Source organism: Malania oleifera, chromosome 11, assembly GCF_029873635.1.
Source record: "Malania oleifera isolate guangnan ecotype guangnan chromosome 11, ASM2987363v1, whole genome shotgun sequence".
NCBI lineage: Eukaryota > Viridiplantae > Streptophyta > Magnoliopsida > Santalales > Ximeniaceae > Malania > Malania oleifera.
The window spans coordinates 57580820-57652908 of NC_080427.1; the positions used below are offsets into that span (position 1 = coordinate 57580820).

A 72089-nucleotide genomic window follows, 5' to 3' on the forward strand; every position below is an offset into this window, starting at 1 on the left:
CCTTTAATGGGTCAATACATAGAGGGTCTCCTGCACACCGCCTACACTTCGGGGCTAATCGGCCTTCGACCCACACTTCCTGAATAGTGTGGTTGCACTGTCGGCTATACACCAATCTGGTTCACCCAACCTACTCTCCGTCAAACCTCTAACGGGTCGATACATAGTGGGTATCCTCTCTCCAATCTGGCTAGCTAGCAATGGTACCGTACACTTAACATACGTAAAATTTTCATATTTCTGAAATAAAATCTGGCTTTTACATATTTCTGAATAAAATCTGTCATTTCATAATTTCTGAATAAATTGTCATAATAAAACTGATCACGGCATCTGCGCCGGCTGTCATATCATGGCATCTGCATCAGCTATCATTTACACGACATCTACGCTGGCTGAATTCTCATGGCATCTACATCGGTTGTATTGTCATAATATACTGAAAAATATCTTAATTTCTGTACTAATTATAATTTTTCTTACTCTATTGTCAAATCATGCTTTTCTGTGAAAACATAAAATATTCTAATCATGTTATACTGGTAGTTTGGCACAGGTGGAACAGGCCCATCGTACTTACACACTTATATTTGACTTAGCATGGTCGGCCGGCCATTGCTAGGTCTCGCCTTCAGGCCGCACAACACTGTCATGTGGGAGGTAAGACATGACAATAGCTAACTAACTATTCTATCTTGGGTAATAATTCAAGTATGATACGGTTATATAAGATGATTTTGTAGTACAAAAATTTAGTATGTTAAGTTATGTTATGATAAATCATGTTTTATTCAGATATGATACAGCTGTTTATACCAGTTATGAATTATGTACTGTTTATATGTATATCACGAAAAATACTTATGTTGCCACACACTGTTATTAGTTTATCTCCTTTACTGAGAGGTATTTCACTCTAGCATTACAAACATTTCAGGAAATCCAAGTAGAAGAGCAAATAATGCCCCGCAACAGTAGAAGTGGACTGAGCTACCCTATCTGTAGGGTAAGTGGATGAGTTAGGGTCAGATCAATTTTTGGGTTATGACCCTAGGATGCTTTTTGGTCTTTTGGGATATATGTATATGTATATGTATATGACGGATTTATTAGAACTCTGGTATGGTTTTTGGTGTTTTATGGCATGTATGTAATTTTATGTTTTCCGCTGCTTAGGTATCAGAGTTGTGTGACAGATATATCCCTGGTACCTACGGGTCCAGGTTGATCACGACTATGACAGCTTAGTAAGATAATTATATATGTTATTATGTGCAAAGGGAAAAAAATATATGAAAAAATAGGCAGGTCATTACAGTCCTAGTTGCGATCACCTCTACCCACTTCGAAACATAGTCCATTGCCACAAGTATGTACTCGTACCCTTTAGAAGGAGGGAATGGACCCATAAATTCAATCCCCCACACATAGAAGAGCTCAACCACTAGAATGGGGTTCAAAGGCATCATGTCATGCCAAGAGATATTCCCAATCTGCTGACACCTCAAGATGCTCTGCAAAACTCCTAAGCATCCAGGAAAAGTGTGGGCCAAAAGAATCCTCTTTGAAGCCATTTGGCCGCTGTTTTCTTCACCCTAAAGTGACCACTACACTCTAAGGTATGATAGAACTCAAGTATGTGGGGGTACTCACTCTCAGGAACACATCGCCAAATGATCGAATCCAAGCATATTTTGAAAAGTTCAAGGTCTTCCCATATATGATGGCGCACTTAGGAGAAAAACTTGTATTTCTCCCGCTGTATCCAATCATGAGGAATGGTTCTCGTGGCTAAGTAGTTCGCAATCATAGCAAACCATGGGAGCTAGGAAGACACTATGAAGAGTTGTTCATTAGGGAAGGAGTCTCAAACTAGATAAGGGTCGTTCGATCACTCAATTATAATATGGGAGAAATGATCAGCTGCATGATTTTTCGTCCTTTTCCTATCCCAAATCTTATAATCAAACTCATGTAAGAGTAGAATCCACCAAATCAACCTAGGTTTTGTCTCCTTCTTCATAAGAAGGTACCGCAAAGTGGCATGATCAGAATACACAAAGACATTCTACCCTAGAAGATACGAGTGGAACTTATCAAGCGCAAATACGATTACTAGAAGCTCTTTCTTGGTGGTAGTGTAGTTCAATTGAGGTCCTTGAAGAGTATTACTAGAGTAGTAGATCACGTGGGCCAATTTGTAAGCTCATTGTCCCAACAAAGCCCCTACAACGTAATTTAGCACATCGCACATGATCTTGAAAAGGAGAGACCAATCAGGGGGTTGCATGATCGGAGTGGTAGAAAGAAGAGGCCTAAGAGTTTTAAATGCAATTAGAAAATTTTTATCAAACTCAAAGGGTGCATCTTTGACTAACAAGTTGGTCAAGGGCCGAAAAATTTTGCTAAAATCCTTGATGAATTGCCTGTAGAAACCAGCATGCCATAGGAATGACCGAACTTGTTTAATGGGGGTAGAAGGAGGAAATTTTGAAATTAACTCTACCTTGGCTCTATCGACTTCGATCCCCCTAGCAGAAACAATGTGTCCCAACCCTATGCCCTCTTGAACCATAAAATGGCTCTTCTCCTAGCTTAACACTAAGTTCGTGGCCACACATCTCTCGAAAACTTTAGACAAGTTCTCCAAGCATGCATCAAATGAGGGCCCGAACACAGAAAAGTCATCCATGAACACCTCGAGGAACTTTTCAACCATATCAGGGAAAATTGCTAGCATGAACCGTTGAAAGTTCGCAGGCGCATTGCATAGTCTGAAAGGCATCGTCCTATAGGTAAAAGTCCCAAATAGGCAGGTGAAGGTGGCCTTTTTCTGATCATCCGGGTAAAACGCAACTTGATTATACCCAGAATACCCATCCAAAAAATGGTAGAAATTTTGGCTCGCTAGCCTCTCTAAGATTTTATCAATGAATGGCAATGGGAAGTGGTCTTTGCGGGTGAGGTTATTGAGTTTTCGGTAATTGATGCACACCTGCCACCCACTAATGACACGAGTGGGGATACCTTCACCCTTATCATTTTCAACGATTGTTCTTTTTGATTTCTTGGGAACCACCAACGTGGGGCTCATAAACTCACTATCATAAATAGGAAATATTATTCCAGCATCTAGTAGTTTTACCACTTCCTTCAACACCACCTCCTTTATATTGGGGTTTAACCTCCGCTGCATCTCACGAATAGGTTTCGCATTTCACTCAAGGTGAATCCAATGCATAAAGACAGATGGATGTATACCCTAAAGGTCCTCCATCGACCACCCTATGGCTCTCATAGATTTTTTTAGGACATGAATGAGCCGAGATTCCTGCGAACTAGTCAGACTAGGTGAAATGATAACAAGTGGGTTCTCATAGGGCCTAAGAAGACATACTTGAGGGAATCCGGAAGGGGCTTTAACTCAAGCGATGGTAGGGCCTCGATAGAAGGACGTTCTGGAACGCTAGAAAGAGTATGAAGGGTTTCAAACTGAGCTTTTCAGGGCCTTTTCTCTAGGCTAGAGGCCAAGTCACAGACAGCAAAAGTATGCTCGCACGAGTCCTCTAGACCTAATATGGACATATGGTCAAGCTGAAGCATAGTCTCAAGGGGATCCCTCAAAAGAATCGAGGGGGCAACTTCCTCAACACACTCTTTGATCATATCTACGTCCACGCATTGGGCGTCATAGGATGGGTGTTGGAAAGTGCAAAAAACATTCAGTCTGAGCTTCATGTTGCCGAAGGATATATCCATGAGACCAACCTAACACTCGATACATGCATTAGTCATGGCTAAGAATGGTTAACCTAGGAGGACAGGGATCTAATTTTTGGCCAAGTCGATAAGTTTCATGTCTAAGACAATGAAGTCGACTAAGAAATATAACATATCAACTTTCACTAGGATATCCTCAACAACACCTCGGGGTACTTTCATGGATCAGTCAGCGAAGCTCAAAGTGACCGGGCTAGGCTTAAGCTCTCCTTACTAAATTTTTGGTAGACCGAATAAGGAAGTAGGTTCACACTAGCTCCCAAATCCAAAAGGTCCCTATCAATGGTGTAATTTTCGATCATACATGAGATGGTGGTAGCGCCGGGGTCCTTAAGCTTTGGGGGATCGAATGTGACCTAATAGAATGGAACTCACATGCTTGATCAATCGGACTCTTTTGTTCATTTGCACCTGAGATTTGCATTTTTAGGTGCATAGATCCTTGAAGAAATTTGCATAAGCGGGCACTTGCTTAGTTGCATCTAAAAGAGGAAGAATGATCTTGACTTGCTTAAATGTGTCCATCATGGACTCTACATTAGCTTCCTTCTTAAACTTAGAATTTGAGTGAATAGTTGTAGGAAATGGTACTGCAGGGATATAATGGGGCAATATGAAATCATCAGAGGAGGAGGGCATCACGGAATCACTCGCCAGATTGGACGAAGAAGGGGTACATGGTTCAACAATGGGATCTACCCTCATCTTCTCTTTACCCTTACTTAACTCTAACTTCTCCCTGACCTTGTTGTCTACCTCCTTGCCACTCCTAAGGGTGGTCACGGCTTGTGCTTGCTTATGGTAAGTCGAATGATTGGAATCTGGATCACTCTCTACCCCATATTGACCTTTTGGGTTAACAGGGGGCTAACTCGGCAACTTACCCTCTTGCCACCTATTCACGAATGTAGCTAGTTGGCCCAAGGTGGCCTCTAGCTTTGCTATGGACTGGGAGTGGGAATGGAGCAATTATCGATCGACCTAACGATCTGCCTCGATACCCTTTGGGGCTTTCAACAATGTCTCCTAAAAAGAACAATCATATTGAGGTTGTTGAGGAGGTGGTCGTTAATAAGCTTGGTAACGAGGAGCAAGCATGGGAGGATTATGCTGATTCGAATTTTGAAACAGTCGAGTTGGAGCATTTTGTGATTGATGAGGTCTTGGGGATGGAAATCTCGGAGCTTGTGGCCTCTAAGAGAAGTTAGGGTGTCGACCCCACCCAGGAATGTACTTGTTGGAAATGGATCATTGTCTGGTGTATCGTGCCAATTGTGGGTGGACTTAACTTCCTCCTACACAAACTCAGGCGTGGAAGGCAGATGGGGGCAAGTTTAACAAGTGTGATATGGATCAGAGCATATGGCACACAACTCTACACACGCTACCGGCTAAGATGGTTGTCCTAAGGAAAGGACCTGATCAAATTTCTTGACGATCATGTGCAGAGTGGGTGCGATCTCATGACCGACTGCTAACTCGTAAACTTCTTTAGAATGGGACGAAGAAAGTTGGGCAATTTTACAAGCGGCAACAATGTGTGGTTGAGAATTCTCGACGAGGGTCTCGAAGAGAGTCCAACCCTCATTCTCATGCTTTGTGAGGAAGGTACCTCCACAGGATGCGTTGACTATTGATCGATCACGCTCGACTAAGCCCTCACAGAATGTTTGGACTAGTTGCCACATAGGGACTTGATGATGTGGACATTTATGCAGAAGGTCCTTAAAACGCTCCCAAGTCTCAAAGAATTGCTCATCATCTATCTAAGAAAAACTAGTGATGGCCTTCCTAAGCTAATTGGTCTTCCCAATAGGGAAGTATTTTTTAAGAAATTCATAATGCATGGTGGCTCAGGTGGTCACCGAGTTTGACTCTGAAGAATTTAGCCAATACTTGGCTTTTTCCTTAAGATAGAATGGGAATAGCCTAAGGTGAAGGGCATCATCAACAAAATTGGATATGCGGATGGTTGAGCCAATTTCGAGGAATTCATCTAGATGCTTATAAGGATTTTCAGTGGAATTCCCATAGAATTCGGGAAGCATCGAAATGATCGAGATCTTGATTTCAAATTGTGCCACCTTGACATCAGAGAACCAAATGCAAGACAGCGATGTGTACGCATTGGCAATGAAGAAGTCTCGCAAAAGCTGAAGAGGTTGCTCCTCCACCATGGGTAGACAAGAAGCAAAAGGGTTGTCCGGATTTTGATTTTGATTGTTGATAACTAGAATCAGTTGGCATTCAACAATGACTTTAAAGTTGGAGGACTCAGCTAACTCTGGACTCAAAGTGGACTTCCTAACCAACCTACGGGATCTCTCAATCTCAAGGTCAATAGGCACTAATTCAGGTTCCAAAGATCTCAAACCCTGCATACAACAAATTAGCCCAAAATATCAAGACTTCAAATAACAAAAATAATAAAGAACAAATAAAATAAAAACAAAGATCACATAGTAAACTACACTAATTTCGGCTCATTACCGTAAGTGAGTCTGTAAAGACCCGAAAGATTAAAATAATTAGGAGAAAATAATAAATAAATTAATTAATTAATTAAAATTATTAATTAACTAATTAATTAAACATTATTAAATTGATATATTAAATAAATAAATAAAAAGAAATAGTATGAAAGAAAAAAATAATAATAATTGAAATAAGATATATATATATATATATATATATATATATATATATATATATATATATATATATAGATAAGCTATGTAAAAGTAAAAGTTTGAAGATATCCTAAAGCAAAAGCTTCAGAAGAAGAAAGTTTCTTTTCCAGAGAGGAGCGCCGCCCTGAGAGTTTTTTCTGCGCCCTCCGCTTGTTTTCCGTCTCCGTCTCTTCTCTCCTCTATTTCTCGATGGATTTGCGGCGCATCGGGAAATGAAAGGTGTCATTGGATTCCTAACTCCGCCACCGACATTTCTACTGGAGCAGATTTTTCGTGGGAACAGCTTAGGCCCTACTCCTAGGGAAAGGTAACTTTTTCCCATTTTCTTAATTTCTCTTTAAATATGCGGTTAAATCGACGATCGGGTACCACCACGTGGTCCTAATCATGGTTGTCGTTATTTTGGTGTAGGTAAACTTCCAATTGGGGTTTTCTAGGCCCTACTCCAAAGCGAGAGTGGGATTTGAGAAATTTTGGCTAAATTTAAGGGGATAATTATTTATTGGGTATTTAAGGGTTTAGGAAGTATTAAATAAATATTTTATTTAGGATTAATTTAATGGAATTAGGATTTTTGATTCAGGGTCCGAGTAAGCGCCACAGGTATTTTTCGGAGTCCTTGTTGGCGTAGTTCAAGAAACCAGGTAAGGGAAAAATATATATATTAAGCCAAAATTTTTATGAATTTAATGGAAAATAAATTATGTTATATATATGTGTATATGTTTTGGTTTGGGTTTAAAATGCCAATCCTTTAAATTATGCTTTCTGAGCCTAAGGTTGTTTTATTAGATACTTATATGAAAAATTGAACTAATGAAAGTGGGAAATATTTTTTAGAATAATTATGTAAGAAATTAAAGTTATTTTCTAGTTTATGAATATTAAATATGGGTTGACCTATTTTATAGGAATATGTATGAATTTTACTACTAAATTGTGTGGCATGAGATTCTGTGCATATATATATATATATATATATGTTAAATGTAGGAGATGCAGGTTAAATAAGTAAAATACTATGAATAAAATATGATATGGATTACGTTGCCTGTGTATGTTAAATGCAACCATGTAAATGTAAGACAGCTGAAAGACAGTCATGTTAGCAGATTCTAACGCATTTCTATGTGAACTAACTATAGCAGATTCTAGCGCATTTCTATGTGGACTAACTATAGCAGATTCTAGCGCATTTCTATGTGAACTAACTGATGATGGCGAAAGACCAACTGTAGTATGAAGGAATGAAATGAAAATGTTATGCAATGAAATGACAATGGAATGACAATGCAATGAAATGAAATGTGAAATGTGAAAGATACAAATGGGAAAAAGTCACTTAAAGTAAAATGCAATGCAATGTTAAGCTATGAATATGAATATATGTGTATCATTGAAAACTAATAGAAAGAATGATGTATTATGATATTAGAAGTATACATGTACGTAGAACATGTTATGATTGGGTGAAGCGTACCTTTCGCCTGAGGGCTTGCTGAGTAAGTCGAGTGTACTAGTTGTAACACCCCGACCCCGAGGGGCCTGGGATATTAACTTTTTACTACTGATTTACAGCGGAAGCAAAATAAACTCAATTTTTATTAAACCAGAGCGCTAATTATTCATGTTACAATCACTTATTTCAAAAGAAGAAAATTACACAAACGTAAATATCTGAAATCATACTAATGTTTCTAATTAATCTTTATTTTTCTAATCCCCACCCGCATGCTTGCTAAGCCTGATTTCCGACATGTCCTTCAGAGTTATCTGAAATAAAATATGATTGGGGTGAGACGACGCTCAGTAAGTAAATAAGATTATTATTAGTGTGTGGCCAAAATGAGCTTTTAAAGAATTTCGTAAAACAATATTTAATACTATAACTTCAAAACTGCTTTTAGAATAAACATAAATTTAAAAATTCCTGCATAAAACTTTTTCATCAATTTTAACAGTAAATTTTTACAATCATATACTATAACTGTTAAATTAAACTTTTAACTTTAAAACTGTAAAAATATTTAATGATAAACATACATATACTTTTCCTTGTACGTTTTCCTTAGATCGTCATTTAAGCACCAAAATGATCCTTTTCACGTAAACTTACACTTTTCCTTCAAATCATCAGTAACTTTGTACACGTAATTAAATATGTATAAACATATATTGTAAAAACCCACCCTTAGGCCTGTTTGCCGTAAGTCATGTTTACCCCCATGACTGGGTTGTGCGGTCCGAAGACTGGACTTAGCTGGCTGGCCGACCAAACTAAATCAACGTAAGTAAACTTTAAGTGAGATTTTCCTTATTAAGTCCTGATCCGGAACCAGGTGTGCACTCAGGAGAAATCCACTAACATAAATAACCACTCTGTAAACAGTGTGGGTGCACTCTGATCCGTATAAACTTTAAGCTGCGGTACCGAGCATCTGTAACTTTGAACTTTCGTTGCCATAAGGGGTTTTAAAATCATCTTATTATAATTTATGCTATTTAAAAATAATATCGTGAAAATCTCATCTTTACTCATATTTTCATAAAAATGCAACATAGAAATAAACTCATGCCACACAATTTTTGTGTTAAAAATATATATAATTTTATTTTTGAATAGAAAGAAATGCTGAAAATTTACCCGAGGAGATTGGAACATTTCTTAACCCAAAAATAGATGCAAGTATATTAAAGATAGAACTGGTATAATTAAATATGCGTAAAAATAAACTCATAGAAATTTTGTAGAACTAAGTAACATAATTAAAATTTACGTACAAAATAAACTCGGGTATGAATTTAAAATAAAAGAAACTAACATAATCAAAATTTACTTACTTTCTTCTTTCACCGTGTGCTACGAACACAATAACTATCTTTAAGATATGAGATCGGAAAGAGTGGGTGAGTGAGAACTTACTCAAAATTCTCACTCCACCACAAATTCTTTCACTCACTAATCCTTCTCTTCCTTAGAAAATTGTTGTGAAAAATGAAGGTTGAGAGCTCCCTATTTATAGGAAAATTTTGGGGAAGAAATAGAATTTATAAAAGTGTGGGGAGATGGGTGAAATTATAATTTTTTTAAATTAAAGAATGGGCAAGGGATGGGCAAGGTATGGGTTGAGTATGGGATAAGGATGGAAGCCATGTGGGAGTGCTTGCCACCATTCCCACTAAATAATTTTTTTTTTAATTAATTACTTACCTAATTAATTAATCAATAACTTAATTAATTATTCTATTATTTTATTATTTTTTTCTAATCATTATTATCGTTATTATTATCATTGTTATTAATTTTAAACTACTTTTAGTATTTATTTATTTTTGAACAAGAATTAAATTTTAAAACTCATGTGGGCCCCACATGGTCTTGTGGGCCCCACACAACTTCGAGACCCGAATGGATCCTATGTAACTCGAATAACTCTTATACGATTTTATGCATCCTACATAGTTTTGAGACTTGTGAAAATCTCCATACGGCTTCGGGACTCATGTGGGCCCCACACAGTCTTGTGGGCCCCGCATAGGATACCTATATTATTATTATTTTATCATATATTTTTACAAATTATATCAGTTAAAACATTATTTTATGTACTTATTTACGTATATAAACAGTGTCTTGTGGCTCCGGGACTCATGTGGACCCCACATAGTCTTGTGGGCCCCACATATGATACCTATATTATTATTATCTTATTATGTATTTTCGACAAATTATGTCTATCAAAACACTATTTTATGTATATATACTTATTTACGTGTACAAATAGTGTCTATCCTGTTTATCCTATGAAATTCCATTTTGACCAGGCCGACCTCCAGGGAGCGACTGAGCCGCAATGGTCTCTGAGCACTCGCTAAGACAAGGTCTTTCTTAGGCATCAAACATGGAATCAAGGACCCTACAGAAAAACACTTCTATATTGATATTAACTTAATGACCATTTTTATTTTATTATAATTATGCTTTAATCGTATATATATTTTTGGGTCATCACACTAGTAGCTACAGATGTGGCAGCAGCCACATAACGTACTAGAGCAGAGGAAACCTACTTGTATGGGCGGGTAGATTTTCCTATCCTTAGGGCCTTTGCCAGTAAACTATTGTTGAACTGTGGGAGTACGAGATTAATCTAACACTTGAGAGCTCACTGAGTAAGGTGAGTTCTCTGGTATGTTTTAATTGTGACCTTAGGGTTATCTAAGTATCAAAGCAGAGGGGTGCTACTTGTATGGGCGGGTAATCACCCCTATCCTTAGGTAATCTCATGAGTAAATATCTGCATGTGATTGTTTAGATTCAGAAAATGGTTTTAAAATGCTATGATAATGATTTGCAAATGTATTTAAAATGATATTTATATACCTCATGTTAGCCACACGCTGTTTTAATATGTATGTTTCTTCCCTTACTGAGATGTGTCTCACCCAAATATGAATTCATCTTTTTCAGGACTTCCACGAGATTGAGCTTAGAGGGCTCTAATTGTTATAGCACTTTTGAGAAAAAGGGTATAACCTTTGGTAATATTTTGGGATGTAAATATTTTATGTTTCATGTTTATGTTTTAATTCTTCTAAGAAACGAATGGTTGTGAAATATACTGGTGTTTGTGAATACCGAAAGTGTAGGTTATATTTTGGAGATATGTATATATGGAAATGCAGGTGATGGATGATTTATTATGAATTGTAGTTAGAATTAGTAAACTCTGGTATTATGTTATATGGAGATTATGTTTATGTTTTTCGCTGCGTATGTTATGGATTATGATTTATCAAGATATGATCAGGTATAACACACCGGACCAGGATTTAAGGGTTCATGGTGTTACAGAGTCCCCAGCAACGACGCCAAAATTTGATAGTTTCGCCAAAGCTTTGGTCCTTAACTACCAAAGATAAAATTTATAACCTAACTACTCCCAAATTCGGTAGAACAGTGAGTAAGTAGGGTATTGATCCTCAGGGACTTAATGCAGTGGTGTACCAAAATTAACCTAATTTACTACACTAGAAACAATAAGAAAAGATTGAATGGTGGATTTTCTATTTAACTACAAAAGCAAATGAATGAAGGTTGAAGATCTTATGGGAGAGTGATTCCCCAGTTATGAATCCACCCTAAGCCGTTAATTTGCAATAACTAAGATTCGGTTAATTGTCCATAATGGGGTTTCAATGGTTCATCCTGATACGAATGCATAGGATGAACCCTAAACAAAAACAAGTAATTTGCTCAAGTAGTATAGCATATCCGGGTTCACACCAATTGTCTGGAGCATGATCGGGAGAACTAGGCATACCCTATCTAGCGAACACAGATTCCTTTCAATTAATCCCATTGCATGAACATATGCTTGGTCCACTCCAATCTAAGTACTTTGATTATGAAAATTGATTCAGAAAAGTCTAAATAACATCATGCAACCACAACCCTATTCTGAACAATCAACTAAACCCTATCTTCACGAATCTAATTTAGGGTTTCATCACAACCGGAGAATCGAGGGAGATTAACTACTTATTACGCATGCAATCAAACATCAATACAAGATGATAAACATGATTGTAAACATTGCTCTTATTGAAAATCAGAATTTTCACACAACAGAAACGAAACTACGTTCAAACTTTAAAATTTAGAATTAAACAAAAACAATGCAAGGCTTGACTACCAGAAGGAGCCCCTATTATCTTCTGCAAGTTTGAATTTATGCACCTTAGGGTTTACACATGCTCAAATTCAAATCAGGAACAATCTGTAACAATCTCGCAAAACAGATTTCTAGAGTCAACCGAAGTCGATCAGGTCACACTGCCAAGGTCTCCTAGTCACACCCTGGTCAACACATTCTAGAAAATCTTCAATTATTTATGTGTTCAGTCGATGGCAAAAGATCACACCTCCAACGTCTCATGGTCACACCCTAGTCGAGGGTAACTAGCACTATGGATTCTTCTAACTAGACCTGGTTGCCCCTTGTGACTTCTTGGTCGCACCACATGGTCGATTAGGGAAATTCTGCTGTAGTTGAATCAAGGCCATGGAGACCTAGTTGAGCATTTGGTCGAGTCTTGTTTTTCCAAATTATTGCATTAACTCCTTGCACCGCATAACTCTTCGATTTAAACTCTGATTTCCTGAAACATCAAATATACCACATGTAACTCCGAACAATAATAAGAAGTGGTAATTATGGAGTAAATAAGAACATCGCGTAGGTAAATGAGGGACTAAATAAGCATATTTAGGAACACATCAAAAGGAATTAGCTTATCCTAAGTTAGCAAAGAAAATTGTCCTTGATCTGGTGAATGATTAAAAAGGATTCATGTAGTCGACCCCTACCTAGTGGGACTCAAGGCTTGTTATTGGTGTCATGGGTCTCCTTTTACAATGCTAGATATAAAGTTTTTAAGAAGTTTAGACAAGTTAAAAGGTAGACTACTCTACATTGAGGATCTTCAATTGCCAACATACAGTCACATTCATAGTGAGCTTTGATGCAAGCTTAACCCTAAACCTAAGAGGTGCATTTGGATACGAAAATTGGGTTAAAATATTCAAGTTGTGTGACCCAGAGACAAAAAAACTAGTGATGAGAAAATATGTTATGCTTGATAAGGCATCGATGCAAAAGGAGAAAGATGATGAACAAAGCAACCAAGCCTACAAGGAGGCGCTAGTGCAGGTGGATAGCAGGACTAGTAGCTAAACGTGTCCTCCATTGAACAACAGGAACAATAGTAATCAAATGAGTGTAATATAGCTACAAGTAGACCTAGATGCACTAGCTCAATGTTGCATTGAAATGGTTTGGAGATACAATCTCTTTTGCATTAGTAGTCACTAATGGTAGAGATTCATACTCCTAGAAATTTCAAGTTTAGAGAAAAGCATGTGGTTGGAAGCTATGATGAAAGAAGTGGAGACTTCTCACAAAAAATCATTATTAAGAGCTCTAGTGAAGCTTCCTAGGGGAAGAAAAGCAATGGGGTGAAAATGAGTGTTTAGGAAGAAAAATCATGCTTCCAAAAGGGAAAATAATTATTTAAGACCAAACTAGCAGCAAATGAGTACTCTACCTATAAGTAGGTGTTTTTTTTGTCAATGCCACTATTTGAGTTTTATTACAATGGCAACTCAATATGATCTAAGTGAAGAATAGTTAGGAGTTAAAATAGTTTCTTTTTATTTTTTCATTTTGATTTAAGGGAGTATATTTATGTCAAGCAAGAATTATAAGGTTTCAAGGAAACCTTGAAGGAGAACCATGCGTACAGGTAAAGAATATCAGTGCTTAGTTTGAAACAGTCATTAAGGTCCTCCCCTACGCCACCTCCCTGGGCTTAAACCATTTTTACAACTCGTCCAAAATACCCACGCCTATGGGCAGCCTACTTAATTTGATTTAGACTCGTATTATACTCAACTAAGACTTACAAAAGAGAGGGGTTATCCCTGTTCACCAACGCCAATCGTCGATTTCGCCATGAGTCGCGACATCATTCGGCTGTTCCAAAATCCAAAGAATCCAAACTTCCAAACTCCAGTGTTTGGTGCTGGTGCTAGTGCAGTGTGCAATGTGCAGCGTGCGATCGGCCTCGACGGCCTGAATCCCTGATTCTGATTTCAAAGGCGAAGACAAAGACGAAGATGAAGACAAAGATGAGGATGAGGACAAAGACGAAAATCTTGTTCTCTTGCTCTCAATCTTGCGGTCTCTTCCTCACGAGGCTTTTGGGGATTTTCGTGGTTTGGTTGCACTTGATCTCTCCAACAATTAGTTAAAGGACGAAGACAGTCGTATTTAAGGCACTCTTCTCATCTTTGCTGGGTTCTGAAAGCTGCAAGTCTACAAGACAAGGTGTCAGTGCATGGGGTCAAACAAAAAGCTGGAATCCTAGAAACATAGAACGCAACAACCTAGGTTTATTGAACCTAGATGGGCTGAGAGATCGTGGCCCCAAAATGCAGCTTTGATCCAGAGGATAAAAAAAAACAATGATTTGTGACAAAACTGCGAGTCGTCGCCGTCAAGGACAGATCATGGAAACTACATGTCGTCGCTTCTCAGGGAGTCACCAAACAATGCAAGTTAGTCTCTTTTCCTTTTAAAAAAGTTTAATTTTAATCTCAATATATTGCAATCCAATGTCGTCCCCCGCTGATGGCCGCACCGTCGGCAGGGAATGTCGTCCAGGCTAGTTCCGGGGTGCAGTCGTATGCACAAGTTGTGGGTAAAAAAGTGGGGAATTAGGATTTATTTTCTCAAAAGTAGAGATGGTTAAGGCTGAGGAAGAATTTCATTTTGCAATTATAATGAAATTTTTAAGGAATCGACCATCTATTGATAAAATTCGGTTATCGATTGTGAAAACATGAGGTTTGACGAAAATTCCAATGATCGGTGTTATAAATGATTATCACGTGTTAATTCACATGAAAAATGAACGTGATTTTCTACATGGTTGGGCAAGGGAAGGTACAACTATGGAAGGCAATTTTTTTCGGCTGTTCAAGTGGATAAAAGATTTTGATACCAAAAAAGAATATGCATTGGCACCTCAATGGATTTTCTTACCGGGGTTACCAATGCATCTTTACCGAACGGATTTTCTTCAAATAATAGCGACTCGTTTTGGTCATTATCTTGGAATTGATAATGCAACAATCAACCATACAAAAGCATCGGGGGCACGTATTTGCATGGAAGTTGACCTAACAATGGAGCCAGTAAAGGGATTTTCTCTTGTTTTATCTCCAAAACAATGTATTTGGAAAAAGGTTAAATATGAAAAGATGGGTTTTTTCTACTCTAAATGTTGCAGGCAAGGACATACCTCAATTGTTTGCAGGGTGGGAGAGAAGCGAAGGGAAGATGGAAAATATAAAGAAAAAAATATATGAAAATCAAAGACTAATGACGGTGTAATAGAAACCGATACCGACATGGATAAAGGGGCAAAGAAGGTGGTGCAAGAAGCAGGACCCAGTAATGTGCGTATGACAAAGTAGATTAATGATAGGGGCTCTGAAATAGCGAAAATTCTTGTGGTTCAAGGAAAAAGGGATCATGCAAGGAAAAACTCTGATATACCGCAAAGAAGATTGGAAAATAATGGGAATGAAGGTTCAACAGAAAGAAATGAGGGGGAGTGTGAGGAAGTTGGGTGTGATGATGATCCTCAAGTTTCAAATGATGAACCTATATTTTAAGAGGAAGTGGATCATTTAGGTAGTTTTAAACTGACTAAAGGTAGGGACCAAGGTTTGCATTAGGAGGAATTGGCTCGGGGTTATTCATTCGAGAGGGAGGAAGGTGAAATATCAGTTTTAAAGGGCAAAGAAAAAATGTATGAGTCTGATACAGGGCAAGGATGGATTTCCGTAAAAAATTCTATGAGGAAATCTCAAAGGGTTCTCATCCGACCGCATAAATTAAATTTATGACTGATACAATTCTTTTCTGGAATATTAAAGGGTTAGGCAGGTCTAAAGGTAGGCTAAAGAAGCTAATTAAAAAGTTTAATGCTAGGTTGTTTGCTATTTTAGAACCTTTCGCGGCTGAGGGGCAGATGGTAATGCTGGGTAATTTTCTGAATTATTACCATTTTATATCTAATGAAAATTAGGATGGTAAATTGTGGCTGTTTTGGAAGGATATAAATGCTTTTGAGGTGATTTCAATCACGACTCAGAAGATTTCCGAGTGGCTTTTTAAGGACGGACAAAGAATTTTGGTGAGTTTTGTTTATGCCAAATGTTCTTATGTTTAAAGAAGAGAGTTATGGCGGCAACTGGAGGAGTTCCAATCAGATTTTCCTTGGTTGGTCCTGGGTGATTTTAATGTTATTCAAACAGATACCGAAAGAATTAGTTGAAATCCAAGACCACTGTTACCTATGATGGAGTTTAATGACTGCTTACATCATTGTGGTCTCTTTAATTTATCAAACACAGGCTCACGAATGTCGTCGTGCAATGGCCATGAAGGGGTGGCTCGTAGTTGGGCTAAGCTTGATCGTGTTCTTATTAATAATGTTTTTTCTAACCTATATGGTTCAGCTCAATTCAAATATCTGAGTCGGAAATCCTCAAATCATAGCCCTATGGTGGTGTATACAAATATGTTTTTTCTCTCGATATGGCCCTACCCTATTTCGATTCCTGGATCAGGAATGACTCGAGCTCGGGTCTTTTGAAACTTGTTATTCGCCTTAAGAGAACTAAAGTTGCATTACGTGCATGGAATAAAAATGTTTTTGGGAGAGTGGGAGAAAATTTAAAAGCTCTTGAGGAAAGAATGGAATATCTAGAAAATCAACTGCAAGCAGGTTTTTCTAAGGACGTCAAAGCTAATTACTTGATTACTAAGTTGGAGATTCAGGTGTGGGAGAATAGGGAAGCATCTCGCCTAGGACAAATTGCGAAAAAAAAAAAAGGTTGATTGAGGGGGATCAAAACTCTAAATTCTTTCATTTAGTTATCAATCAGAAGCGGAATAAGATTCGTATAGACCGTATGGTTTTGAACAATGGGAGGATATTGGAGGGTGCGGAAGCAATTCATAATGAAGTAGCTATTTTTTTCCATAATTTTCTTTCAGAGTCTTCAGCGGTTGAACTATGCGATCTCTCCTAGTTAATTCAAAGGCAAATTTTAGATGTTGATAATAATTCCCTCTGCGTCGAACTAATAGAAGAATAAGTTAAAAGAGTGGTGTTCTCTATTCCCAAAGAAAGCAGTCTGGGACCTGATGGATTTGGCTCTAAATTTTATAAATCTTGCTGGGACATTGTAAAGAAAGATTTCTTAGATGCGGCAATGGATTTTTTTCAGGGCACTACTCTTTCCAAGTTTTTTTCCTCTTCATTTATTGTTTTAATTCCAAAGGTGGATAATCCTTCTAACTTTGATAAATTCTGGCCTATTAGTTTATACTTTGTGGCTTAAAAAATTCTTTCCAAGATTATTCTTTTTAGACTAACCGAGGTTGTTGATAAGTTGGTCTCGCATGAACAAAGCGCTTTTATCTGAGCATAGTATTTTTGAAAATATCACACTTGCTCAAGAAATGCTTCAGTCTTTGCACAAAAAAATAGCTAACGGCAATATGATGGTAAAACTCGATATGGCTAAGGCTTATGACAGAATGAATTGGAATTTTCTTTTGGAGGTTCTTAAGGATTTTAGTTTCTTTAAGAGGTTTTGCAAACTCATAAAAAATTGTGTGAAGTCCCCATGGTTTTCTATTTTGATGAACGGAACCTTTAAAGGGTTTTTTCAATCTACAGGAGGCTTGCGGCAAGGGGATCCACTCGCTCTTTATTTATTCATCATAATGGAGGAGGTTTTGATAAGGTTGCTTAGGAAAAACTATGAGACTGGTAGCATTGGTCAATTGAATCATCCGATTGGGGCCCCATTGGTTTCGCATTTGTTATATGCAGATGATATTCTTATTTTTGCAAATGGTGGGAAGAGGTCTATTAGAAATTTAGTTTACGCTCTGGAAATGTATGAGAAGTGTTCGGGTCAAAAAATCAGTAAGACAAAGTCAGCGTTATTCCTTTCGAAATACATCACTCCTGCTCAGAAGCGTGGTTTATTGAGAATCACGGGTTTCATGAAAGGTAAATTTTCAGTTACATATTTGGGTGCGCCTTTGGTGTCTGGAAAATTTTCTTCCAGGACATTGGAGCCTCTTGTGGAGAAGATTAGAAAGAAAATTGCAGGGTGGAAATCTAAGTTGCTCTCCCAAGGTGGAAGATTGATTTTATTAAGACATGTGTTGTCTAGCATGCCTATTCATTTAATGTTTGTTATTAAGGTTTCGCAGGTCACATACTCTCGCATTAACTCTCTTCTTTCTAATTTTTTATAAGGAGAGGTGAAAGATAAAAGGAAGTTTGATTGGTGTTCTTGGGGGAAAATTTGTAAACCTACGTCGGAAGGGGGTCTGGGCCTGAGAGATCAAAAGGAAGTTCAGAAATCTCTTTTCATGAAATTTGCCTTCAGATTGCTCACCTCTAACAATCTGTGGGTAGGTTTTTTCAGAACTAAATATTACTGAAATGATCTTTTATTAATAAGGAAAAGGAGACCAAATGACTCTCGGTTCTGGAAATCAATTATGGCCACCATTCCAGAAGTTATGGATAATGTTAAATTTTGGTGAGAGGTGGGAACTCTTCTTTTGGTTCGATAGGTGGCTATCAGCAGGCCCGTTATCTGTGAGCACTGAGGATATTTTGAACAAAAAACTGTGTATTAAGGATTGTTGACCGAATAATAATTGGAACTCTGATTTAGTACTGGAATTGGTTGGTGCCGATAAAACAATGGAAATTTTGCACCAGGTGCCGGCGGGTAAAAGTGGGCAAGATATTTTTGTCTGAAAGCCTGCCCCTGACAGGAATTTTTCTACACAAATGCCTTGGGAGGCAATGAGGAGCAGAAGTGATAATTTTGTGTGGAATAACTGGCATTTTTTTATTGCCTAGAAGAATCTCAATGTGTTTATGGAGAGTCTGGTTTAAATGTTTGGTTGTAGATGACAGAATTCAGGCCAAAGGAATATCGATGGCTTCGGCTTGTGATTGCTGCGTTCAGAGAAGCCATGCGTTCAGAGAAGTCAGGAAAACATTGATCATATTCTTTCTTTAGGTGAGGTGGCTTCAGAGGTTTGGCGTCGGGCTAGTGTGGCATTGGGCATTCCTTTCCAACGATCCCTTCCCTGGAAAAACAAAATGGAAAATTAATTCCACTATGTTCAAAAATCGTCTATTAAAGGTATTTTAATCAGACTGATTCCGTGTTTGATTAGGTGGTGCCTCTGGAATCAAAGATGTAAAACGAGAATGGAAGGAGTTTTTCAAAGTGCAGATTAGATGTAGAGAAGTGTTCGATTCTAGGTTAGTTTTATTGCTGAGAGCACTAATTCTTTTCAAAAATTGAAGAAGTCGGACATTAAGATTTTGAATGAGTTTCTAATTAAGCATTAGGGAGTTTACGACAGGCCTAGAAAAATTATTTCGTGGGTTAAACTTCCAGTAGGGTGGATAAAACTTAATTGTGATAGGAGTTGTAGGGGCAATCCGGGTGCTTTAGGAGGTGGAGGAATTATTCGGGATTGTCATGGCATGGTAAAAGCGACTTTTTCAAGTTATTTTGGCAATGGTACGAATAATAGTGCGGAATTAAAAGCAATCAGGGAAAGAATTCGTTTGTGCAAAATTTAATGTGATTATTGAAAGTGACTCGCGAATTGTAGTTGATTGGTTTCGTTCCATTCGTCGTTAGTTCAATTCTCAAGTTTCGTTTGGTGCATTTTGATTTGATTTTGGTTGTGTATATGTTTTATATTCTTTGTTAGTTATGTTTAGTTTTGTTGTCTTAGTTTGGTTAGTTGCTGGTGTTGGTTTTGGTTGGGAGGGTTTTTATGTACTCTCCCTTTCGTTTTATCTTGTAACCACGGTATTCTTTCGTCAAAAGTGAGGGTATATTAATAAATAAATAAAGGTGCCGCCCTCTTTTAGTGAAAAAAAAAAAAAAAAAGACTTGTTTGTACGCATTTGGAAGTCGATTGAAACACCATTCCAACTTTTTTTACAACTCATTTGAATTATTTTCCAACTAATGTGAAACACATTTTTAATGTCACCATTTAAATGAAAGACAGAGAATTAATTACTTGTGATAGAAACAAATCTCCATGTAAATCCTCCGAAGACTTAGTGCTAAATTATTTATTTATTTATTTATTTGGTTGTCTTACCTCATGCTTGGAAAGGCCTTGAACTTGAAATTGTATTGGATTGGAATATGTAATATAAAATTGTATTGAAATTTATTAAAATTCATCCAAATTCAAATCTAATATCCAAAATTCATGCTCCCAAACGCTACGTTATTGGAATTGCTACCTCTTTTTACATCTCTCACGGCTTAGCAAATCAAATAGGAAAAACAGGTTCATTCCTTGTTCTTTTTTTTCTTTTTTTCTTTTTTTCAATTGAAACTTCTTTAAGCCATTATTTCTACCAACTTCAAAGTAGGTGAGGATCATTTATCTACTTATAATTTAAAGGGTTTCAACTATTTTGCTAAGAAATTTTTTAAAACAAATTTATATATAAATAATTTTTTTATTTTAAAAAATAAATTTAATAAGCAGCCCCCAGCCTGGGGGTGAGGGCCGGGGAGGGGAGGGGAAGGCCTCACAGACATTAAAAAGGGAAGGAAAGATGGGGGTACAGGGCAGAAGAAATCACATGGTAATCGGCTACCTCATTTTGTATACTGGTAGGCAGGCCTGTCAATAATAGCAGCTAGTATTGTGAGTACAGCAGAAGAATATTTTTGAAGTCTACAGAATCATTAAATTTTCAGTACCTTACTTTTTATTTCCTTAAAATATTGATTTCAATTTAGAGAATTATTTTCTCATTGAAATGGAGTTGTGAATATTGACGATACAATTTCCACTTGAAGAAAACTGTACGATTCCCGTTTTCAACATCACACATTGGTAGGGCGATTGAGAATCTAATATTTGCACTAGCAACTTGAATTGAAAATCTTGCATGATTTTTTTTGTTTTTGTATAAATAAAGTCCCTCGAAGTTATGGGTTAACGTCGAGGGCTAAGCGTCACCGTCATATTAGGCACCCGTACCAGGTGATTTGGAAGATGGTTGGGAGTACCAAATGTTGGCTCGGAGACCGACATATACACGCTTGCCAAACTTCGAACTCTCACGCACACGCACACGCACACGCACACGCACACGCACCCAGACACAGCAGATATGAAAAATGGTAAATGCAGCTTCATGCTGCTGTATACACAGGTGGCAATCTGCCAAGAACCTAGCAAACAAAAAGCAGGGGAGGGGGTGGTTGAGCAGAGCACCAAACAGTGAGGAAAACCATGAGAATGCACCTTCATCCTTTTACTTTACAAAGCTAACAACCCGCCAAAAAAAAAAACTAGAGAGAGAGAGAGAGAGAGAGAGAGAGGGCGGGAAGGGTTAATAAAGAATGAAATACTGACTACACCAGCTGAGCTTTCTTCTTCTTTCTTCTTTCTTCTTTCTTCTTCTTCTTCTTCTTCTTTCTTTTTTTTTTTTTTTTTGGTACGCCAATTCTTTTTTGTATATATGTATGTGCCTCCTGTTGATGCCCCTCCGAGTAACTCCAAAAGCTGCAGCAGAAATCAGTCCAAAATTTGATGCATTCTCTTATGGTTGTTCCTCACTTCCTCCTGGTGCTTCCATACCCCCCCCTCGTGCCATTACAATGGGACCAGCTTGCCAATCCGGCTTCCTAGTTAGCATGTCAAGCCTTGACCTCTAGACAAACCCACAAGAGGTTGGCAGCAGAAACAACTCCAGCCTCACAAAAACTGTCCTCAATTACCAGAGCCGGTACACACCACATTGTGGTTTATACAAATGTATTCTCACAACACATGCCCTTCGCTGAATCCCGTTAGAACTTGGGTCAGTTGCTCAGTTTCCCCATGACATGAGGGATGGTATGGAATCCAGGATCAACCCTCTGATTCTTTCCTTCTCTTGCTCGCTTTCCTGCCTGCTTTGGATTTTTCAGTTGTATCCAGACCAGGTCCCTGTGTGAGATCTTGTTTGCTGCCTGTCACAGACTGATCTGAATCCAAAGTTGATGAAGTTCTATCATAAATAATAGCAGCATCTAGGGAATATATTCGCAGGGCAAGCGAAGACAAGGTGGAAGTCTTGGCAGCAGCTGAGAGTGATGACCAATACCACCACCCATTTCTCAAATACTCTGGCTTAATCATGTCCTCCAATACAATTGTTGCCTGAACCATCTGAAATAATGTAGAAATTTTATTTGCAACCTCACCAAATAAATGGAGGGGAAAAAAAAAAAGACATTAAAATTACACACAGATGCGGGCACTAATCCTGAAATGATTTAACTCCAAATGTTATTTTATAGCATGCACTTGTTCAAAAGAGAAGGAAAATTAATTACGAATTTTGCAAAACCCAAACAAAATTAAGAGCACACCAAAGAACATCATCAGATAACATCAATGGTATACCAAATTTTTAAAAGAACCAAGGATTGAGACAAACCTCAAATATTGTCTCCGCAGTTTTAACGAATGAACGCCAGGTCCCTCTCCTCTCTATGGACACCTTGGATGGTCTCACAGCCTCTTCAGGGAGGGCACATTCCATATCAAGAAGATTGATCTTGAGTTGCCTCAAAATTTGAGATGCCTTGCCAATCACTGGCCTCAATGAAGACACTGGGACTACACAACAATTACCAACTTCAGGTCTTGAAGCATGGGTATTTACAGAGGGTTTTGCGTGCTTTTGTTCCAAGCATCCTGATCTGTCACCTTTAAATGCTTCATTCACATCATCAGGCATACATCTTGAAGAATTGTGAGACTTATTTTCATGGCATACGTTAATAGTAACCCTGTTCCCCTGAGAAAAGATTGATTTTTCAGCAGACCTGGAGAAATCAACTGGAATGCCATCATTTTTCTCCGGACGAATTAACATTAACGTAGAATCACTGAGATAAGGCGATACAGATGGGACAAATGATGGAATCCCATTTGAACCAATAAGACCAATTTCCCGTACCAATTCCTTGTTAGAATTGCTCGTCACAAACTTAGAGCAAACATCATCAAAATTAGCCAAGGGTGATGACCTGTAACCTTGAAATTTAATTACCGCTGCAAGATCAGAACACTCACTTCTTGATGCCTCAACTGGATTCATTTCACCCATACACCCTTCCTGTGTGGTATCAGATTTCAGAATTCCCTTCCCTCTCAAAGGATCACCGTATTCCTTGCTCTTCTCAGAGGATGGTAGAACTGAAACACACTTACCATCATTGTGTTCCTCTATTTCCACCTCATTTAAAAAGGATGTGTGGCAGGACAGGCAATGAGGTCTAGAAGGCCAAATGAGTTCCAAGCATTCGCACCTGTACATCTTCTCTTCATGAGCTACTTTTGCCTTTCTCCCCCGTTTTTTTGATATCTCAACAGGGTCAGGATCGAAGCAGGGACCGTACTTCTTCTCCATCAATGCGGATGCTGTAGTAACAAGACCATTAGAAGGTATCGCACTTACAGTGTTTGAGGATTCTGAGAGAGCATCGTTGGTTTTGCTCTGATCATGATTTGCAGACTGTTGAAAATCTCGAAATCTTTGCTTCTGCCAGTTGAGAATGGCCTCTTTCAGTTCCCTCTCTTTTTGATTGCTATCTTTTAACCATTCAAGGAGTTCTTTGATTTCTGCATCAGACTGATAAGAAGTCCATGGGGCACAATTAAGAGTAGCATCATTCGGCCGACATGCAGAAGGAGAGGAAGTTTTTGAACACCCTAAATTTGAAATAGTATCCCCACCAAATGAAGTAGAAGCCCTCAAAACAGAACTTTTCTTGCCTGTGTTGTGATCTTTGAGTTTCTCACTTGGCAGCACTGTCATACTTTCATCAACAATCATACAAGGATGGCTACCAGGTTTTGCCGAAGCCCAATATAATCGGCCAGCAGAGTCGCTGCCTAAGAACTCCCTCCGCACTGATAGCTTGTCGAGCTGTGAGTCCATGTTGACGATTGAATCCTGCAGAAGTGAAATATCATTCTTGATGGAGTTTAACTCAAGGTTGTAAGCCTGTGACTCGGTGATAGCACTAGAAGGCACATGATCAGTTACACCAGAGCTCCTAGTGTCCAAGGAGAGACTCATCGTTTCTGTAGGGATGCACATTCCTTGGTTATCCATCTCAGGCAAAGTTGAAACATCCCTTTCCACATATTCATGCATGGAACACTGGAAAGTAGATTCTCTACCCGAGTTGTTGCTTTCTTTGCATGGAAGACTTGACATAGGCAACTGATTCCCATCTTTTACTTGACCTTCAGGCTTCAGAATTTGAATGTTATAAGTACTATCTTTATCAGAATAGTTGACAGAAGATCTTTTAGCCAAAACATTATATTCAGTTCCCTCTGTATCACCCCCAGGTTGTGGCAAATCATCAGAAAAGATGCTAACATTATTACCCATAGATTTACTATGGTTTGCAAGTGAACTAGCAAGTCCTTCCTCACTTTTAACTTCTCCTACCACATTATGCAAGCTGTTGTCAGCCTTTTCAGCCTTTGAGGCCAGAATATCCTCTCGAACCTTAAGGTTTTTCCACTCTGTTGATGTAGTACGCAATTTCTGCTGCACTTCACCTGACATATCTGCACACTGCTCAAGGTGCTGACGAATAAGAGCTGTAGTCAGCACCTCATCACAAAGAAACTTCAGCAACAAAGTTCTCTGCATCCAGAATTAAAAAGGAACTTCATCAACTGAATACAAAGCAAAAAAGAAGCACAAAGCACTAACCAAATAAAAGAGGCAGAGAACAACCACCAGCAGCATATAATATAGGGAAGTCCATTGGCAGTTTTCATTATTTTCATCCATTTCATAATTGGCCATGATAATTATTATCAAAGTCGGTTCATAATTACTTGATACGAAAAGACTCGGTTTTCAAATCTTGTCCGCATAATGATGCAACATAACCTTTGTGGGAATATATATATATTATATTCATAGAAACAATATCCCCCTCCCTCATCCAAATAAAATAGATACATAAACCAAATCGAAAACCCAGGATTGCCTATTTATCACACATTAATCAAGTGGAGCTCATCAAATAATCTTTGAAGAGAAACTCAACATTGGACCAACAGGAGTAAGCTGAGAGATATACAATAAATTTCTGGAGTCTAATGAAGTTCGAATAAAATCAAGTCTTGGCAACATTATTATCTTAGTTAGAATAATTTACCATCTTCTAGGCATGCATACATCCAAGTGTCAAGTTCCATGAATATTCCAAAAATTGGACGAAGGGAAATGGCTCAACTATTATAGTTTACAATTTTCTTCAAATAAAATAAAATGCATATGTAACATAGCATGCTCCAAATGGCTACTTCAGAGTCATATTCAAATATCATGCAGAAAGGAAGCAAATAAAGTACTGTAGCAACTTATAGTGAACAAGCAACCCACCCCCCCACCCCCCCGGCCCCCAAAAATCCTGTTGTTTAAAGAAATGCGTTTTTTTCTCCGCACTCATTCTGAAGAAACCTGAGACAACAGAGTGGCTGTTGGACCAAATGAGAGGTAGTGACTAGCAAGTAAACCTAAAAAAAATTGGAATGCCAGTGAAACATGGTAAAAACTACATGCAATGCTATTGGCTAGTGAGATAGATGCCACTGGTAAAACTTTCAACTGATGGAAGTGAATTGCAACATGAGCATGCACACAGCCAAAATTGGGTACCTGCCTATCTGGAACATTATACAAAATTGGCCAAAGAATGAGAATAAAACAATCCATTTGTGGGACACCAACCTTTTGACCAGCTAAAGTCAAGCCTCAATCCTCTCGAAGCCCGAAGAAGAATAAGGGGGTCCAAAACCAACCAAATTATACAGTAAAACCAAATGCAAATTTTTTGCAGAGACATTCAGATAACAGTTAAATTACCGGACATGTACAAAAGACTATGTAAGAGAAGCTCTTCAAACTAACCTCATCAATGCTAAAATCCCAATACTCCTTTTCTTCCATTACAGCAGCTAATTGTGCAAGTTCCTCCAAGTGAGCAAGACAAGCATCTCCTTGATGTTTTTTCCCTCCACGTCGATCAATGACTTGAGCATGTTCTGATGAGTCCTGAGCGGTACTCATACTAGCCTCACAAGAAGGACAATACCAATTCCCTTCTGGAATCCTTATGAGAGGAGGATTCAAGCAATAAGTATGGTACTCAGCATCACAGGTATCACACAATAGAACAGTCTCGTCATCTTTATCTATGCCACAAACTTTACAGACCCCTTCATCCCAAGGGGCTTTAGGAATTTCACTTGAAGAAACAAGTAAATCATCTATTTCTTTCTTTCTTTCCACACTAGAGCATTCTGATTTAGCATACTCAGCAAGTTTCTGGACTAGGGTGGCAACCTGCATCAGCAAGAATTGTTTAACCTTTCAAGACAAAATATGCTAAGACAGAATGTGAAATGAGTTACCTATATAGATAGAAAAAGAAGGGGAAGGAGAGAAAACTATGTATTTAATTACAGAGCCACCGAGAGTTCTTAAGAAACCTATCAGGTTCAGATTTTTTTTGGAAGACCACCAGTTTTCACATATACCTATAAGGAAAGCTAAGAAAATATAGCCATAAAAAAAATTTATAGCTGCTGGTGACGGTTGAACACATGCAATGAGTTATAAAAGATGCTCCATTAACATTGAATTAGTTCACCACAATTGTAATGTTTGATTTGATTCCCAGGTAATCTACAAGCAGAAATTATCACATAGCTTCAAAAGAATAGTCTTTATTCCAGAATAGCCTAATAAATTTTCCAATTACTAGGGTTCGCAAATTTAATGCTAAAAATAATGCTGTAATCAGAAAATTAAAAATATGTAGTATGGACTATAAGTACTATCAGAAAAGAAGTTGAACTCCAGGAATATGCCAATTGCAAATATTAATTTCTTATAAATAAATAAAAAAACCTACTTCTTTTTCCCCTTAGCCAACTAAATGCCATCCATTTACTTCAAAGAAGCACCAATTTACACACATGCCAAAATTTAGAAATTTACAAATAAATAAAATAATTATGATGAATAAAGCCATCACATTATTCAACAGAGAACAGATGACTCATGCTTAAGTGCAAAATATAGATGTATAAAACAATATATAAATAAAAATTTCATTTCCGCCCCTACATCACATCCACCCCTATAAGATCCATAAATGTGCAATTAATGGGTAGGTTATAACACATGAAGACAAATATAATACTCAACAGGAAAGAAGCTTACAAATGAATGGTGTGTGTGTCTGTGTTGTTTTTTTTGTTGTTTGGGGGGGGGGGGGGGGGGGGGGGGGGGGGGGCGCTGGTGGGGGAGGGGAAGAAGGGGAAGAGAGAGACCTCCTTTTCATATAATACTTCAAAATTTTGGGACAAAGTCTCAGCCAATTCAACCAAATCTGGCAGATCACCATAAGCTGTGCGCAAATTGCTCCATAACTGCCAGGTGAAACAGTGAAAATGACAATTAGCATATTTTGCACATAATTTGATATGCACCGGTTTATGTAATAAAATAGACCATAAAAAACCATACTAATTAAAGGAAAAAATGGAAAATAAAAACCTTGCAGTAAAGGGAAGAATTAAAACAAGCTCATTGGGGGTATACCTAAACAAGATAAAATATTGAACAGGAATTAAACAGATTGAGGTGAGATAAGAATACATTTATTCTATTTCAAAATGAGGGAATCAAAAGTTAAAACATTAAGAAAAAGTTAGATAGGACAAAATGGAAAGACAACATAATGATGGTTGAAATTTTTTTTTTCTTTTTCGTAAGCCTACAAGGATAGACATGTTTACACAACTTCAGCTTCTAAAATCAAAGCGAACGGACACCCGATCTTGATATGCATCCAATTTTATCTTTAGAATCTCAGAAACCGATAGAAATTTTAATGAAAATAAAGAAAACTTGAAGAGAGCTGAACATGATCATAACTCACAACAGCTTGAATACGTTTTACATAACTTCAGAATAAAAATTTGGCCAAAACCTGTCAAACAAAGGTTTATCACCTGGTAGAGAACTTGCATCTAAATTCATAATGGGTACCAATAAACTTCACTGTGCAATGACTAGAGTAAAGACAATATGCAGCCAACAGTGGGTGGACACTGAACAGTGGAGGCAAGTAGGAGACCTAATGGAGTTGGAAGAGAATAAGAAAAGTTTGGGAAGATCTATCCCCAGCAGCAGTTTTTTAAGTTGGTGATTGTTCGTTACTTTTCTTTTGGCACAATGTGTTGTGTGGCTATTCTTCTCTTTAAAACAAATTTCCTAACTTTTAGAGATTGCCTCCAATAAATAGGTTCCAGTTATAACTGATTGGCAAGAGATGATGATAAGGTAAGGTGGGATTTAAATTCCAGAAGAAATCTCGGAGAAGCTGAGGTAGAAGACTGTTTGGGCTGATGAATATTGCATGGTTGTGGATTGGATGGCTAGAGGTGAAATAAGGTAATCCAGTCTCTATCTAAAACTAAATGCTTTCAAAAAAGTCCTACAACTCCTAGATTAAGGGAGGAGAGTGAGGGATGGGATGACTGTTTTCTTTAAAGATTTGTTTGGAAAATCAAAGTCCCTTCCAAAGTTGCCACTTGCCATTTTAACTAGGGAGAGGCAACTCAGGAAAGGTTTTTAACTATTGATAACATCATGAAGGGGGGCATTTCCATGGTTAACAGACACTTTTTCGTTCAAGGAGCAGGGAGGTCAGTAAATCACAATCTTCTTCATTGAAGCTGGTCTGGAAATCTGTAGAATGCTTCCATTGGGATTAATAAGGTGGCTACTGGAAATATCAAGTCAGAATCACATGCTTGGAGATTTGTAGAATAAATGATAAGGAAAATGGGACACTATCGCTGGGCAATCCTAAAAGAATGGCTTTTGAAGGCAGCAAAGGTTCTCTTAAAGAAGTTAAAAGGAAGTGGATTTCTGCTTTCTATTTTCAGTTACATGGCTCTTATTACAACAGTAGAGATACTCTCTTTGTAGATGGCCTTTTTGTGACACTACATAATCTGTTTTTCTTTGCTTTTGCACTTGGGAGACGCACCTTAAGAGTCTTACTAATCCATACTTTGCTTTTATCTCATACATACATACATACATACATATATATATATGCAGCCAACATCCTAAATAAACAAGATGTCACAGTGAAATATGCATCCTGAAGAATAAATATTAGCTTCTCCAACCTCTACTTTCAGACTGCATGCATCTTCCCAACAAATCAGAAAATACACACTCACTGTATCAAGATTTAATGTTTAATCAACAATTTACAAGACATTCAATGTGCATGACCAAAGTTTCCCACAATGCAAAATGGACAACAGTGATTAGCAAGAACATTCAATCACAGATTCATATATTAATGTCAACTTAAGTTTACATACCAGCACACAAACAGATTTATATTAAGCACAATTGCGCATAAAAAATAATATTTATCAAAATTCACTCTGAAAAGCAAGCGTGAGAAAACCAAGCAGCAACATAAAGTAAAGAAATGCTACAACATAGAAACAGTTTGATAGAACAACAGTCGCAGGATGAGGTTTCCTAATCACAGTAAACCATAAATTGTAATAGAAAACAAACCTCTCGAACGTCCTCAAGAAAAGCTTCTTGTGATCCACCATAGACTCCAACTGCCAATCTCAAATCAATAGTCCTAAAATCCAAAGGGCGAGATACCATTGCTGGAGATCCAAGGAGTCCCTCATCATCATTGTCACCAGAGTTCATCAGTTTTCTTCCAAGCAAATTGCAGAAAACTTTAGCATTGTCAGCAGCAGCAGCACGACGAAACACAATACGGCATTGTTTCATAATAACATCATGTACAGAAACACTTTTCTTTTTCCTTTCCTTGTCAGATTTGTGATGTGGACCTTCACCAGAGACATCTGCTAGCACTGAAAGAACAGCTTTCTGTGTTCAATCAGCAAGCAAAGCCATTAAACTCAGAGTCAAGCATAGGTTTTTTTTTGGGGAGGGGGCAAAAAAGAGCATTGGATTCTCAAGATTTTTTTTTTTTTTTGGGGGGGGGGGGGGGGTGTGTGGAGGTGCAGTCTATCGAATTCACCAGTCCCCAATAATAGGGGAAAAACGCCATAGAAACAAAGGTGTTAAATCTTATGATATTACAAACAGAAAAAGTATGGAGACCTCAGGTAGCCTTAAAAAAGAGGGAAGAAAAGCATTGGATATTTTGACTTATGGTCTGAGAACAAAACAATGGTAAGATAAAAAATAATACATTAATTATTACGAAATTACAACTCTCCTTAACTGATATGACATAATAGTCATACCAAGGGCCACTTTTTTAACATTCATGCTCCCACAGATTCCAGTGTTCTAATAAACTAAAGAAACTTTCCAAAGGCAAAACAGCAATTTAAAAGGAATGGTACAAGCAGATGAAGACAATAGAGGATCCAAATGTATAGAACAAGGAAGCAATACAAGGACGCACACTGCCCACACATGCTAGGTTGCGTGCTATCAGAGAAGCATAAAAATACCAATCACTAGGTTAACCTGGCTATTTTAATTGGTACAGGCACCCAATCTCTAAATCAAGGTAGCAATAAAAGGATGGCACATTCCCTACACCACATTAGATGTCATGCTATCAAAATGGCATAAAAATCTATTATCACCAGGCTAATTTATCTATTTTCATAGTAGCACTGGTGCACTTAAAATAAAAATAAAAAAAAACGCAATAAAAATTTATGGGCTAAATGTGGAACACAGATGGGCTCCCAATCCAGGAAGAACCATCTATATTATAGGCCATTGGAAATTCATATACAGGGTCTGGGCGGGAATTATTTAGGGATCTCTTCTGAAGTGGGGATCAGAACTCTATTTTTATCGCATATGTATGGTGTGAGGTTTCAATCATTCAAGCCAAGATCCAAAGATTGCTCAATTTGGCAGCAAAAAAGAAGCTTTAATGAAGAGGATAATGTTAATGGCAATCCAATTTTCATTAGAATGTTCCTTGGGATGGGGGGGGGGGGGTATAACTTGATTAGTTTTACCAAAACATTCATGATGCCAAGGTAAAAGTAGGGGAATCGGTTAGCAAATATGGATTGGAAAAAAGTGACTATTTTCCAGCGAAATTTTTCTATGTCCTGCTACCAGCAATGCATATTGAAAAAATGAAGCATGCACATACACTCCGTGTTTCTTTGTTTCTTTCCTCACTTTAAAACATTCCTCATTCTTTTATGATGGTAGGCCTTTCTTCCAAAATGTAAAGAAGATGTCAAATCAAGTGAGCACACCTTTGTAGGGCCCGATGCATTCCCCTTGTAAACATCCTTACTGATTGAATGCTCCAATATTTTCCTCGCCCATGCTGGTGGATTTTTCTCCAAAGCCGCATGTACACACTTCCTGATTCTGGTTCCCACATTTGTCGGTAGCTTTCTGACAGGTTCCAGAGTAGATGCCCATTCTGGTAAATTGCCATCATCACCCACATTCCTTTCAGAAGCTCCAGTTAATTCTTTGTCTCGTATAATAATAGGGTCAGTCAATCCATTCAAAGAACCATAAATTTTCTTCATAGCCTCTGCAAGAAACTGAATGTCAAACAAGTTAGCACATCAGCATGCAATCCCCTTCACATTTTTTTATTATTTTGTACATGCAAAATAAGGGTTAAAACTAAAATAGAATAATATAAGAAAATTAAGAATTCATTTATCTGGAACAAATTATTAGTATAAAATTTGCATGTGGCGAGTGCTGATAAAACCACACATTACAGGCAAACTGACATGACTAAGGTGTCTAAGTAGGTCAAATACTTGACCAGCTTATACAGAAACATAGATGTCAGATTATCCAACACAACAATTTTAATTAAAAAAAAAAAAGGTAGTGACAATGCAATCCCCTTATTATACAGATCATTATGGCTAAAGTGCAACTCCACCTGCCACATGGGAAATATGTAGCATTTAGAAGTTTTTCTGGTTACAAAGAAAATAACACAATCTAAGCTGCATTATAGATTGCCATAATGACCTCAACCCCCACCCACCACAGGTGGAAACTTCCATTCCCAAAAAAAGATGAGAAGAAAAGAAAAGAAAGACAGTTCTAAATATTTCTTGTGACTTACATTACTACATTTATGAGACACCTCAGCTAATCCTAAGTACCATAAACTTAAACCAATAGTTACTTCTCAGCCCCTATTAAACCAGAAGCTGTAAATTCAACTTTCTTTTCATGCAATTTATTTCATGTCATGCCATTAGGATTTAGGACGTCTACAAAGTGACATGGACAGACTAAGGGCATGCAAGTTACATGTCTAGTAAATTGCTCCTTCAGTTACCTTTGATACCTTCTACTCTTTCTGCTTAAAAACAAAAATATTGAAATGATAAAAAAATATGGCAATATAAAGGGCTGAGAAACTATCTTACAAGTGCATCTGCTTCCATTCCTGCCACTCCAGCGAGCGAACCACAAAGCACCCCACCATCACCCCGCAGGCAGCGATACACTTTTCTGCTTTCACGAGTAGTAACTTCTGCTGATTCAAGGTCACAATCCATGCCTAGGACTGCCAAGATGTACCTCCGAGCTAATTCTGGCCAAGTCAACTCATTGATAGGGAGCATACTTAGCTTCATTCTTTTAGAAGTCAAACTATCTGCATCCTTCTTCCTTCCCCGTTTTGATTTTGATTCTCCAACATCAAAATTTGGATCTACAATTGCAGCAACCTTAGACTGCAGCTCTCCAACAAGCACTTTTAGCAATGCAGTGTGAGCTTTTGACAAAGCTACACCAGTGCATCTGCTGTAAGTAGCAGATGCAAATCTAGCTTGGGCTGCTTCCTTCATTGCTCCTGTTTCCATCTGTATGAACATATGTGGGTTTTCCCTCCAATTTCCTGAACCACCTTCATGGCTTGAGGATAGGATGTCTCCCCTTGTACCATTAGTTCCACGTGAATTCATGTCATTATTTCCCTGCATTTCCTTTTCAAAATTCTCTGGAAGGTTCAAGTCATCGAACCATGGGCTAATAAGTTCCTCCTCAAGTTCATCACGTGACAATGGCCCTATTTCCAGAATTTCATGGAAACGCCATAATAACTCCCATACCTAGGTAACAAAACATAAGTTATGAGACTTCTATCATAGCAATTAGAATCATGTATCCCATAATTAGAAAAATAAAAGAAGCAATTCTCTAATACCCTAAAAATTACACACATACCTGAAGAACATCACCAACAAGCTTATCAGGAAGCTTTACACACAGAGGTTTCCCCAGAGGACGACAACGATTATCCATCAGAGTATCTTCAACCATCTGCACCTTTGCTCTTTTGCATCCTCTAAGTAACCCATCCCATGCTTCATCCTTACCTTGCACTCCACCCCTCCCTTCAAAGAATAGGAGCCCATTTTCAACTGTTACGGATGTAGAATAATGACTTCGCTTATTCAGATATTCATACTGTGAACAGGCACCAACACCAGGGATCTGTTCTATAATTTCTTGCACAAATTCCGCATCTAGTCCAAATCTATCCTGGTCCAGCCATTTTGACAGTGCCTCGGACAAAATTGCAAACCCATGGTCATTGTAAACCACAGATGGGATGTTGACCAAGCCTGATGAACTGCAAAATTTGGCCAATGAATTAAATGTCACTTTGCTCCTTTCATCCATAATATCCACGTAAGAATAGGATATTCCATTTTTCAAATGCTTGCAGAAGAACTTAAGAGTTCCAGTTCGCTTATAGACTTCTTGACAAGCATCAATGAGTTTCTGAGACACCATTTTCCACACTGAGGATGACGAATGCCCTTCCAATGAAAAATTACCAATCTCCTCTCCTAACTCCAAATTTTCACATAAAACATTTCCAGATCTTTCATGCTGCAAACTGCTTGATGCCTGAAATCCATAAGTTTCATTAAAGCCACTCCCAAGACAAGATAAAATATCATTTTCCATAGGTGGGCAAGGGTCCAAGAGAATTGTTTGAAGATTGCCATCCTCATCACTACCCATACTGAAAGAAGTCATTTCATCACATTCTTCCTTATATTGACCATAAGACTGGCCAAAGTTGGTCCTAAAGAGGACAGTTGACCCAACAGGGATGGGCTGTGCAGAGCAAGAACACCTACTAACCCTGAAAACAGGTCCATAATCACCACCATCTAACACGTCACATGTAAAAAGTGACCCAGAAACCTTGTCATGCCAACAGGATTTATAACCTATGGGCCAGATCTGGCTGACACTGTGATAAGGTGGCCTCACATCAACCTTCCCCAAGGAAAGAATATAGAAATCTTCAAACTGAACGGGAAGTCCATTCTGAAAAGTAAATAACCTGAATAATCAGGCAAAGAAAGACTTGGGAGCACTTAATAATTAATACAAAGCACATAATCTGAATATCTCAAGTACCTTTATATTAGCAGTAGATATTACAAGCATGATCATGCCAACGTAATCTGAAATAATTCTGAATTATAAATAACATATAAACTTACAGCGAAAGGTTGAGACTCAGCACCACCATTTGCTTCTCTCCTAGCTTCAGCAGCTTGTACATTATTCCTAAAAGCACTAGCACGAAATTCCATATTTTGACTGCCTGAAAAAAGCTCCTTGTGAAAACCACTTACCAAAATCCCCTTATTTCCAGAGAAACCATTAGCAGTTGAATGTCTTGCCGCTTTTCTTCTTTTAGCTAAATGCAACTTTTTTTGCAGCGGAGCAGAACAATCACTTCTTACTTCGGGATCTATAAAATTGCAATTAGTCACCAACCCAAGATAACCAGCAACTTCAGACATAGACTCAAATGTCTTTCCATCTGGAGCACAGTAAACTGCATACAGTTCACAACTGCTTATGGACTGCTTGAATTCTACACGCCAACCTTCTTCAAGTATACCATGCCTTTCAGAAATAAATTCTCGAAGAGCCTGCAAAAAAATCTCACTTGGATTCGATGGAGGTAATCGAACTGGTGTATTGTTACTACTCCTAAGCTTTCCTAATGGAAATCCCAAATCTACCTCCTTTAAACATCTACCAATTGCCTGTTTATGATGTAATAAATCTTCAAAACCCAATTTGACAGTGCGTGTCACAATCGCAGGTGATTTTTGAAAGCCAAATCCATTGCCAGAATAGAAATAGTTTGGGCATGTTGCCGGAACAACAAATGAGTCGCCACCAAAGGAATTATCACCAGGAGTTTGTTTTCTGAAACACCATGATGAATAAAACATGACCAATGATGATAAGCTGGTTTTCAGTAAGCATAATGACTAAATCAACCAAATGAAAGAAACTATGCACTGACATAGAAAAGATAAAAGAGAGAAAAAGAAAAAGGATAAACTAACAAGAAATCAAAAGGGAGGGGGACTGAACCTTAAACCTGGCTATTGAAGCATTGTTTGCCAAAATAATAATGATCAAACATACAATAACATCAATATCCTAAATGCGAGTAGTCATCTGCGAAGATTGCAATCATCACATAATCGACAGGAATAACACAAAAAAAAAAAAAAGGATAATGAAAACAGTAGATAACTCAAATTACTGTTCCACATTCCGATCACAACAAACCAAAAGATTCTTGATACTCTCTCATTCATTATGTCTGTACTCTTACCTTTAAACCACAACCTTCCCCGCCCCCTAAAAAAAAGCTTTAAGCACCATTGTATTTCTAGATACAACACCCAAACATCTCAATTCCCTCACTCAACACATTAACAGCATCAAAGAACAATGATTTACTGATCAACATCTCCGGCTAAACTAATTCCCACTTCCTAATACATTCAGTTAAATGAGAAGTGAAAATTGAACCAGCAAGTTAAAGGTTCCAATGTCATTCCAATACATTTAACAAGTTATAAGTCTGACTGTAAAATTTTACATCACTTCGCATAATGAAAACATTTGCAAATTGTGGAATCCAAATGGATTCAAAGAACCCACAGAACTATCTCAATAGACTTGCTCACAAGTTGCAGAAAACTCTATTTGCCTTTTCCTGCTAAGGGGATGTTTGGCAAAATTAAATGTCTAGTTTCGAACATTGAATTCAAACCTAATTCTGTGAACTGGTACAGAATTTAACCAATCCTTGAATCTTAATACTAAATTATTTTAATTGATTGGTGCCTAATTTCTGAACATTTGTATTCAATTTTAACTCGATAAACTGTCTAGAGCAGAATTGTTTAGTAGAATTAAGAGGAAATAAATCAAAGTTTTAAATATAATTTAAATAATATTTTTAATACATTTATTAATAATTATAATTGAAAAATAATATAATTTTTAATTAGAAAAAAATAAAATTTATTACTTTGATTTTAACCATTAAACAAAATCAAGTTCCCAAGAGACAGAATAAAGATGGGTCCAGAAATGTTGATTTCCAAAGGGAAAAAACAAAGTGGACAGTATATGTGAGAGATAGACATGAAAATATACAGAAGACGTGAGAGAGGTTGGTGAGGGAAATGGTAGCAGCAAGGTAGCTATGATGAGGGCTTTGAGGAAAGGCTATTCAAAGAAGGTGCTACATGGCCAGTGTCCATGGCAGCATGGACTGTGAGAAGGAGAGAGTTCATTTGGGTGTTGAGCTTTTTGCCTGTCTTACTTATCATAAAGGACAAAAACAAAAAAAGAGACCTCCGTATTCTTGGCCTCAGAAAAATTAAGAGCAACCATCAAATCCTCAGATGTTTGACCAATTCACTTATTTAGTGAACAGATGCAGACACAGCGTCTATTCAGTGGCTGTTCAGATCCAAAAAAAATGCCCCCCAAGTAAAAAGAGCTATTTGCCCTCAACAAAATGGAACAGGGACAAAATGCAACCATAATATGTTGCAAAGTAAGGCAAGTGATGCAAAAAAGTGTAGTGCCAAAGAGGCATTAGAGAAATTATTAGAAACCTAACATTGACAACTAGTCAATAAACCAAAAGAAAAGCATTTAAATGAAAAAAATGAAAAGCAAGTGAGACAGGCAACCCACATAGAATTTAGACAATGGGCAGTATCACAAAGTGCATTTAACTGCTACCTAATAATTTTACCAACCAAAACTACATTTCCATCAAAATTACATAACAGCAAATCTCTACATATCTAAACTGTAACAATTCATAAAACAAGCACATAGTCATTACTCCAGCAAAGGGAAGCAATTCTTGCATTCTTGTCATCAATATTAAAGCTTGCTTCTCTGTAATGGAAATACAAGGACTGTATGTTTTCATTCCCTAAATTAACTTAAAACCCATCCGTGCACATTTATTTGCTGTTTCAATTTATTAAAAGGCAAAGGAGTAATGTGAGATGTTTTAACCCTCATGATACCATCTTTAAAGTGGTGCAGCATAATCTTTTTGAAATTTTTATTTTTTATATAAAATATACAAATTAAAAATATTTTTAAAAAAATTAAAATTAAAAAAGAACAAATAAAATTTTAAAAAGTAAATATATTTTAAACCGCTTGCTGGCCATTCAAAACATGCAAATTGGAATCATTAAGTAAATCATGCCAAGAGATATAACATTACTTGTTGCACTAAGGGACCCCTAAACAACTGTCAAATGGCTTCGATGGAGGGTAGAGGGGCACATTAACGCTGTTTATCAGAAATCAATTGTTGTGGCTGGTGATTGTGGGAATACATACAAGTATCAGGAAGGAGAGGATTTAGCTAAAAAATCCTGCCCAAAGTGCTAAAGGTTTGAATATAGATGGGTGCAGCGACAGGAGAATGCTCATGTGGGAGAAAACACTGGAGGTAAATCCCTGACTGATGGTAAGGACAATGAAAGTTCCACGTACCAAGGTATACACGGTGGATCAGTCAATTTTTAATAGGTATATGGATAGTAGTTATGCATTGAGAGAGCTTTGAATGACTTGAAGGTAGGTGGTTTAGAAAAGAAGGGAAACTAAGGGAGATAGATTCAAGGAGAAAAAGAATTGGGGTGATGCATTCAATAACGAGAGTGGTTTCAATAGTGAGTTTGATTGTGATGGTGGATTACTATTGGATGAGTTTCATGAATATAATGGGGATGGTTCAGATTACTTTGTTGTTGTTGTTGTAGATACTTATCATCAGCAAACTCTGCCTGAAGGTTCAGAAGGTATTTTTATTTTTTAAGTATAATGGACTGGATAAAAAAAGTGACGTGAGTGATCAAATTTTAGATGATATTCTGCTTACCCTCGTCTCTCCAGCAGTGGAGATTAATGGGAACAATTATTGGAAAAGATGGGTTCGCAGCTGTCTGATCCCGGAGATCAAGAAGTTTGATTTGATGGTGATAAGAATAAGGTGAATAAAGGGCCAGCAGGAGTCAGCAAGCTTGAAGTGTTCAGTTAATTAAGATGTAAATAGTTTAAAAGCAGTTTTCCTCAATTAGATTTTGTTAAGTTTTTTCTTCTTCTTTGTCTTATTTTTTGGTTTTCTCTTTTGAAGGCTTCTTGTCTACCAGTAGCTTGTAATTTATTTTTATGCTATCCTAACTTTCTTTTTTATCTTACAAAAGATTATAACATTATAAAGTTCAAATTGCTTTTGTAATCTAAGATCCAACTCCCAATTATTTTGGAAAGATTGAGGTTCGAGAGTTGTAGCAATCAATTCATATTTGAACACTCCTTTCGTATAAACATGAGGTTAAAATTTTCTAACTAAATCTAACTTTAGAGTCACACACCTAAAATGCACAAGATTCAACTAAAAAGGCACAGAAAGGGAGCAACAACTTGAGATTTACACACCCAAAATGCATGAAACTCACTAGAAAGGCGCAAAAGGAGTGCCTTTTGAACAAATGTGTAAGTCTTAGTGTATTACTTTGGCCTTTTCAAGATTAGGTATTTCAGACTAGGTGTCACTGTCAAAGCCTCAAGGCATTTTGGCACACCTAATCTTGAGGCTCACCTCAATTGAGCCTTTTAAAACATTGGTTTGTTTCATAGAAAATGGATCTTCGGAAAATATGTTCTACATTTTCCAGAGTTTAGGCCTTTGGAAAATGTTGGTTGATGAAAATGCATTACATGATCAAAAGGGGGAAGTGCCCTTTAAGGCAGAAACCAACTTCCACTTAGCAAAAAAATAGTGGAGTTGAAAAAAGCAATGGTTTTGAACATGATATCCAAAAAATGGAAAGCTGATTATTTTCAAGAAACTATTTTTCTGTGGGAGCATTTTTCATCAAGAGGTGAATTTCCGTAAAACTAACAGAGCTAGGTGTAAAATACATGAATGTGCAGACATGCACATAATTATAAAAAAAATTTATCATGAATAAATCAAATGATTAATTGACAATTTTATAATAACTAAATGAAAAATAATCTAATTAATAATCATATGTCGTCAAAAAATATATTTCCAAAAAAATGGAAAGCGAGTTAAGGTACATGTTGCAAAAAAAATGTGGTCCCATGATTTCTAATATAGATATAGATAAAAATAAAATTTATTTAATTACGTGGATATGTAAACCAATCAGAAAGGATGCAGTGAGACATGAGACCTAGAGCAAAGCTTATGATAGACACTGTTAGAGCCTATGACAAGAATGTTTAAATCAACGAAAGTATTCACACACTAATTTACTCCCATGTACCAGTTACTCGTGGGTTTGAATCTAACAGTTGAATCCTGCAGAGAGTGACCCGACAGGATTTGACTCATGACCATCTCGCACCTCTGACAAAATACCACCATGCTCTTGGTCAGAAAGGAGTTAGGCTAATGCTGAGCTCTCTTGAGGAAGCATTAGCTAGCCCAAGTCAACCACATGCTTTCCCCTCTAGGCCCTAGCATTAGTCAGTTTAGTCTTCTAGTAGTAGGAACTCCTATAGGCTATATCGTGCTCAATGTAGGTACCACAACTTGGTCACCTACTCGCCCTCTTCTCCTTGTTTAGCTCAACCAAAACAAAAGGAATGGATATTGTAGAAAGGAGGTCAACTAAAGATACACAATCAGCAAACACTCTGCTTAAACCACAACACTACAACTCCAAAGAAGTAAAAGAGTTAGCGCATCCGCCTAAGCTTTTGATCCTCAACATACAAATTTTATTTTGAAAAATAAAATAAATTAAATTTTTTAGAGGCCCAACAGAAAATGAGTACCTTGTCTTTGTTACGGAAGAGTGAAAACCAAACATGTCAGATCTATAACCCAGCTAACTGGACCGGAATTAAGTACAATGATATATATTGCTTCAGCAAAAGAAAAATAAAATAATAAATTTGTTATACATGGATGTCGCACCACCATTATTATATCAACAAAACTCTTTTGTTTGTGCTAGCTTTATTTTCAAGTTTCAACTGTTATGGTGTAAATTGAAATTTTTAAAATTAAAAAAAAAAAAAAAAAGCATTCTCAAATTAAATGCAAAGCTACAACCAGATTTTAAAATTTTTTTTTTAAAAAAAAAAAAAGTTTACAATGAGATACAACAGAGAACACAATGCATGCAAAGGTCAGACCCTGAAATGTCATAAAAGACACTGCCATTTAAATGAACTAGGATATAGTACAATACTACAATCTTAAAACATAATTGTTACTCATATTTTTAACCTAATGACTGAGGAGGAGATTGGATGACACAGTGGTAAGGACTTCATCCCACCCTGCATTTAAGTGGGATTCAGAGCTCATTATTTCCTACCCTACTGATCAAAAAATAAAACAGTTTCAACGAAAAAATGGAGCAAAATGACGGAATAAATTTTTGTGTCTTCCATTCAAGAATAGTTATTGTGATGGAACATTTGTACATGCTCAGATTTATGGGGACAAAACATCCAAATAGCCAACCAAGTGTAGCATAAAGGAACTAGGTGCTACTAGATTAATTTTTGTATCCTGCAAGCGCATGCCCCAGATTTTTCACCAAAAGTTGTCATCGAAAAACCATGTCAGAAACTAGAATTAGAACATGGCAGAGTAGTTCATAAACAACTGAAATTTGAATATGGCATCTAGACCAGCAGCTGAAAATTGTAGCGTCATAAAAAAACTTAGTTGGCAGCCCCCAGCTGAATTTAAGCCCTCTTATTATCATGCCAATGACCATCTAAGTGATCAGACGCCCCTATTGTTCCAGAATATATTGTTCCAGAATATACAGCCAGCCTGTATAGAGCTAACAGCTAACATAAAGTACGTAATGAAGGAGGAAAATCATTTTCCTTTCCTCCGGGGAAAAAAAAAGACCGTATTTTTAATTGGAGATACGAATACAACGCAATAAAGCTCAAGTTACTAAGCAAATTCAGTTCTATTTAACTTCGTATCCAAGTGAATGTTAGCTTCAACATTGCATACTACGAGGCAGAACTACACATTGGGACTCGACGATTCAAGACTCTGCCTCCAGAAACAAACAGCAAGTACAAGCACCCCAAAAAAATTCAAAATAAACAAATGCATGAAGCCCCATACCTCGAATCCTGAAACTCCTCGCTCTCCTCACCTTCGCCGTCACTTGGCGGCAGAGCATTGATGTCTAGTAGCCTAACTCCGCTTTGCTTCCTGCCCGAGGAAGCTGAGGAGGACGAAGTGCCCAACCGCCAACGCTGACTGCCAACCCCGTTCCTCACGCACTCGCCGCAAACCCACTCCTCGAGCACACTGAGCCGCCTCTCCCCCATTCCCGCGCAGCGCAGGTGAAACCCGCGCTCGCAGCCGTCGCAGACCACCACGCTGCCCCTGGCCTCCGGCAGGCCGCAAGCGGCGCACGCCTGGTAGGCGCCCTCCCCAGGCAATCCAGCCGGAGCTCCAGTGGCGGGAGCAACGCTGTCATGGAAAGTGCGGACGACGGTGACGGCGTCCCGTGGAGACGGTAGGGTTTCGAGCAAGGAAGCAGAGGGGATCTCATTGAGATCGATGCCAAGACCGGAACGGCCCTCCGGCTTGGCGTCGGGAAATTCGGTTGCTGCGTTGTTGAGGTCCATCATCCTTGCAGTGATTTCGCAATTCTTGGCTGCGAAATTCTGCGTAACATATTTCAAAAATCCAAGCTTCGATCTTCTCGAAAGAGTGCTGTTGAGAAATGTCGAGGCGGTGTTGGATGGATCAGAGAGTCGAGGCTTTAGAGAGAGAAAGTAGAGGAGAGAGACAGAGAGAAGAGGGAGAGGGGATTGGGTTTGGAGAGAGTGAAATCGAAAGAGGGAAAAGGAGTCGAGTCGAAAGGGACCAGAATCGGACCGTATGGAAAGCCCTGGGAGTTAGAGGGGGGTTGGGAACAGTGGAAATAGGCGGGCACTGGGGATGCAGGGAGCGCGTCTACTCGTTGGGGTTCAATTTATACTCGCGTTTTGAGATAATCCGTAGACGTTGTGGACCTACCAAACTAGGTTCTGCGTTGCTTTGGTTTTTGTTTTGTTTCCGCTTCAACCTTCTCTAACTCTCACTTACTCTCTCTAGTCTTTCCCCCTTTTTTCTTTTCTTTTCTTTTTTTTTCTTCTTTTAAAAAAAATAATAAAAAATAAAATATACATCTACAATTAAAGGTTTTTTTTTCTCTCTCTCTTTCTTTTTCTCTTTTTAAGCCTTTGAGTTTACAATAGGAAGAGGGATTGAAGGTGTATTTGTTGAAGTGTGTAACCAAAAATTAGTGAACTATTTCATTTAAAAAAAATAGAATTAATTGATTCTTTTTAAAAATAAATCGTGATTTTTAAATACATTCTCAACATAATAAGTATTCAGTGCATGCATCTGATTTTTGAAAAAGCAAGTCAGGGCCACAAACGTGATGTACAGCTCTTCTAAATGGACGGTTGCATGCAAGCACAGGTGTCGAGTGAAAAATTTCTATTTTGTTATAGTCGTACACGAAGACTGCATGCAAATACAGCGGTTTCGCACTAAAACTAGAGGCTTGTCCGTTTTGTAAGTGGACACGAGATAAGCACATGCAAATCCAGTCGTTTCACACTGAGAATGGATGCATCTGTTACTTTTGAAAAACAAACATGTAGCTACTAAAATGACAAATTTGTCCACAATTCAAAAATAAATTTGCAAGTTAATATTTTTGTGATATTGATGACTATCAGGATTGAAGTAGAAATTCAAAAAAAAAAAAAATATGAGAATCTATCAACGTAAGATTGTAATAAAGCATGTGTAAGCAAAATGAGAAAATAATAAAATCATGACAATTTATTCTTAGTAAAATTGCTAAAAAAAACATTTGGAAATTTTTATTAGAATGATTATTTAATTACAATTAAAAAAGTGAGAAGGAGTATGGATGTGAGATAAGTTACCATTTATAGAGTAGCCCATGTCTAATGTGAGTCTTCAATGAATTAAGAAATAAAATAATAAAAAAAATATTAATTCTTTTAATAATATTAACAATTGCTATTACTATCTATTTTTAAAATTACTATTAAATAATCATAATAATAATAATAATAATAATAATAATAATAATAATAATAAGGGGCAGTTAATCTAGAACAATGAATAGTGGAGATACTTTTTTAATTAAATTTATCCTAGTAAAAAATGCAAAATTACGAGAGAGAGAGAGAGAGAGAGAGAGAGAGAGAGAGAGAGAGAGAGTTGAACTTCCAATATTCCAAAAATAGGAATCCTTCAAATTAACCTGACTAAATTTCTTCTATAATAGAAATTAGGGTATAAAACAAGCATGGTTCTTGATAACTAAATGAGTGCAAAAACATTTTTTTGCCCATAAAAAAAGGCATTATAAAAATGTAAAATATTTTTTGACTATAAAAGTTTTTTTTTTATTAAAAAAAAGTGTGTTTCTCGGCACATACTAATTTAGAAATTACACACCTGCTTGCCGGTGGAAGAGTTATAGCAACTAGTTAATGCAAATCATGCAAAATTATTTTAAAGAAAGAGTGTAAATAAAATAAATTTAAAGAAATTTTTCGATCAATGTAGTAGTTTGGGACTTTTATATTAAAGGTTTCACATTCGAATTATGAAACCTCTCATTTTTGCAGTCATACAAAATATATAAGAAAATTTCCTTCTTGCACAACCAAAGTTAAAATCATTATTGTTTTTTGGGAAAAATACCTTATTAGAGTTGGGTCCATGACTGTTACATTTGGTATCAAAGTTATCCTAAGGGTACTATCATACGGGTGGATCCTACACAGAGGTGTAAGCCACTCTCACGAGGGCATCAGAAATCAAACATGAGATGTTGTTTCGGTCCTATATCAAATGTGTACAAGGGAGATCATGGGTTTATAAGGATGATTAGGACTCCAACTATGGGAGGCACCTTTTATACGATAAATCTATAAGGTCAATAAACCAAAGCAGATAATACCTAACTGAAGTTGGGTCTAGGACTATTACACAAAGCATAATTGCAACACAAATCAAGAAAGACTTTATGAATGAAGCATTTCAATTGACCAAAACATTAAAAGAAACAAACATCAATAAGCTAAGATTAGACGACAAATGCAAATACTAACCTGCAAAGCTTTGCTTATCATTGATTTGCAAAAACCTTAAAAGAAAAACAAAAAGAAAACATCATTTCTTAGCAAAAATCAACATAGCTATACTTAAGGAAATCGCTTAAAAGTTAAAACGATGTTTTGCAATAAATAAACGATGAGGTTAAATACACGTCATTGATAAAATAATCTTCAAAATTGAGATAAAAAAAAAAAAAAAGTCAAGTTAACAAAATGGCTTATATTTTATAACAATGATATACTGTTATATTCACTGTCACTATCTATAATCTGATTGTAAAATCTTGATGCATAATTCATTAGCGTATATATAGATCTGATGATTTTTTCCCCTATAATAGATTACTATTTTTCAAGATCGAAGAGAGCACATTTAAATCAGATGAAAATAAGAACTTTTTTGGGGTGAACAAATAAGAAGCACAAGAATAACAAAATTATGAAATAATATGATAATAGAGTATTTCAATCGGTAAAAACATTATGAGATCCACAAAGCTTTATTTTTTCTTGATTTGAAAAAAGAAAATCTTTAAAGAACACATAATTTCTTGTCAGATATCAGTCTAGCTATACTAAAAGAAATCACTCACAACGATGCTTTGCGATGAATGTAAGAAAGGAATAGCTTACATATGTAAGCGCAAAATTTACTATACAACTATTTATTTTTGCAAATAAATTGCAAATACTAACCCGCAAAGCCAGGGTTTTCATTGATTCGCAAAAACCTTCAAAGAACACATAGTTTCTTTGCGGATCAACTTAGCTACACTTCACTTAAGGAAATTGCTCGCAACAATGCTTCGTGATGAATGTAAGAAGGGAACGGCTTGTATTTATAGGCGCAAAATTTATTAACAAGTCATTTATTTTTATTTTTTTAAACATTACCTTTCGGCATGGCTTCCAACTGGCGAATACGAACAACAGAATCTTTTGTTCGTAGCGAACTTATTTAATATACGTGTTGATTAGACATCGGTGAAATTGAATACACGCCATAAATTGATTGGTTAATTTATAAAAATGAGACTCAAAAAAAATGAGTTAACAGAGTAGGTTATATTTCACGACAATGATATATATGATACCATTTTTTTTGGTTGATTGGAAAGTTACTATGAGTGTGGGCTACATAATAGGCAGTATAACTAGGGGCAAGCATAGTTCAGTTAATCGAAGCATACCCCTAGAACCGTTAACCAAACTGAAGTTTCAATTCATTAGAAAATGTGAACCGAAATTGAACTATTTAAAGCAGTTAAAGAAAGTATATTATGTGTATTATGTGGAGAAATTTGAAAGGTGTATAGCTAGAAATAAAGTCTCGTGATGAATTGTGACAACAAAATACTTTTTTTTTCCTTAATAAAACAAGAGCAAATCTACTTAATTTAATTGTTTTAATTTTATCATAGTTTAGCTTAAGTATTCTCATCTAGGTGTTTGGTTTGGAAAATCCCATGCCTAAAAATTATTATGGATCCCTAAAGATAAAATGCCACTCTAATGGGGATTCAAATAACGAAAAAAAAAAAAAAAATTGTGAACATTATGGCTTGATTTGGAAGTTGGAAAATATTAGGAAAATATCAATGAATCCACATTTTTGTGTTTGGTTATCAAGTAAACTGAGAAAGAAAATGAAAAATATATCAAATCCGTGAACAAAATTTTGATTTTAGCAACTATTAATATTTGAATTTTCCCATTTTTTAATGATATTAAGACAAACTTTTAATTTTTAATAGCATTTCATATAGAATGAAAATATAATGATGAGTTTCCTCCTCATTTTCCTTTCTTTTCATTTTCCCAAATAAAATCCTTAATCCGAACGAACCCTATGGGATTCTAGAAAGTCTTTTACACTCACCCTGTAAATGATTTTTGTAAAGAACTTAACAACTTCAATTGAAATTTACTAAATTATATTTGGGAGCATTAATTTTGGATTATAAATTTGAATTTGGGTGAAATATAAACAAAAATTCAATATAATTCTGTGTTACCTTTTATCTAAATTCACACAAATTCAAATCCCCTCTCCCAATATAGGCTTAGCGATGTAAATAGATTTAGGTTAGTGGAGATTCTGCCACAATTTGCTATAAGGGTAAATCTAATGTTGTGTTTGAGAGCATGAATTTCCAACCTTAATTTGAATTTGAGTAGATTTTACAAATTTTAACACAATTTTGTATTACATTTTATTTGGATTTGTTAAACCTTGATATACATTGTTGGCCCACAACCTAGTGGTAATATAATATGGTATCAGAGCTGGTTATCAAGAGGTCCTGAATTCTAGTCTTGTCATTTGCATTTATTCTATAGTATTTAAAATTTATTATGTGTTTATCTCTTCACGTGCTGTCGGGCTGTACGTGTCGATAACAACTACAATACCACCGTTGTCACCCTCAAATGTCAAACGTTGGTCGCTCAAAAAATAAAAGTTGTTTTGTTATTAACTTAACCTAACGTAATTATTCAAATGGATGATTGGAAACCCAAAATGTATGATATAACTTCTTGTTTTCATTTTTGAAAATGAAAATTTGAATGCAAATTTTTAGATGTTGGCTGGTTTGATTGTGTACATTCAGAAAGGTGGGATATAAGGAATACACAAAATTTACTTTTGAGTAAGAGTTTTCAAAAATTAACTGTCTTAATACTTCTTAATAAATTTAGATATGATATCATATAAAATTGTATTGAAGTTTGTTCAAATTTACCTAAATTCAAATCCAAAATTTAAAATCCATACTTGTAAATACAGCTTTAAAATATATAATTTGTGCAAAACAATTTTTTTAAGGTGTTTTCGTGCTTTTAAACATAGTTTTTTTAAATATAATGAAACATTAAGTATGGAGTATAACCTACCTTTTGATAATGATAATGTTAATAATTATGTTTGTTATTTTATTAATAGATTTTCAATTGGATCAACCTTAAATAAATATAGTTTCATTATATATCTTCCCATCTATTTGATGTTATTTTTGTTTTTATTTTTTATTTTTTATTTTCATTTCAGTGCAATGAGTAAACAAATTATAACAACGTGTTTCTTTATGTTGCCAATTTTCTGTCTATATTGTTGTTTTTAATAATTTTTTAAAAAATAAAATTTAAATTTATGGTTTTCAATTTTTTTTTATGTTATGTTGCTAAAATACTTAATATCTATAAAAAAATTTATTTATTAAATCATTAATTTTTTACATAATTTTATTAAAATAACATGACCAAACATATTTGAAATATAATTAAATAAAAGTATTCATAAAATTTCAAAAAAATAAAAATAACAAAAACCACTTAGAAAATATTTTTACTATTTCTTAAATTTTTATTTGCAATAATATTGTTACTATAAAGTGAATTTTGAAATACCTAAGTAAAAATAGTTATTATAATTATTATTTATATTAAATTTATATTCTTTTGTACTTTTATTATCTTAATCATTATTTTTTTAATGTTATTTCATTTTAAAGTACACATTTGTGCAAAATAAAATAGGATGCAAACTATCAATCACTTAATTTTTTTTATTTTTAACTTTTATTATTTTTTAGTTAGTATAATTCACACGCATTTGATTATAACTCAGTATCAATGTAATAAATTTAAGGGCAGAAGAAGCTAACCTTCTCTTGAGATTTGACAAAAAACACATTAACCTTTTTGAGATTTCAAAATTTCTACTATCTCCCTTAAGGTTTCAAACGTCTTACCGACCTCTCCGAGATTTGATTTTTGGGATAGTTACATCTTTTAAAAAATTGTATTTTTTTGCGAAATATTAAAAAAATTTAGTATCTTTCTGAGAAATTTCAGGAGAAGTTTGTGAAGTTTTGAAATCTTAAATGTGATTAGTATCTTTTACCTAAAATTTAATTATACTTATTAAAATTAATAGCCAAATATTAGAGAAGTTTAGTATCTTATCGAGAAATTTCAGGAGAGGTCTACGAAATTTTGAAATCTTAAATATGGTCGGTGTCTTTTACCTAAAATTTAGTTACATTTATTAAAATTAATTTATATAAAAATAATTTAAAATTTATTCAATATTCAAAATTTAATATTTTCAATTGGCCTTTTATTTTAAAATTGTTTTTTTTTTCCAATTTAAGGATAACTTTTTTCACAGGAATTCTACAATGCATCCATGAGGCTAAATGCAATGCACATTCTAAGTGGGTGAGCAGAGAAACCAATTGAAGAGCTAATGCAATAAATAGAGTGCATTAATAAACATAACTCATAATCAATAACTTCTACGTTAATAAATGGCAACTATTAAATGACATTAATCAGAGTAAGTCATAGACATATTTTCACCTACCTACGTTCAATGCTCTTCTATAATTACTTTTTTTCTTTTCTCTGAGTACCTTAAATTTGTAAAAAATTTAAATGTCACAAAAATATCGTGGCCCTTCTATTAAAACCATTCCATATATACTTGTATAATGTCATATTACTTCATTATCACTTTTTTGAGTATATGCTCGGGAATAAGATATCAAAAATTTCATACACAATGCTTATGTGGGATCATACCTACATTCAATGCTCTTCTAAAATTACTTTTTTTCTTTTCTCTGCGTACCTTAAATTTGTAAAAAATTTAAATGCCACAAGAGTTTTGTGTCCCTTCTATTAAAACCATTCCATATATGCTTGTATAATGTCATAGTACTTCATTATCACTTTTTTGAGTATATGCTCAGGAATAAGATATCGAAAATTTCATACACAATGCTTACGTGGGATCGTACTCTTTACGCCTCACAATCTTAGAAGAAAAAACTTAAAATCCTATAGTATACAAGTCTTTCTCTATAAGATTACAATCTCGTAAAAATACTTTAACAAAATCTTCCGGCAAACTAGAATCAAACATCTAATATTCTGAAAACAACATTTCTAAAAAGCCTATAGAATAATTTGAACCAAATATCCTCAAATTTAGAGTAACAATAGTACTACAAATAACTCGAACCAAAAGCCTCCTAAGGAAGCATTGGCTCAAGTCACTCAACGGTGGATGGAGGGAAATTTTTTTTTTTTTCCTCAAATAGTTGTGATATAAAATATTAAGGGTGGGTTTGGATTAAGAATTTTAATTGGAGAAGGGAAAAAAAAAAAAAAATGAGAAGGAAATTTATTTTCTATTTTATTTTTTTTTCTATATCAAATGCTATTAAAATAGATTAAATTTAGAAAAAAAAAATTAGCATTGTGTAGAATCAAAACTCCATCTCCTATAAGGTAGAAAAATTAATGACTCATTTAATTTTGGGAAACCGTTCTCATTTTTCGTTTTAGTTTTTTAAAAAAAATACCATTCAAAAAGTTAGCTAATTTTTTTATTTTTATAACATTTGCATAAAATAAATGAACAATAATAAATAGTTTGGTACTATTTGCTCATGTAAATAGTTTTGTTTGTTATTTCAATTTTTTCAAATAATTAAAAATATGTCATCTTGTTTTTCGATTTTCAAATTTTATATAGAAAAGTTTGAAAATGTCTTTTCATTATTTTTTCAAATTTATATCTCTTACTTTACATATGAGAGCATGAAATTTGAATCTTACACTTTAATTTGTGCAGATTATGTATAAAATGTGGATTATATATAAAGTTTATTCTAAATCTACATAAATCCATTTTCAAGCCGCAAAAATCTTTTATTTCAAATATTTTTATGTACAAAATTTGAAAAATTAGTACACAAGCTGTTTTTTTGTGATTATTTTGAAATCTAAAAATAAAAAATTTAATTTTCACATTTGAAATAACTCTTTATCATCTAAATTTTTTAACATAAACCTTGAAAAATTTAAAAATAAGCTAATTTTTTTCATAATTATTTGGAAAACTAAAAATAAGAAAACAAAAAATATTTTCCACAATTAAACAAGTCCTAAATATTATCATGAAATTATTCTAAGCAATAAAATAAATGAGCCCATGAAAAATTTATAATTTCCTTTATCCTTTTTTTTATTACATAGGAACTCCAGTCAATAACAAGCCCTTTAGAACCCTTGATGCGGCACCAAACCTATGGATCAGCCTCCTCTACCCTTTGTTAGGAGAGACATTGGATTTGGATTTCAAAAAAAAAATAACAATACGATGCACAAAACTCTCGCGTATGTAGGGTTCGGGAAAGGGGCGGACCACAATAGGTTTATAGTACGCATTCTTACCTTATATATTTTTTTTAAGAGGCTGTTTCCACTTCTTGGATTTGAACTTGAACAAAATATAATACAAAATTGTACTAAAATTTGTTCAAATCCACCCAAATCTAAATCCAAGTCTTGAAATCCATGCTCCCAAATACATCATTAAAATTTTTCTCATGCCTTTTTTGTGTTTGCGAGTGAAATATTTTTGTTTTAAATTAAATTTAAATTATCATTACTTAGAGAGAATACATTACATTAAAAAAAAAAGTAATGACGCCTCTTTCAAAAAATATGCATTGTATGCATTAATGATTTCTATGTTAATAAATGGCGACTATTAAATGACATTAATCAGAGTAAGTCACAGGCGTATTTTCACCTACCTACGTTCAATGCTCTTCTAAAATTACTTTTTTTCTTTTCTCTGACTACCTTAAATTTGTAAAAAATTTAAATGCCACAAAAGTATCATGACCCTTCTATTAAAACCATTCCATATATGCTTGTATAATGTCATACTAGTTCATTATCACTTTTTTGAGTATATGCTCAGGAATAAGATATCAAAAATTTCATACTCAATGCTTATGTGGGATCATACCTACGTTCAATGCTCTTCTAAAATGACTTTTTTTTTTTTCTCTGAGTACCTTAAATTTGTAAAAAATTTAAATGCCGCAAGAGTTTCGTGACCCTTCTATTAAAACCATTCCATATATGCTTGTATAATGTCATAGTACTTCATTATCACTTTTTTGAGTATATGCTCGGGAATAAGATATCGAAAATTTCATACACAATGCTTATGTGGGATCGTACTATTTACGCCTCACAATTTTAGAAGAGAAAACCTAATATCCAATAGTATACAAGTCTTTTTCTATAAGATTACTATCTCGTAAAAATATTTTAACAAAATCTTCCGACAAACTAGAATCAAACATCTAATATTCTGAAAACAACATTTCTAAAAAGCCTATAGAATAATTTGAACCAAATATCCTCAAATTTAGATTAACAATGGTACTACAAATTACTCGAACCAAAAGCCTCCTAAGTTTGAAGCATTGGCTCAAGTCACTCAACGGTGGGTGGAGGGAAATTTTTTTTTTTTTCCTCAAATAGTTGTGTTATAAAATATTAAGGGTGGGTTTGGATTAAGAATTTTAATTGGGGAAGGAAAAAAAAAGAAAAATGAGAAGGAAATTTATTTTCCATTTTTTTTTTCTATATCAAATGCTATTAAAATAGATTAAATTTAGAAGAAAAAAAAATTTAGCATTATGTAGAATCAAATTTTTGTTTATTGATTTGATATATTGTAGGTTTCCTTTCCCACTTTCTTAATAACCAAACATGAAAAAATAAATTCTTTCGCATTTCTTTGTTTTCTTAATATTTTTTCAATTTCAAACATTATCAAAACTTCATCTCCTATAAGGTAGAAAAATTAATGACTCATTTAATTTTGGGAAACTGTTCTCATTTTTCGTTTTAGTTTTTAAAAAAATTACCATACAAAAAGTTAGCTAATTTTTTATTTTTATAACATTTGCATAAAATAAATGAACAATAATAAATAGTTTGGTACTATTTGCTCATGTAAATAGTTTTGTTTGTTATTTCTATTTTTTCAAATAATTAAAAATATGTCATCTTGTTTTTCGATTTTCAAATTTAATATAGAAAAGTTCGAAAACGTCTTTTCATTATTTTTTCAAATTTATATCTCTTACTTTACATATGAGAGCATGAAATTTGGATCTTTCACTTTAATTTGTACAGATTATGTATAAAGTGTGGATTATATATAAAGTTAATTCTAAATCTACATAAATCCATTTTCAAGCCACAAAAATCTTTGATTTCAAATATTTTCATGTACAAAATTTGAAAAATTAGTACACAAGCTGTTTTTTTGTGATTATTTTGAAATCTTAAAATAAAAAAAAAAATTTCACATTTAAAATAACTCTTTATCATCTAATTTTTTTACATAAACCTTGAAAATTTTAAAAATAAGCTAAATTTTTTTATAATTCTTTGAAAAACTAAAAATAAAAAAATAAAAAATATTCTCCACAATTAAACAAGTCTTAAATATTATCATGAAATTATTCTAAGCAATAAAATAAATGAGCCAATGAAAAATTTATAATTTCCTTTATCCTTTTTTTTTTTATTACATAGGAACTCCAGTCATTAACAAACCCTTCAGACCGCCTGATGCGGCACCAAACCTATGGATTAGCCTCATTTATCCTTTGTTTGAAGAGACCTTGGATTTGGATTTCATTCAAAAAAAAAAATAATAGTCTGATGCACAAAACTCTTGCGTATGCAGGGTTCAGGAAAGGGGCGGACCACAATAGGTTTATAGTACGCATCATTACCTTATATTTTTTTTAGAGGTTGTTTCCAAGTCTTGGATTTGAATTTGAACAAAATATAATACAAAATTGTATTAAAACTTGTTCAAATCCACCCAAATTTAAATCCAAAATTTGAAATTCATGCTCCCAACTCATGCCTTTCTTGTGTTTACGAGTGCGCGCCCATGAGATATTTTTGTTTTAAATTATATTTAAATTATCATTACTTAGAGAGAATACATTACATTAAAAAAAATTAATGACACCTCTTTCAAAAAATATGTGTTGTATGCATTAATGATTGAACATGTATAAAATAATTATAAATTTGAAAAATCACATGAAATGAACCGTTGCTTAACTGGCAATATTAGGAAAGAAAACTTCTTTTACAATTATTTACGACGTCATAAATGCTCCCTGCAATTAATGCTTTTTAAGAGTGTAAATAATAATAAATACTATTATAAATAATAAATAATAAGGCCATTAGAATTAATTATAGAAACTAAGTCGTTTGGCATGGTCTCCACAATGAATGAGAGCTGGGCTGTAAAGCAATTGGTACTTAATGCAAACAAAGAAATCATCACAATTGGACAAAGTTCGATTGCGTTGTAAACACAGGTAAAATCAAAGCCACGCAAGTCAAGCAAATGCAGAAATGCAATTCATGTGAAGAGAGGTTTCTGCTGTATCTCGTGTGGCCCTTCCTGCAGATACGTTTGTTACACAATAATGAAATAAAATTAAATAGTTTTTCATTTAAGAGCATGATTTTTAATTTCATATTTGAATTTGTATCAATTTGAATAAAATTATGTATAAAATTATATTATATTTCTTTTGTATCCACACAAATTCAAATTCACGCGCTCAAAATTATGTTTTCAAATATTATCCTAGTTTTAATTTTAAGTTTTTGTAATATTATTATTTATTTTGCCCAGCTGGATTGACTCAAGTGGTAAGGGTTACACGGGTTCGATTTCTCCTTGAGAGTTTACTCCGATGAATTACCAAAGGTGCATCAATAGGCAGACAACTTTCACCCTCTCAGGTTTAGTGTTGCACCATAGTGTCCAAAGTCGCCCGATGGTGGCTAAAGTCTCCGTGTTATAAATATATATATATATATATATATATATATATATATATTATTTTTTATTTTATTCCACTTTTAGTTTATTTTTTTTCATTTAAACGTACTAAACAATGAGTAAAAGGTTACATACAATTGCATTGAGTTTCTTTTATATCGACACACAAACTCAGGTCTGAAGTTTAAACTCTCAAATACTATCTTAATTTTTAGTTTTACATATTTGTAATATTATTTTTATTATTCTATTTTTACTTTATTCTATTTATATATATATATATATATATATATATATTGTTAGATTACCACTTAACCTAAAAGTTTAAACTATTAGGTTGTAGGCCAATAATGTAAATTAAGTTTTAACACTTCCTCGCACGTGCACCCCGACAACACATGGAGAGATAAAACGACAAGATTAGAACCCAGGACCTCCTGATAACTAGAACTTTGATACCATGTTAGATTACCACTTTACCTAAAAGCTTAAACTATTAGGTTATGGGCCAATAATGCTTCAAGCTTTAACGTATATATATTAGATTAATGAATGAAAATTTTGATTTCACATGTCATTAACATTTATGATCTATTTAGTTGTGAAAATATTTTTCAATCTTCATTGTTTAGTTTTTAAATTGTTTGTTTGAATTTAAAACTTTGTTTGGAAAAAGGAAAGAAAATAAAAGTAGGAAACAAATTTGTTTTTCACTATATTTTTTCTCCATATCAAAGACAATTAAATAAGAATCTATTCTAATATGATTTTAAATTAGAGAAAGTCTAATGTTAATCATGTATAAAATTAATTTTTATTCATTGAGTTGGTAATTTATCATTTTATTTCTCACTTTTCTTGAAAACTAAACATGAAAAAATAGAATTCTTCGTATTTACTTTACTTTCCCTAATATTTTCCAAGTTCTACATAGACTATAAAAAATTATAAAAATTTTAGTTTATTTTTTAATTTTCCAAGATTCATACTAAAAAAGTAGAAAATATAGAGTCTATTTAGTTGCACAAAATAATTTTTCTTTTTTTTTATTTTTATTTTCAAGTTTCAAAATAATTACAAACAAGTGAGCTTGTTTTCCAATTTTTCAAAAATTACATAAGACAATACTTAAGGTTAGGGATGTTCAACAATTCAACCAAAATGAATCAACCCAAAAAATCGATTTGAGATGATTTATAGATTGCTTGACAGTTTCCTATTTTGCACAACTTGATCATATGGATCGGTTTATGAGTTTAGCATCTAATTCATGTTAGGGATCTAGGAACAATAATCACACACACAAGTAAAATAATCACACAAAATAAGAACACCAGATTTACGTGGTTCGGTATAATCTGACCTACGTCCACGGAACACACCGAATATACTATAATCTAGGAAAAAAACAAGAGGAGACACACTCAACTCAACTCTTTTCACACTTTTCTCTCTCTCACCTTCAACATTCTCACACTTCTCGCTCACTCACTTCACTTGCACTCTTCACACAATACAAATATTCTTATTTATAGATACATAGGATAGATATAGAAGGAAATGAGTTATTACATTCTAATGGATAATGAGCACATGGTTTTTAATGGATTATTTGAGCACATGATAATTGTGTTTTTTGATGGAATGAATTTGGCACACTCATTCTCCTCCGCTGCAGCTCATCCTTTTCAAGGCGTTTCCATTTTCTTCGTTTCCATATTTTCTCCGTTTCCATTTTAGCTTAATAATCTCCCACTTGGAGACAAAGATACTATCTCAACTAGTATATAGATAATGATGCCCTCAAATCTGTCTTCAAGTATGAAGACCAATTGAAGTTGAGCACAACTTCAGCTTCACTGTAGTCACCACCTTTGTCAACATATTTGCCGAATTCCTGCTACCTTGGATTTTTCCCAGTGTCAACACTCCATCCTCTAATAGAGATATGACGTAATGATAACGTAATCCAATGTGTTTAGTTTTGGAATGAAATACAGAGTTCTTTTCCAGATGTATCGTACTCTGACTGTCACTATGCAAACCATTCCTTTCCTGTCACTGCTACATACTCAGCTTCTGTAATGGATAAAACAACAATCTTTTGTATCTATGACATCCAACTAACAGCTATTGTGCCAACAGTGAACTCATATCTAGTGGTGCTTCTGCGATGATCAATTTCACCTACAAAATCAGCATCAACATATCCTAGAATTTTCAAATCCCCTTTACCGAAATATAGACACTTATCAATAGTGCCACGTAGATATCCCAAAATCCACTTCAGTGCTTCCTAGTGAGTCTTCCTTGGATTTGACATAAACCTGCTGACAGCTCCCACTGCTTGACTAATGTCTGGTCTGGTACCAACCATGACGTACATGAGACTTCCAATGGTTGAGGCGTAAAATACCTTAGCCATGAAGTCCTTCTCTTCATCTGTCTGGGGAGCCTGATCCTTGGAGAGACGAAAGTGACAAGCCAATGGCGTATTTACTGTCTTGGCGCTGCTCATGTTGAATCTCTGTAAAACACGGCTAATATATTCCAACTGAGATAACCACAACGTTCCCTATTGCTTATCTCTAGAGATCCGCATCCCAAGTATCTGCTTGACTGAACCTAAGTCCTTCATGTCAAACTCCTCTGACATTTGTTGCCTCAATTTCCTGATGTATCCTATATCTGGTCCTGCAACTAACATGTCATCAACATATAGTAATAGCATGACATAGTTAGAATAATACCTCTTGAAGTAGCAACAATGGTCGACATTGCACTTCTGAAAATCTTTTCTATGCATAAAGCTGTCAAATTTTTTATACCGTTGCCTGGGAGCTTGTTTGAAACCATACAAGCTCTTCTTCAATCTGCACACAAGATCCTCTTTACCTTTTACTGAGAATCCTTATGGTTGGTGCATGTAAAGCTCCTTATCAAGATCATCGTGAAGAAATGTTATCTTCACATCCAACTACTCGAGATGTAGACCCTTTGAGGTAACAATGCTCAAGACTGATCTGATGGTTGTTAACTTCACAACCAGTGCAAAAATGTCAGTGTAGTTAATTCCTTCCTTCTGCTCGAAGCCTTTGACTACCAATCGGGTTTTGTATTTCTTGGATCCATCATGCTCCTCTTTGATCCTGTATACCCACTTGTTGTGAAAAGTCTTCTTACTTTTGGGCAACTTAGCTAGTTCCCATGTTTTATTGGAGTTGAGAGACTTCATCTCATCCTTCATTGCAAGCTTCCACTTGCCCGAATCTCTCGCCTGACATGCTTCATCATAGCATTCGAGTTCTCCTCCATCTGTAAAAAGTAAATAATTCACATACCTCTTATTTGGTATATGTTGCCAAGAAGATCTCCTAAGCTTCGGAGTTGGAGTAAGAGATAGTGGTGCAACAATCTGCTCCACAGGTTCCTCTGCCTAAGGAATCTTGGTATTTTGTTGTTGTGTCTCCTCTTCCTGAGGATTCTTGGTGTTTCGTTGTTGTGTCCTAAAACCTTCTAGGAAATCATCCAAGTTTACATAGGTTGTTTTATTTTGAATTAGTTCTACGGTATCTGTTGCTTCTGTTGTGTGTCTGTCTTTGTACATCACCTTTTCATTAAAGATCACATCTTTGCTTCCGATCACCTTCTTGTTTTCATCATCCTAAATGTGATACCCATACTCGTCTTCACCGTAACTGACGAAGGTGCATTTCCGGGACTTTAGATCAAGGTTGTTTCTGACATGATCATTAACATGCACATATGCTACACAACCAAAAACTTTCAAATGTGAAAGTCTCACCTCTTTTCCGCTCCATACCTCTTCTGGTAGATTGTTATCCAATGGTACTGATGGACTCTTGTTAATCAAGTATGTTGTTGTATTGACTGCTTCTGCCCAGAACTACTTTGGTAAGCCTGACTGCATACGCATGCTTCTGGCTCTTTCAGTCAATGTTCATTTCATCCGCTTGGCTACGCTGTTATGTTGAGGCATACCTGGTACAATTCTTTCCATCTTGATACCATGCTCGTAGCAGAATTTCTTGAACCCAGTGTCATCATACTCACCACCCTTATCGTTTCTTAGCTTCTTGATTTTCAAACCAGTTTCATTTTCAACCATTGCTTTCTAAATTTTAAAAGCATCAAAGACATCAGATTTGTATTTCAGGAAGTAAACCCATACCTTCTGAGAATGATCGTCAATAAACGTCACGAAGTAATTCCTTCCACTTGGGAATGAGACGGTCATCGGTCCCCATACATCTGAGTGGACTAGTTCAAGTCTCTCCTTCTTTGAGGTACTAGTGAATGTTTGGAACTAACCCTCTTCTATTTCTCGAGTATACAATCCTCCACATATCAATCTCTACTGACCGTAGATCACTCAACTTTCCCTTTGAGTGCATCACCTTAAATCCCTTCTCACTGATGTGACAAGTCGTTGATGCCAAATGTTGCTATTGACATTTCCTGTAGCAACTGAAATAGACATACATATGGTATTAGAATTTACATAAAGCGTTCCACTTTTCTTACCTCGTGCAATCGTTAATGCACCCTTTGAAATCTTCCATTCATCTCCAATGAATGTTGTGATGTATCCCTCATCTGCTAGTTGACCAACTGAGATTAAATTCTTTCTCAGGTCTGGAATATATCTGACATCCTTCAGCTTCCATACTAACCCGTTCATCTTGATCTTCACAATTCCCTTGCCAATTATGTTGCAAGGTTGATCATTGCCAAGGTATACTTTACCAAAGTCACCTAGTATATACTCCTCTAGGCAATCTTTACTACAAGAGGTATGAAATGAGGCTCCAGAGTCTAAGACCCAAAACTCCTTCTTGCTCTCCAAAGAGCATATCAACATATCACCTTCTTTTGAAGTAACATTTACTTCTGTCTTTGCCTCATATTCCTTTCTTGGACCTTTGCACTGGTTTCTAAAATGACTGAACTTTCCACATTTCCAGCACTCAATGTTCTTTGTGCCCAAGGAACCTTTGGGATTTCTGGATTTGGATCGCCTGGACCTAGATCTGTTGCGATTTTTTGATCGAACATGCCCACTTCCTTTCTATGAATCTCTCCCTCGGCTTTCCACATTCAATGCTGAACTTGAAGTGGAAGTAGTATTTGACATCCTGATCTTTTCCGTCAAAATAATGCTGATGACTTCATCAAAATTCAACTTTGATTTTCCTGGAGAACTACTGATCGCAGTAACAATACCTTTCCAACTCTCAGAAAACTAACTAAGAATCAGTAAGGCACAGATCTTACTATCAAACTTGATTTCAACCGAAGCGAGTTGATCAGACAGCTCGTTGAAATTATTTAGATGTCTACTAAAACTTTCACCTTCGGACATGTTCATGGTAAATAACTTCTTTATTAAGTGTACTTTATTGGCGGCTGATGGCTGCTCATACATGTTGGAGAGTGCATCCATAAAAGATTTGGCGGTTGTCATGTGCTTGATATTAAAGGCAACAGACTTTGCCAGCATCATCCTAATAGCTCCTAGAGCTTTTCGATCAAGCAACTCTCACTCGTCCTCCTTCATGGAATGTGGCTTTCCTTTCAATGGTAAGTGCAACTCCTTACCAAACAAGTAGTCTTCGATCTGCATCTTCCAAAAATTGAAGTTGGTACAGTTAAACATCTCAATCTTTGAGCTATTTTTATTCAACATCTCGATTCGTCAATCTAAAGATGGAATCAACTCAAATGGACAACACAGTTAGATTCATAACGGCTGAAAACCTTAGAAATGGTTCAAGTCGTTCAAAGAAAATCTGGTCAAACTTTCTGGTCAAAATCGATCAACTTTCCGTTAAACTTAACGGAATATACTCCCATTAATAGAATATTCTGACACCATTACTGATGATGTTAATTAATGTTGTTAACAAACTTCTAGCGTGACAGGTGGGACCCAGTGATAACGTGGTGTTGACATGGCAAGTGGGATCCAATGATGATGTGGCGCTGACATGGCAGTGGACCCTAGTGCTGGTGTTTTTGTTGACGTGGCAGTGGAGCCTAGTGCTAACGTGGCAGTGGAGCCTAGTGCTGACGTGTCTGCTGAGGTGGCAGTGGAGCCCAATGATGATTGTGTTAAATTACACCAGGTAAATTCCTAAGAAAGTGAGGGGTCATAATGGACCGCTTAAGTCCCACTTTCCTAAACAGAATTTTTCTTAGACACGTAATTAGCACAATATAGCTCCTAGAACCTCCAATCTGCTCCGATCTAGAAATTTTGCTCTAATTTGGTGACTTTGCTCCAACCTGGCTCTAATACCACTTGTTAGGGATCTAGGAACAATAATCACACACACAAGCAAAATAATCACACAAAATAAGAACACCAGATTTACGTGGTTCGATCTAATCTGACCTATGTCCACGGAGCACACTGAATATACTATAATCTGGGAGAAAAATAAGAGAAGGAGACACACACTCAACTCTTTTTACACTTTTCTCTCTCTCACCTTCAGCACTCTCACACTCCTCGCTCACTCACTTTTTTTTTTTATTTTTTTTCCTTTTTGCTAAAAGAGGGAGGCGCCTCCATTTATTTATTAATAAACCTTCAATTTTGGCGGAGGAATACCATGGTTACAAGTTAAAACCAACCAACCAAATTAGGACAAAAAAAATTAAACATAACTAACAAAGAAGATAAAAACATAAAAACAACAAAAAACAAAGCGAAATACATCAAACAAAACTCTAGAGATGAACTAACGACGAATGAAAACAAGACCCCACCTATCAATCCGAAGGATACCTTTCTGATAATGTCATAGAAGGTGTTGTTCTTCGTAGATTACATTGTTTCCCATTTCTCCTTCTTTGGCAAGAAAATTAGCCGCACTATTGCCTTCCTTATATTGATGCATCACCATGACATTCACTCCTTCTAACTCTTCCACGAGCTCCTTCTAAAATTCCCAAAGATACCACAAAGTACTTCTACCTTTCTAAAGCCAATCAACTACAATTCGCGAGTCACTTTCAAAAATCACATTAACATAATGCAAACATTTACACAAACGAATTCCTTCCCTGATTGCTTTTAATTCCGTACTATTATTCGTACCATTGCCAAAATAACTTCAAAAAACCGCTTTTACCATACCATGACAATCCCAAATAATTCCTCCACCTCCTGAAGTACCCAGATTGCCCCTACAATCCCATCACAATTAAGTTTTATCCACCCTACTAGAGGTTTAACCCATGAAATAATTTTTCTAGGCCTATCACAAACTCTCTGATACTTAATTTGAAACTCATTCAAAATCTTAATGTCCGACTTCTTCAATTTTTGAAAAGAAATTGTGCTCTCAGCAATAAAACTAACCCAGAATCGAACACTTCTCCACATCTGATCTGCACTTTGATAAACTCCTTCCATTCTTACTTTACATCTTCGATTCTAGAGGCACCACGTAATCAAACATGGAATCAGCCCGATTAAAATACCTTTAATAGACGATTTTTTAGCAAAGTGGAACCAATTTGCCATTTTATTTTTCCAAGGAAGAGATCGTTGGAAAAGAATCCCCAATGCCACACTAGCCCGATGCCAAACCTCTGAAGCCACCTCTCCTAAAGCAAGAATATGATCAATGTCTTCCTGACTTATCTGAACGCAACAATCACAAGCCGAAGCCATCGATTTTCCTTTGGTCTGAATTCTATCATCTACAACCAAGCATCTAAACCAGGCTCTCCATAAACACATTGAGATTCTTCTGGGCAATAAAGAATGCCAAAACCAGTTATTCCACAAAAAATTATCACTTCTACTCCTCACTGCCTCTTAAGCCATTTTTGCAGAAAAATTACCATCTGGGGCAGGCTTCCAGACAAAAATATCCTGCCCACTTTTACCCACTGGCACCTGATGTAAAATTTCCCTTGTTTTATCAGCACCAACCAATTCCCGTACTAAATCAAAGTTCCAATTATTATTTAGTCAGCAATCCTTAATACACAATTTCTTGTTCAAAATATCCTCAGTGCTCACAGATAACGGGCTTGATGACAGCCACCTGTCAAACAAAAAAGAAGATTTCCCACCTCTCACAAAAAATTTTAACATTATCCATAACTTCTAGAATGGTGGCCATAATTGATTTCCAAAATCAAGAGTCATTTGGTCTCCCATTCTTTATTAATAAATGATAATTTCTGTAATATTTAGCTCTGAAAAAACCTGCCCACAGATTGTTAGAAGTGAGCAATCTGAAGGCAAATTTCATGAGAAGAGATTTCTGAACTTCTTTAAGATCTCTCAAGCCTAGACCCCTTTTTGAGGTAGGTTTACAAATTTTCCCCCAAGAGCCCCAATGAATCTTCCTTTTATCTTTCACCTCTCCCCATAAAAAATTAGAAAGAAGAGAGTTAATGTTAGAATATGTGACCTACGAAACCTTAATAGCAGACATCAAATGAATAGCCATGCTAGACAACACATGTCTTAATAAAATCAATCTTCCACCTTGCGAGAGCAACTTAGATTCCCACCCTGCAATTTTCTTTCTAATCCTCTCCATAAGAGGCTCCAATGTCCTGGAAGACAATTTTCCAGACACCAAAGGCGCACCCAAATATAAAACAGGGAATTTACCTTCCATGAAACCTGTGATTCTCAATAAACCACGCTTCCTAGCGGGAGTGGAGTATTTTTAGAGGAATAACGCTGACTTAGTCTTACTGATTTTTTGACCCAACCACTTCTCATACCTTTCCAGAGCGTAATCTAAATTTCTCTTAGACCTCTTCCCACCATTCGCAAAAATAAGAATATCATCCGCATATAACAAATGCGAAACCAATGGGGTTCCATTCGGATGATTAAATTTACCAATCCGACCAGTCTCACAGTTTTTCCTTAGCAACCTTGTCAAAACCTCCTCCATTATGATGAATAAATAAGGAGATAGTGGATCCCCTTGCCGCAAGCCTCTCGTAGATTGAAAAAACCCCTTAAAGGTTTCGTTCATCAAAACAGATAACTATGGAGACTCCACACAATTTTTTATAAGCTTGCAAAACCTCTTAGAGAAACAAAAGTCTTAAGTACCTCCAGAAGAAAATTCCAATTCACTCTGTCGTAAGCCTTAGCCATATCTAGTTTTATCATCACATTGCCGCTAGCTATTTTTTTGTGCAAATATTGAATCATTTCTTGAGTCAGTGTAATATTTTCAAAAATACTTCGCCCAAGAATAAAGGCGCCTTGTTCATGCGAGACCAACTTATCAACAACCTCAGTTAGTCTAAAAATAAGAATCTTGGAAAAAATTTTATAAGCCACAGAGCATAAACTAATAGGCCGGAATTTATCAAAGCTAGAAGGATTATCCACCTTCGGAATTAAAACAATAAATGAAGAGGAAAAAAACTTGGAAAGAGTAGTGCCCTGAAAAATATCTATTGCTGCATCCAAGAGATCTTTTTTTACAATATCCCAACAAGATTTATAAAATTCAAATCCAAATCCATCCAGTCTCGGACTGCTTTCTTTGGGAATAGAGAACACCGCTCTTTTAACTTCTACTTCTGTCGGATCAGTGCAGAGTAAATTATTATCAACATCTAAAATTTGCCTTGGAATTAAATCAGAGAGATTGCATGGTTCAACCGCTAAAGACTCTGAAAGAAAATTCTGGAAATAAACAGTTGCCTCATTATGAATTGCTTCCGCACCCTCCAATATCCTCCCATCGTTCAGAACCATATAGTTTATACGACTCTTATTCCGCTTTTGATTGATAATTAAATGAAAGAATTTAGAGTTTTGATCCCCCTTAGTCGACCATTTTTTTTTTGCAATTTGTTTTAAGCGAGATGCTTCCCTCTTCTCCCACACCTAAATCTCCACCTTAGTAGTCAAGTAATCTACTTCGACGTCCTCAGAAAAACCTACTTGTAGTTGATTTTCTAGATATTCCATCATTTCCTCAATAGCTTTTAAATTTTCTTCCACTCTCCCAAAGACATTTTTATTCTATGCACGTAATGCAACTTTAGTTCTCTTAAGGCGAATAGCAAGTTTTAGAAAACCCGAAGTCGAGTCATTCTTGATCCAGACATCTTTAACGTATGACAAAAACATATCATGCGAGCTCCACATATTCAAGAACCGAAATAGGGTAGGGTCATACCGAGAGAAAGACGTATTTGTATACACCACCATAGGGCTATGATCTAATGATTTCCGACTTAGATATTTGAATTGAGTTGAACCATATAGGTTGGAAAAACCATTATTAATAAGAACACGATCAAGCTTAGCCCAACTACGAGCCACCCCTTCATGGCCATTGCACCACGACATTTGTGAGCTTGTGTTTGATAAATCAAAGAGACCACAATGGTGTAAGCAGTCATTGAACTCCATCATAGGTAACAGTGATCTTGGATTTCCACCAATTCTTTTAGTATCCGTTCGAATCACATTAAAATCACCTATGACCAACCAAGGAAAATCTGATTGGCACTCCTCCAGTTGCCACCATAACTCTCTTCTTTCAACATAAGAACATTTGGCATAGACAAAACTCACCAAAATTCTTTGTCCATCCTTAAAAAACCACCTAGAAATCTTCTGAGTCGTGATTGAAATCACCTCAAAAGCATCTATATCCTTCCAAAATAGTCACAATTTACCGCCCTGATTTTCATTAGATATAAAATGGTGATAATTCAAAAAATTATCCAGCATTACCATCCGCTCCTCAGCCGCGAACGATTCTGAAATAGCAAACAACCCAACATTAAACTTTTTAATTAGCTTCTTTAACCTGCCTCTAGACCTGCCCAACCCCCTAATATTCCAGAAAAGAATTGTATTCGTCATAAATTTAATTTATGCAGTTGAATGAGAATCCTTTGAGATTTCCTCACCGAATTTTTTACGGAAATCCATCCCTGCCCTGTATCAGACTCATACATTTTTTCTTTGTCCTTTAAAACTAATATTTCACCTTCCTCCCTCTTAGACGAATAACCCCGAGCCAATTCCTCCTGTTGCAAACCTTGGTCCCGACCTTCAGTTAGTTTAGAACTATCCACGTGATCCACTTCCTCTTGAGATAGAGGTTCATCATTTGAAATTCGAGAATCATCATCACATTTGACTTCTTTAGACTCTCCTTCCTTCCTATCCATTGAATCTTCATTCCCATTATTTTCTAATGCTCTCTGCGGTATATCAGAGTTTTGCCTTGCATGATCCCCATTTTCTTGAACTATAGGAGTTTCCGCTATTTCAAAGCCCCTATCATTAATCTGCTTCGTCATATGCACATTACTGGGTCCTACTTCTTGCACCACATTCTTTGCTCCTTTATTCTTGTCAGAATTGGTTTCTATTACACCGTCATTAGTCTTGGGTTTCCATATATTTTTTTCTTTATATTTTTACTCCTCCCTTTGCTTCTCTCCTACCCTGCAAACAATTGAGGTATGTCATTGCCTGCAACATTTAGAGCAAAAAAAAATCCATCTTTTCATATTTGGCCTCTTGGTAAATACATTGTTTCGAAGATAAAACAAGAGGAAATCCCTTTACTGGCTCCATTGTTAGGTCAACTTCCACGCAAATATGTGCCCCTGATGCTCTCGCACGATTAATTGTTACATTATCAGTTCCAAGATAACGACCAAAACGAGTCGCTATTATTTGGAGAAAATCCATTCGGTAAAGATGCGTTGGTAACCCTGGTAAGAAAATCCATTGAGGAGCCAATAGGGATTCTTTTTTGGTATCAAAATCCTTCGTCCACTTGAACATCCGAAAAGAATTGCCTTCCATAATTCTACCTTCCCTTGCCCAACCATGCATAAAGTCATGTTCATTTTTCATGTGAATTAACACATGATAATCATCTATAACACCGATCGTTGGAATTTCCGTCAAACCCCACGTTTTCACAATCAAAAGCCGAATTTTATCAATAGATGGATTCCTCAAAAATTTCATTACTAATGCAAAACAAAATTCTTCCTCAGCCTTAACCATCTTTGTTTCTAAGAAAATAAATCCCAATTCCCCATTGATATTAACGGGCAATCTCATGGGAATTTTGAATGCAGACATCTCCACTTTTTTACTCACAATTTGCGCATATTACTGCACCTCGGGACTAGCCTGGACGGCATTCCCTGCCGACGGTGTGGCCATCGGCGAGGGACGACATTGTATTGCAAAAAATGAGATTAGAGCCAAACTTTTCTAAATGGAAAATAGATAGACCTGCATTGTTTGGCGACTCCTTGAGTAGCGACGACTTGTAGTTTCCGTGATCTGTCCTCGACGGTGACGGCTCACAGTTTTTGGCACAGATTGTTGTTCTGTGTTACCCCTCGTGTGTCTCCTTAGAAAACAACAAACCTTGAGTCTTGGTGTTCGCTTCGCAGGGAAAAGTAGTGACGGCGACGGGAGAAACGCAGCGGCGGCACTGGGAAGCTGCTAGCCTAGAATAGGCGTTGTGTTTCGAATGACCAAAACCACACTTGTAGAGGAAAGCAAAGTAGGAGAAGCTTGGAGAGAGGCGGTCGTCCTCCCGAACTCTGCCTCTTCTTCGGCGGCAGTCGCGGCGTGTACCTGGGGCAGCGACGAGGGCCTGGTTCAAACGGAGTCTTCACTGTGCCGATCGGGGCTGCTGAGAAAATCGCTGGTCACCTGAACTCTACTTCGTCTTCAGACGCGGTCGCGACACTTACCTCGGGCACCTGGTGCGAACGGCGTTGCTTGCTCACTCACTTCACTTGCACTCTTCACACAATACAAATGTTCTTATTTATAGATACATAAGATATATATAGAAGGAAAGGAGTTATTGCATTCTAATGAATAATGAGCACATAGTTTTTAATGGATTATTTGAGCACGTGATAATTAAGTTTTTTGATGGAATGTATTTGGCACGCTCATTCTACTCCATTGCAGCTCATCCTCTTCAAGGCGTTTCCATTTTCTTCATTTCCATATTTTCTCGGTTTCCATTTCAGCTTAACAATTCACCCAACTTAACTTTAACGGTATCTTTATGTGTATGTGTGTGTATATATCTACAATTATTCAAAACTTATAAAAGAATATATAAGATGGACTATGTGATGGACACGTGCATTTTGGAATGTTTTAATTTTTACATTTTCAATTTTATTTCTATTAGATAATGCTTTTGAAGATGATGTTTTAGTTATTTTCGAAGACAATAGACATATTTTTCATTTTTTTCATTTTATGTTATTAACAATATGTGCGTTAGAAAATAGACATAATATTTTTTTATTAGTTTCAAAATTTTCTTTAAATTGTATCAATGTAAAAATAAACATTAAAAAGTATTTAATTTGTTACTCAACATTAATACTATTTTTTTTCGGTATAAGAAGTCTATAAATTTAATATATTTAACTTGAATAACACTAGTTTAAATACATGACAAGAATTCTTATACATATTCCTTTGTGGTTTTTTTTTTTTTTTTTTCTCTTTTCTACTTTGCTTTAAAATAAGTAATACCACCAATCCAAACCAATCCACTTGATATTCAAGCCAACTCAAATCGGCCAAATCCACCCCTCAACGATTTGACTTAGGATTCACTTCTTGTCAAGCTGAAAAGATCGTATTGATTGAAATTTTAAGCCCAATCTGACCCAAGTCGATCCATGAACACCTCCTACTTGAGATTATGGATTTTGAAACTTGAATTTGAATTCATGTGAATTTGAAAGAAATTCATTACATAATCCCCGCAAATCAAAGTTCAAGATTTGAATTTCATACTCCCATACACAAAAGAAGAAGTGAAAATTCTAGAAAATAATGAAAAAAATATATTTTTTAAATTTTTTTATATAAATTTAGAAAATTGAAAAATAAGATACTGTATTTTAATTATTTAAAATAAAAATGAAAATATTATCACAAGCAAATAGTTACAAAAACATATTTATTTATTAAAATATAAATTAGTTGTGAGCATGGACAATGTGCTTTTTCTAAAAATATTTTGTTTATTTTGAAAAAATAATTGGAAAGAAAAAAATTAGGATTCAAAGGGTATTTAAATTTGTTTAAAAGAGTTATGAGCGCTTTTAAGATAGCTATGGGTAATTATGTAAAGATTTAACATTTAAATTGTTTCCACTTTTAAAAGGTTGGGTATTTTTTTTACCTTTTTTTTTTTACATTTATATCCCTAATTATTAATTTCTTTCAAAAAACAAAAAAAATTTATATAGAGAAATGACATCAAAGGGAATTCTCTTTATAGTACTCGAGATTTTGTAAAATTAAAAAATTAACTAACTTTTGGTAATTCTTTAGGAAAAAGTAAAATAGAAAATGAAAACTATTCTTCACAACTAAATGAACCTTAATTCCCTTTTTTTTTTTCCTAGTTGCAAGGATACTAGCACTAAGCCCGTGCTAATCCACGTAACTTAGAATAATATTGATTATTTTATTGACGATTATATTTTTTGGTAATTATTATTTCTTATCAACTATATTTTGATTTATAAAATATTGTCTTAAAGGCAATGAAGAGGTGGGGTGACTTGGCTTACTTAAAAAAATTGAACTTACATTGCAAATATGACCAGTCAATACAAATATACCAAAGTAAGGAGAGATAAAAAAATGCACTTTTTATAGTGGTTTGGTTTAACAAGCCTACTTCCACTTTCTCAAGGTCCAATCCACTTTGAGATTTCAATAAATTCAAAATCGTTACAACCCATTGCTTTATCCGAAGGCAAAGAAACCAATACAATGTTGTTAAATGAAAAAGAAAAGAATTGCTCAGTGAAAAATATTTACAAATGTGAATGAGTGAGCTTACAACACAAGAAAGTAAATGAGGGCACAAGAGAGTTTTGAGAAAGGAGAGCAATTTAGCCTTTCAAAATATGAGAGTGATGTGCTTGATAAAGGTCGATTTGGTTTTTTGGGCTATATATATATATATATAAACTAGTCGTCTTAACCCATTAAGAAAATTTTCTAGTTAGGCTAGTCAACTGCTTGCAGAGGCCGGTCAACTTGGCACTAGCCGTTATAGGAAAAAATCAAGTTGTTGGAGCCAAAACTGGGTGGACCGATCGATCGCCTTCATAGTTAGTCGATCGCCTCTAGTTATTGCTTAAATCAGTCAATTGCCTTAGGCTGTAAAAGCCTAGACGAGTCTCCTTTTTCTCTTTTTTTTTTGGTTAAGTTACTTTGTGTCAAAGTCAATCAAATTATTTAGAGATAACGTACATATACAATTCAAAATATGCTTAGAATTACAATCAAATACAAAGAAGAAAAGGTTTTTAATGTTTTCAACTTTTGTCAAATTCTGAGTCCTTAAAAATTCCTTCAAGCTTGAATTCATTTGTACCATGTTCATTACTCTTAAAATCAAAATAATTAAATATTAAGTAGTTTATGATCATCAAAATCAAGCTGTGAAACCTGGACAAAAAATTTCTCCCTTTTGATGATGACAAACTCCTTTTATAAAAAATGGGGGAAAAGGCTCCCCCTGAGCACATTCATATCCAATTTACAGAAAATTCGATAGAGGTTTAGCTCAAAATTTTCAATAATCTATCTACAACAAGTTGTATAGAAGAGTTTAAATTAAAGACTACATTTGAGGATTCAACATTCCAAATACTCAATCACGAGTCAATGTTCATAAGTCATTTATCAATATACAATCTAGTTCACAATTCATCACCCTATAGGTCAGCCTACACAAACTTTCATCCAACACAACATGTATTTTTCAATATCTCTCCCTTTTTGTCAACATATAAAAAAAAAACTAGAAATGGGGAAAGGGAGTAACATACATAACTGAGCAATAAATAAGAACTAATTCCATAGGGAATAGAAAAAAATGTTTAGAAGATACTACAATAAAAAAACATAACAACAACCAATAAAAGAGATCATATCAGAGGCGATGGAGGAGGCAATATTGATGAGAGAGAAATTGCATCATTTGTTGGAAATGGTAATGATCAATGCACATTTGGTCTATATGCTTGTTGTTGTTCGTTCTCAGATACGCACAGCGGAATCACACAATCACACACAAATCAATCAACAACATGATGTAGGACAGGATTGATCTACCTAGTCTTACGGTTCAACCCTCACATAAGCACATGCACTCAAAATACTTTGAATTAAGAATTTAATTAGCCAACATAAACACCATAAATTATGTTATATTTCACATGTTGGATATTTGAAAGGGTGTATGATATTGTCCAGAAGATAAGTCCCTAGTGTTTGCTGATCAAGGAATCAAGCTTTATGCGGAAGATGTTAAATTCAAAGTCAAGATTACAAATACAAAGATAACAAAGTAATATTCATCGATTTATGTTAGTTGTTAGTTCTAATAGAGTTGTTTAAAAGATTAACTCAAAACTTATTAGGTTAATGATGGATTTTACTTGAGGTTGTATTCAACAAATTTCGAGAACAAAATTTTGTGAGGAGGGGAGAATGTAGTAACCCGGGGAAAAAAATTAATTATTAATTAATTAATTAATTAATGTTAAACTAAATTAATTAAATATTATTAAACTGAATTAATCAAATAAACAATATAATAAGATATATATATATATATATATATATATATATATAATAAAGTAGGTTAAATGAATCTTCTTGAAGGAAGATTGAATTAGATTTCAATTGGAGGTTTCCCCCCTACGCCTCTCAGTCTCCCTTAATTTCTCTGCATTCTCTCTCTCTCTCTCTTTGATTTCTTCGGCCAAACGGGCACAAATTGAAAAATGGAAGATACCCCTGGGTTCCATTCTCCGCCACCGACATTTTAATCGGAGTGGATTTGTCGAAGGAGCGACATAGGCACCACTCTTGGGGTAAGATAACCTATCACTCTCTCCTCAATTTTTCCTAAAATCTCCAGCCAGTTGACGATTAGACGTCACCACAGGGTCCTAAGTTTGATTCTCATCATGTTAGCCGGAACAAATTTTTGATTTGGTGGTCCTAGGCACCACTCTAAGGTTAAGGTGATGAGTACAAATTATGTCAATTATTTTAAAAATCAACCGGTTAAATTATAATAGGTAATTATTAAATTGGAGTATTTGATTATATCAGATTTTTAGGAATGTTTTAGGATTAAGTTAATTCGTAGGGAATTAATTAAAAGGAATTTTGGGGGAATATTTTAGAATTAGATTAAACTGCGGGGATTTGATCATGCTAGTATTTTTAAATATGTAAGAAATTAAATTTAAATATGGGAAGTTGATCAAACCCACCTTTTTAGAATATAATTGATTAATGGGAGCGTGTGAGCCTAGAAAATGTTAAAAATAATTGTAATTCTGGGATGTAATTGGTTGAATTGAGAAAATGTGAACTTCAGGGTTTTGAGTTTCGAATACTATAGGGCGTGGATTTAGGATTGTTAGCAGACCTCTCAGTAAGCCGGGTAAGGAGAATAAATTATAACAGTTATTTTGAGAACTACTAGTTAAAT

General features: G+C 35.5%; 1 protein-coding gene and 1 non-coding gene across 5 annotated transcripts; one reads left to right on the plus strand and one right to left on the minus strand.

Annotated features, from left to right (window-relative positions):
- Positions 1-5472: 5472 nt before the first annotated feature.
- Positions 5473-5578, plus strand: LOC131143639 (small nucleolar RNA R71). The gene has a single exon (XR_009133623.1). It is a non-coding gene; the product is annotated as a small nucleolar RNA R71 (small nucleolar RNA).
- Positions 5579-21306: 15728 nt separating this feature from the next.
- Positions 21307-45632, minus strand: LOC131168036 (methyl-CpG-binding domain-containing protein 9). 4 transcript variants are annotated; one of them, XM_058127204.1, is made up of 12 exons: positions 45516-45632; positions 44814-44848; positions 41782-42381; positions 34793-35513; positions 33495-34613; positions 32693-33379; positions 31538-31837; positions 29835-30167; positions 27557-27655; positions 26130-26564; positions 22620-24851; positions 21307-22348 (listed from the first exon to the last, which is right to left on the minus strand). In XM_058127204.1, exons 3-12 carry the CDS (start codon positions 42294-42296, stop codon positions 22049-22051), a joined length of 6741 nt encoding a protein of 2246 aa, XP_057983187.1. In that variant the 5' UTR covers positions 42297-42381; positions 44814-44848; positions 45516-45632; the 3' UTR covers positions 21307-22048. The 4 variants fall into 4 exon arrangements, with proteins under 4 accessions (XP_057983187.1, XP_057983189.1, XP_057983188.1 ...); XM_058127206.1 differs by lacking the exon at positions 41782-42381; XM_058127205.1 differs by lacking the exons at positions 44814-44848; positions 45516-45632 and having other exon boundaries at positions 34793-35230; positions 35324-35513; positions 41782-43893.
- Between the last annotated feature and the right edge of the window lie 26457 nt (positions 45633-72089).

Bases quoted from the DNA above. Each gene is read 5' to 3' on its own strand.
- LOC131168036 (XM_058127204.1), bottom strand. From the start codon at position 42,296: ATGATGGACCTCAACAACGCAGCAACCGAATTTCCCGACGCCAAGCCG. The intron at 34,614-34,792 runs GTAAGTTTATAT...TTTACTTTTCAG, and splicing joins CTGAGTCTCAACCTTTCGCT to AATGGACTTCCCGTTCAGTT. The intron at 30,168-31,537 runs GTGTGCTCACTT...GATTGAACACAG, and splicing joins ATGCATCGGGCCCTACAAAG to AAAGCTGTTCTTTCAGTGCT.